The 67,990-nt window shown below is 40.9% G+C and overlaps 1 protein-coding gene across 1 annotated transcript; it reads left to right on the top strand.

Moving 5' to 3' along the window:
* The first annotated feature begins 43,694 nt into the window (after positions 1-43,694).
* Positions 43,695-53,504, top strand: hpf1 (histone PARylation factor 1). Its single transcript, XM_030788090.1, has 8 exons — positions 43,695-43,769; positions 48,959-49,139; positions 49,409-49,595; positions 49,795-49,893; positions 50,285-50,429; positions 50,663-50,750; positions 51,571-51,743; positions 53,229-53,504. The coding sequence occupies exons 1-8, from the start codon at positions 43,713-43,715 to the stop codon at positions 53,361-53,363; spliced, it is 1,065 nt and encodes a 354-aa protein (XP_030643950.1). The 5' UTR covers positions 43,695-43,712; the 3' UTR covers positions 53,364-53,504.
* The last annotated feature ends 14,486 nt before the right edge of the window (positions 53,505-67,990 follow it).

Genomic DNA, 67,990 nt, shown 5'->3' with positions numbered 1-67,990 from the left:
ACAAACTTTGCAGATGACACAAAGATTGTTTCTCCAGCTCAAATACATGCTTTGTAAACATGTACTTTCATGTTTCAGTGTTTTTTCCTAAAGTGAAACTTTTACAGTTCAAACATGTTTTGCACAACGAAGACACTGCAAATAACAGAAAAACACGTTTCCTGATTGCTTGACAACATTTCCCAATTAGTCCGTGCACTTTCTCAACTTTTCCCATACAACAAGTCTTTTTTTACCAAAGTTTGTTTGTACTTGTTAAAAAGACGTTTCTCGCTGAGATAAGCATTTCAGTGCAACGGTTTACTCCAAAAGCATTTCTTACAGGCCGAATGAGTTTTCTGTGACACAAACTTTGCAGATGACACAAAGATTGTTTCTCCAGCTCAAATACATGCTTTGTAAACATGTACTTTCATGTTTCAGTGTTTTTTCCTAAAGTGAAACTTTTACAGTTCAAACATGTTTTGCACAACGAAGACACTGCAAATAACAGAAAAACACGTTTCCTGATTGCTTGACAACATTTCCCAATTAGTCCGTGCACTTTCTCAACTTTTCCCATACAACAAGTCTTTTTCTACCAAAGTTTGTTTGTACTTGTTAAAAAGACGTTTCTCGCTGAGATAATCATTTCAGTGCAACGGTTTACTCCAAAAGCATTTCTTACAGGCCAAATGAGTTTTCTGATACACAAACATTGCATATGTTACCAAAATTGTTTCTCCAGCTCAAATACATGTTTTGTAAACATGTACTTTCATGTTTCAGTGTTTTTTCCTAAAGTGAAACTTTTACAGTTCAAACATGTTTTGCACAAGGAAGACACTGCAAATAACAGAAAAACACGTTTCCTGATTGCTTTACAACATTTCCCAGTTAGTCCGTGCACTTTCTCAACTTTTCCCATACAACAAGTCTTTTTCTACCAAAGTTTGTTTGTACTTGTTAAAAAGACGTTTCTCGCTGAGATAAGCATTTCAGTGCAACGGTTTACTCCAAAAGCATTTCTTACAGGCCGAATGAGTTTTCTGTGACACAAACTTTGCAGATGACACAAAGATTGTTTCTCCAGCTCAAATACATGTTTTGTAAACATGTACTTTCATGTTTCAGTGTTTTTTCCTAAAGTGAAACTTTTACAGTTCAAACATGTTTTGCACAACGAAGACACTGCAAATAACAGAAAAACACGTTTCCTGATTGCTTGACAACATTTCCCAGTTAGTCCGTGCACTTTCTCAACTTTTCCCATACAATAAGTCTTTTTCTACCAAAGTTTGTTTGTACTTGTTAAAAAGACGTTTCTCGCTGAGATAAGCATTTCAGTGCAACGGTTTACTCCAAAAGCATTTCTTACAGGCCGAATGAGTTTTCTGTGACACAAACTTTGCAGATGACACAAAGATTGTTTCTCCAGCTCAAATACATGCTTTGTAAACATGTACTTTCATGTTTCAGTGTTTTTTCCTAAAGTGAAACTTTTACAGTTCAAACATGTTTTGCACAACGAAGACACTGCAAATAACAGAAAAACACGTTTCCTGATTGCTTGACAACATTTCCCAATTAGTCCGTGCACTTTCTCAACTTTTCCCATACAACAAGTCTTTTTCTACAAAAGTTTGTTTGTACTTGTTAAAAAGACGTTTCTCGCTGAGATAAGCATTTCAGTGCAACGGTTTACTCCAAAAGCATTTCTTACAGGCCAAATGAGTTTTCTGATACACAAACATTGCATATGTTACCAAAATTGTTTCTCCAGCTCAAATACATGTTTTGTAAACAAGTACTTTCATGTTTCAGTGTTTTTTCCTAAAGTGAAACTTTTACAGTTCAAACATGTTTTGCACAACGAAGACACTGCAAATAACAGAAAAACACGTTTCCTGATTGCTTGACAACATTTCCCAATTAGTCCGTGCACTTTCTCAACTTTTCCCATACAACAAGTCTTTTTCTACCAAAGTTTGTTTGTACTTGTTAAAAAGACGTTTCTCGCTGAGATAAGCATTTCAGTGCAACGGTTTACTCCAAAAGCATTTCTTACAGGCCGAATGAGTTTTCTGTGACACAAACTTTGCAGATGACACAAAGATTGTTTCTCCAGCTCAAATACATGCTTTGTAAACATGTACTTTCATGTTTCAGTGTTTTTTCCTAAAGTGAAACTTTTACAGTTCAAACATGTTTTGCACAACGAAGACACTGCAAATAACAGAAAAACACGTTTCCTGATTGCTTGACAACATTTCCCAATTAGTCCGTGCACTTTCTCAACTTTTCCCATACAACAAGTCTTTTTCTACCAAAGTTTGTTTGTACTTGTTAAAAAGACGTTTCTCGCTGAGATAATCATTTCAGTGCAACGGTTTACTCCAAAAGCATTTCTTACAGGCCAAATGAGTTTTCTGATACACAAACATTGCATATGTTACCAAAATTGTTTCTCCAGCTCAAATACATGTTTTGTAAACAAGTACTTTCATGTTTCAGTGTTTTTTCCTAAAGTGAAACTTTTACAGTTCAAACATGTTTTGCACAACGAAGACACTGCAAATAACAGAAAAACACGTTTCCTGATTGCTTGACAACATTTCCCAATTAGTCCGTGCACTTTCTCAACTTTTCCCATACAACAAGTCTTTTTCTACCAAAGTTTGTTTGTACTTGTTAAAAAGACGTTTCTCGCTGAGATAATCATTTCAGTGCAACGGTTTACTCCAAAAGCATTTCTTACAGGCCAAATGAGTTTTCTGATACACAAACATTGCATATGTTACCAAAATTGTTTCTCCAGCTCAAATACATGTTTTGTAAACATGTACTTTCATGTTTCAGTGTTTTTTCCTAAAGTGAAACTTTTACAGTTCAAACATGTTTTGCACAACGAAGACACTGCAAATAACAGAAAAACACGTTTCCTGATTGCTTTACAACATTTCCCAGTTAGTCCGTGCACTTTCTCAACTTTTCCCATACAATAAGTCTTTTTCTACCAAAGTTTGTTTGTACTTGTTAAAAAGACGTTTCTCGCTGAGATAAGCATTTCAGTGCAACGGTTTACTCCAAAAGCATTTCTTACAGGCCGAATGAGTTTTCTGTGACACAAACTTTGCAGATGACACAAAGATTGTTTCTCCAGCTCAAATACATGTTTTGTAAACATGTACTTTCATGTTTCAGTGTTTTTTCCTAAAGTGAAACTTTTACAGTTCAAACATGTTTTGCACAACGAAGACACTGCAAATAACAGAAAAACACGTTTCCTGATTGCTTGACAACATTTCCCAATTAGTCCGTGCACTTTCTCAACTTTTCCCATACAACAAGTCTTTTTCTACCAAAGTTTGTTTGTACTTGTTAAAAAGACGTTTCTCGCTGAGATACGCATTTCAGTGCAACGGTTTACTCCAAAAGCATTTCTTACAGGCCGAATGAGTTTTCTGTGACACAAACTTTGCAGATGACACAAAGATTGTTTCTCCAGCTCAAATACATGTTTTGTAAACATGTACTTTCATGTTTCAGTGTTTTTTCCTAAAGTGAAACTTTTACAGTTCAAACATGTTTTGCACAACGAAGACACTGCAAATAACAGAAAAACACGTTTCCTGATTGCTTGACAACATTTCCCAATTAGTCCGTGTACTTTCTCAACTTTTCCCATACAACAAGTCTTTTTCTACCAAAGTTTGTTTGTACTTGTTAAAAAGACGTTTCTCGCTGAGATAAGCATTTCAGTGCAACGGTTTACTCCAAAAGCATTTCTTACAGGCCGAATGAGTTTTCTGTGACACAAACTTTGCAGATGACACAAAGATTGTTTCTCCAGCTCAAATACATGCTTTGTAAACATGTACTTTCATGTTTCAGTGTTTTTTCCTAAAGTGAAACTTTTACAGTTCAAACATGTTTTGCACAACGAAGACACTGCAAATAACAGAAAAACACGTTTCCTGATTGCTTGACAACATTTCCCAATTAGTCCGTGCACTTTCTCAACTTTTCCCATACAACAAGTCTTTTTCTACCAAAGTTTGTTTGTACTTGTTAAAAAGACGTTTCTCGCTGAGATAAGCATTTCAGTGCAACGGTTTACTCCAAAAGCATTTCTTACAGGCCGAATGAGTTTTCTGTGACACAAACTTTGCAGATGACACAAAGATTGTTTCTCCAGCTCAAATACATGCTTTGTAAACATGTACTTTCATGTTTCAGTGTTTTTTCCTAAAGTGAAACTTTTACAGTTCAAACATGTTTTGCACAACGAAGACACTGCAAATAACAGAAAAACACGTTTCCTGATTGCTTGACAACATTTCCCAATTAGTCCGTGCACTTTCTCAACTTTTCCCATACAACAAGTCTTTTTCTACCAAAGTTTGTTTGTACTTGTTAAAAAGACGTTTCTCGCTGAGATAAGCATTTCAGTGCAACGGTTTACTCCAAAAGCATTTCTTACAGGCCAAATGAGTTTTCTGATACACAAACATTGCATATGTTACCAAAATTGTTTCTCCAGCTCAAATACATGTTTTGTAAACAAGTACTTTCATGTTTCAGTGTTTTTTCCTAAAGTGAAACTTTTACAGTTCAAACATGTTTTGCACAACGAAGACACTGCAAATAACAGAAAAACACGTTTCCTGATTGCTTGACAACATTTCCCAGTTAGTCCGTGCACTTTCTCAACTTTTCCCATACAATAAGTCTTTTTCTACCAAAGTTTGTTTGTACTTGTTAAAAAGACGTTTCTCGCTGAGATAAGCATTTCAGTGCAACGGTTTACTCCAAAAGCATTTCTTACAGGCCGAATGAGTTTTCTGTGACACAAACTTTGCAGATGACACAAAGATTGTTTCTCCAGCTCAAATACATGCTTTGTAAACATGTACTTTCATGTTTCAGTGTTTTTTCCTAAAGTGAAACTTTTACAGTTCAAACATGTTTTGCACAACGAAGACACTGCAAATAACAGAAAAACACGTTTCCTGATTGCTTGACAACATTTCCCAATTAGTCCGTGCACTTTCTCAACTTTTCCCATACAACAAGTCTTTTTCTACCAAAGTTTGTTTGTACTTGTTAAAAAGACGTTTCTCGCTGAGATAAGCATTTCAGTGCAACGGTTTACTCCAAAAGCATTTCTTACAGGCCAAATGAGTTTTCTGATACACAAACATTGCATATGTTACCAAAATTGTTTCTCCAGCTCAAATACATGTTTTGTAAACATGTACTTTCATGTTTCAGTGTTTTTTCCTAAAGTGAAACTTTTACAGTTCAAACATGTTTTGCACAACGAAGACACTGCAAATAACAGAAAAACACGTTTCCTGATTGCTTGACAACATTTCCCAGTTAGTCCGTGCACTTTCTCAACTTTTCCCATACAATAAGTCTTTTTCTACCAAAGTTTGTTTGTACTTGTTAAAAAGACGTTTCTCGCTGAGATAAGCATTTCAGTGCAACGGTTTACTCCAAAAGCATTTCTTACAGGCCGAATGAGTTTTCTGATACACAAACATTGCGTATGTTACCAAAATTGTTTCTCCAGCTCAAATACATGTTTTGTAAACATGTACTTTCATGTTTCAGTGTTTTTTCCTAAAGTGAAACTTTTACAGTTCAAACATGTTTTGCACAACGAAGACACTGCAAATAACAGAAAAACACGTTTCCTGATTGCTTGACAACATTTCCCAATTAGTCCGTGCACTTTCTCAACTTTTCCCATACAACAAGTCTTTTTCTACAAAAGTTTGTTTGTACTTGTTAAAAAGACGTTTCTCGCTGAGATAATCATTTCAGTGCAACGGTTTACTCCAAAAGCATTTCTTACAGGCCAAATGAGTTTTCTGATACACAAACATTGCATATGTTACCAAAATTGTTTCTCCAGCTCAAATACATGTTTTGTAAACATGTACTTTCATGTTTCAGTGTTTTTTCCTAAAGTGAAACTTTTACAGTTCAAACATGTTTTGCACAACGAAGACACTGCAAATAACAGAAAAACACGTTTCCTGATTGCTTTACAACATTTCCCAGTTAGTCCGTGCACTTTCTCAACTTTTCCCATACAATAAGTCTTTTTCTACCAAAGTTTGTTTGTACTTGTTAAAAAGACGTTTCTCGCTGAGATAAGCATTTCAGTGCAACGGTTTACTCCAAAAGCATTTCTTACAGGCCGAATGAGTTTTCTGTGACACAAACTTTGCAGATGACTCAAAGATTGTTTCTCCAGCTCAAATACATGTTTTGTAAACAAGTACTTTCATGTTTCAGTGTTTTTTCCTAAAGTGAAACTTTTACAGTTCAAACATGTTTTGCACAACGAAGACACTGCAAATAACAGAAAAACACGTTTCCTGATTGCTTGACAACATTTCCCAATTAGTCCGTGCACTTTCTCAACTTTTCCCATACAACAAGTCTTTTTCTACCAAAGTTTGTTTGTACTTGTTAAAAAGACGTTTCTTGCTGAGATAAGCATTTCAGTGCAACGGTTTACTCCAAAAGCATTTCTTACAGGCCGAATGAGTTTTCTGTGACACAAACTTTGCAGATGACACAAAGATTGTTTCTCCAGCTCAAATACATGCTTTGTAAACATGTACTTTCATGTTTCAGTGTTTTTTCCTAAAGTGAAACTTTTACAGTTCAAACATGTTTTGCACAACGAAGACACTGCAAATAACAGAAAAACACGTTTCCTGATTGCTTGACAACATTTCCCAATTAGTCCGTGCACTTTCTCAACTTTTCCCATACAACAAGTCTTTTTCTACAAAAGTTTGTTTGTACTTGTTAAAAAGACGTTTCTCGCTGAGATAAGCATTTCAGTGCAACGGTTTACTCCAAAAGCATTTCTTACAGGCCAAATTAGTTTTCTGATACACAAACATTGCATATGTTACCAAAATTGTTTCTCCAGCTCAAATACATGTTTTGTAAACAAGTACTTTCATGTTTCAGTGTTTTTTCCTAAAGTGAAACTTTTACAGTTCAAACATGTTTTGCACAACGAAGACACTGCAAATAACAGAAAAACACGTTTCCTGATTGCTTGACAACATTTCCCAGTTAGTCCGTGCACTTTCTCAACTTTTCCCATACAATAAGTCTTTTTCTACCAAAGTTTGTTTGTACTTGTTAAAAAGACGTTTCTCGCTGAGATAAGCATTTCAGTGCAACGGTTTACTCCAAAAGCATTTCTTACAGGCCAAATTAGTTTTCTGATACACAAACATTGCGTATGTTACCAAAATTGTTTCTCCAGCTCAAATACATGTTTTGTAAACATGTACTTTCATGTTTCAGTGTTTTTTCCTAAAGTGAAACTTTTACAGTTCAAACACGTTTTGCACAACGAAGACACTGCAAATAACAGAAAAACACGTTTCCTGATTGCTTGACAACATTTCCCAATTAGTCCGTGCACTTTCTCAACTTTTCCCATACAACAAGTCTTTTTCTACAAAAGTTTGTTTGTACTTGTTAAAAAGACGTTTCTCGCTGAGATAATCATTTCAGTGCAACGGTTTACTCCAAAAGCATTTCTTACAGGCCAAATGAGTTTTCTGATACACAAACATTGCATATGTTACCAAAATTGTTTCTCCAGCTCAAATACATGTTTTGTAAACATGTACTTTCATGTTTCAGTGTTTTTTCCTAAAGTGAAACTTTTACAGTTCAAACATGTTTTGCACAACGAAGACACTGCAAATAACAGAAAAACACGTTTCCTGATTGCTTTACAACATTTCCCAGTTAGTCCGTGCACTTTCTCAACTTTTCCCATACAATAAGTCTTTTTCTACCAAAGTTTGTTTGTACTTGTTAAAAAGACGTTTCTCGCTGAGATAAGCATTTCAGTGCAACGGTTTACTCCAAAAGCATTTCTTACAGGCCGAATGAGTTTTCTGTGACACAAACTTTGCAGATGACACAAAGATTGTTTCTCCAGCTCAAATACATGCTTTGTAAACATGTACTTTCATGTTTCAGTGTTTTTTCCTAAAGTGAAACTTTTACAGTTCAAACATGTTTTGCACAACGAAGACACTGCAAATAACAGAAAAACACGTTTCCTGATTGCTTGACAACATTTCTCACTTAGTCCATGCACTTTCTCAACTTTTCCCATACAATAAGTCTTTTTCTACCAAAGTTTGTTTGTACTTGTTAAAAAGACGTTTCTCGCTGAGATAAGCATTTCAGTGCAACGGTTTACTCCAAAAGCATTTCTTACAGGCCGAATGAGTTTTCTGTGACACAAACTTTGCAGATGACACAAAGATTGTTTCTCCAGCTCAAATACATGTTTTATAAACATGTACTTTCATGTTTCAGTGTTTTTTCCTAAAGTGAAACTTTTACAGTTCAAACATGTTTTGCACAACGAAGACACTGCAAATAACAGAAAAACACGTTTCCTGATTGCTTGACAACATTTCCCAATTAGTCCGTGCACTTTCTCAACTTTTCCCATACAACAAGTCTTTTTCTACAAAAGTTTGTTTGTACTTGTTAAAAAGACGTTTCTCGCTGAGATAAGCATTTCAGTGCAACGGTTTACTCCAAAAGCATTTCTTACAGGCCGAATGAGTTTTCTGTGACACAAACTTTGCAGATGACACAAAGATTGTTTCTCCAGCTCAAATACATGCTTTGTAAACATGTACTTTCATGTTTCAGTGTTTTTTCCTAAAGTGAAAGTTTTACAGTTCAAACATGTTTTGCACAACGAAGACACTGCAAATAACAGAAAAACACGTTTCCTGATTGCTTGACAACATTTCCCAATTAGTCCGTGCACTTTCTCAACTTTTCCCATACAACAAGTCTTTTTCTACAAAAGTTTGTTTGTACTTGTTAAAAAGACGTTTCTCGCTGAGATAAGCATTTCAGTGCAACGGTTTACTCCAAAAGCATTTCTTACAGGCCAAATGAGTTTTCTGATACACAAACATTGCATATGTTACCAAAATTGTTTCTCCAGCTCAAATACATGTTTTGTAAGCAAGTACTTTCATGTTTCAGTGTTTTTTCCTAAAGTGAAACTTTTACAGTTCAAACATGTTTTGCACAACGAAGACACTGCAAATAACAGAAAAACACGTTTCCTGATTGCTTTACAACATTTCCCAGTTAGTCCGTGCACTTTCTCAACTTTTCCCATACAACAAGTCTTTTTCTACCAAAGTTTGTTTGTACTTGTTAAAAAGACGTTTCTCGCTGAGATAAGCATTTCAGTGCAACGGTTTACTCCAAAAGCATTTCTTACAGGCCAAATGAGTTTTCTGATACACAAACATTGCATATGTTACCAAAATTGTTTCTCCAGCTCAAATACATGTTTTGTAAACATGTACTTTCATGTTTCAGTGTTTTTTCCTAAAGTGAAACTTTTACAGTTCAAACATGTTTTGCACAACGAAGACACTGCAAATAACAGAAAAACACGTTTCCTGATTGCTTGACAACATTTCCCAGTTAGTCCGTGCACTTTCTCAACTTTTCCCATACAACAAGTCTTTTTCTACAAAAGTTTGTTTGTACTTGTTAAAAAGACGTTTCTCGCTGAGATAATCATTTCAGTGCAACGGTTTACTCCAAAAGCATTTCTTACAGGCCGAATGAGTTTTCTGTGACACAAACCAGTAGCTAATCAGCATGAGCTTTTAATCGAGGGGTGCCGAAGACATGAGGTTGATGATGATTTTAAGCCTTTCATTACGCAGGGTTTTATTTCTCTGGTGGGTAACGAGGAAGACAGGGTTCCCATTTCCATTCTTAGAGATACTGGTGCGAAACATTCTGTGGCTCGACGTGGGGTTTTACCTTTCTGTGAGCAGTCGTACTGTGGCTCTGATTTGTTGGTGTGGGGAATTAAAATGAGTGTGGTACGCATGCCGCTTCACACCGTTAACCTCTCCTGTCCCTTTGTGTCTGGCCCAGTGCGAGTTGGTATACGGGATCAGTTGCCTATTACAGGTGTCGATCTTATTCTCGGAAACGATCTGGCCGGAGAGAGGGTGTTTCCGACCACTCCCGAGGTAACTGAGAATCCCACTACAGATGAATGTGTTGTTGCCCCCAGCGTGCTCGACGCAGGTCCAGTTTTTCCTGCGTGTGTTGTGACGCGTGCCCAGGCGCGTAAGCTTGGTGATTTCACGGACATTTCGGATTCTTTTTTAAACAGGTCCGATGATTCGGTCAGGCCCTCCGAGGAACCGAAAGGTATGTCGGTTTCTGTTGACATACCTGACGAAAAAGAACTATGTTTAGCAATTGATAAAAAGCAGCTCATTAAGGCTCAGCATTCTGATGCTTCGTTGTCGTCCTGTTTGTCAGCCGCTCAGGAAAAGCAAAACTCCACACAGTCGGTGACTTATCTGTTTAATGAAGGGGTTTTAGTGCGTAAATGGTCGCCAGTGTCTGGGATGGAATGCGATGTGGTAACTCAGTTAGTGGTGCCGAAAGAGTTCCGTTTGCAAGTTTTAAGTTTAGCTCACGATCATGGCCTGTCCGGTCATTTGGGCATCAGGAAGACTTACTATCGGGTGCTCCGGTATTTTTTTTGGCCAGGATTAAAGTCCGATGTTGCCAAATTCTGTCAGTCTTGCCATGTCTGCCAAATAACTGGCAAACCAAACCAGGTTATTCCTCCGGCTCCTTTAAAACCGATCCCGGTAATTGGCGAACCTTTCGAGCATATCATAATAGACTGTGTCGGTCCATTGCCAAAAACCAGGACTGGACATCAGTACCTGCTGACTATGATGTGCGCAGCCACACGTTTTCCTGAGGCCATCCCATTGCGCACGTTAAGGGCTAAAGCAGTGGTAAAAGCTTTGATTAAGTTTTTTTCTACTTTTGGCTTGCCGAAACGCATTCAGACTGATCAAGGGTCCAATTTTATGTCCAAGGTTTTCACACAGGTCATGTCGGAGTTGTCTGTCAAGCATCAGGTCTCTAGTGCTTATCACCCGGAGAGCCAGGGCGCACTGGAGCGGTGGCATCAGACGTTAAAGGCTATGCTTCGTAAGTATTGTGTCGAGACAAACAGGGAGTGGGATGAGGGTCTGCCACTGCTGCTGTTTGCTATTCGTGAAACCACACAGGAGTCACTTGGTTTTAGCCCGGCTGAGCTGGTTTTTGGGCACACTGTGCGTGGCCCGCTGCGTTTGCTACGTGAGAGGTGGCTTGCCGACAAGCCCAGTCCCATGCACAATATTTTAGACTATGTGAGTTCTTTTAGGGAGAGGTTGCATACCGCTTGTGAGCTGGCACGCAGTTCCCTTTCCGTTGTGCAGTCTAAAATGAAGCAAAGGTATGATAAGAAAGCTCTCCGTCGCCATTTTAAACCAGGTGATCGTGTTCTGGTCTTATTGCCCATTGTTGGATCTAGTCTTCAGGCAAAGTTCTGTGGTCCTTATGAGATTGAGAGAAAATTGAGTGACACAGACTATGTGATTAAAACGCCTGACAGGAAGAAAAGGTCCCGTGTGTGTCACGTTAATATGTTAAAGTCGTATTTTGTTCGTACTGACTCTGATGTGTCTGTGTGCTCCGCGCCAGGTGTTTCTTCTGTGGTGACTGTGGTCTCACCGTCTTATAGTCCTGAGGAGGACGGGTTGCGTGAGCAGCCCATGACAATTCCGAGTGCACGTCTGGAGAACTCCAAAATTCTCCAAGATCTAGAAGGACAGTTGTCTTATTTGTCCGAGCCGGAAAAGGGTGATATTTGTCACTTGATTCGCTCCCACATATCGCTATTTGGTGATACACCCACCCAAACTACCGTCTTGCAGCACGACATAGAGGTTGGCGACCATAAGCCCATTAAGCAACACGCATACCGCGTCAACCCGGTAAAGCGTGCTGCCATGCAGAAGGAGGTTGAGTATCTTTTAGAGAATGGCTTTGCTGTGCCAAGTTCCAGCCCCTGGAGCTCACCTTCGCTGCTGGTCCCAAAATCTGATCAAACCCTTCGCTTCTGCACTGATTACCGCAAAGTGAATGCCGTGACTAAGCCAGACTCCTTTCCTCTCCCACGCATGGATGATTGTGTAGATCGTGTGGGGTCAGCAAAATATGTTACTAAATTAGATTTATTGAAAGGATATTGGCAGGTGCCTCTTTCACCTCGGGCATCCGAGATCTCAGCTTTTGTCACCCCCGATAATTTCCTTCAGTATACTGTGATGCCGTTTGGGTTACGAAACGCTCCTGCCACTTTCCAAAGGCTGATGAATACGGTTCTGTCTGGTGTCAAAAACTGTGAGGCATACCTAGACGACATCGTGGCTTATTCCTCTACCTGGTCTGAGCATTTAGATACTTTGCGAGAGATATTTAGTCGCTTAACGAGTGCCTCTTTGACTTTGAATCTGGCTAAATGTGAGTTCGGTAAGGCGGTAGTCACTTATTTAGGAAAACAGGTAGGGCAGGGGCAGGTGCGCCCTTTGTCAGCCAAGGTTCAGGCAATTTTAGACTTCCCTGTGCCCGAGACGAGGCGACAGCTCCGTCGATTTCTGGGAATGTGCGGGTATTATCGGGGTTTCTGCAAGAATTTCGCTAGTGTGGTTGCACCATTGACTAACTTGGTTAGCCCGGCTAAGCGATTCGTTTGGACTGCTGAATGCCAAGAATCGTTTAATTCTGCCAAAGCTCTCCTTTGCAGTGCCCCTGTGCTGGCTGCACCGGATTTCACCCGTGCTTTTAAAATGGAAGTAGATGCCAGTGCCTATGATGCCGGTGCTGTGCTGCTACAGGAGGGTGACCAGGGCATTGATCATCCCGTTTGTTATTTTTCAAAGAAATTTAATAAACATCAAATGAATTATAGCACCATTGAAAAGGAGGCCTTAGCATTGCTGTTAGCACTACAGCATTTTGAAGTATATGTTGGTTCGAGCTCAACACCAGTTTTAATATATTCAGACCACAATCCCCTCGTGTTTTTATTCCGCATGCGCAATAACAATCAGCGTCTTATGCGCTGGTCATTGTTGTTGCAGGATTTTAACATCGAAATTCGCCATGTGAAAGGAGCTGAAAATATTGTGGCTGATACATTGTCGCGTGTTGGGTTCTAATATACCAACTAGATTTAATGTATCAAACAGTGGGATGTTTGATTTTAGGTGGGGGGTGTTATGACCCTGAGTCATAAATGGTCAAATGTGTATTATTTTGTGTGCTGTTATTTTTCTCCCCCTGCCTGTGTGTGGTGCTGTTTCCTCCCCTGCCTGTGTTTCCCCCGTATGTCTCTGTAATGTGTTGCTCCACAGGTGGCGATCGAGGATTGGCCCGCGGTTGACGGCGCCAGTTTTAAAAAGACGCGCCACCCAGATGCCGGCGCCTCTCGTTTTGTCCTGGCCACTTTGTCCGTGTCCGTTCCCGTTCGTTTGCGATTTGATAACTTGTTGTGTGTGTTTCGAGAAAGATTCGTTGAATGTGTTTTGGGAGAAAGATTCGTTGTATCGTGTGTAAAACTTTATATGTGTGTATGTGATTTTCGTTGTTGTAATATAGTTGTAAATATTTTCGTGTTAACTGTTCGGGTAGTGGTAGGGGGTGTGAAGCCATTTTTGTTGGATCTTCTTTTCTCCTGTTTTTCGTTAGGGAGTTAGGGAAGTTTTCTGTATTTCCTTTTCTTTTCTTTTTTGGAAAGCAGGTTATTTAGTTTGGGAAATATAGATTGTTTTGTTTGTTGTTTTGGCCGCGCTCACCCCCGAAGCTTTTTACTACCACTTTGTAAATAAATCACTTTTTGGATTATAATTCGTGGGCACGGGTCATCACTGGGTACAGGAAAAAGGGGGGTCACTTTTGTTATGCTCGGTACCCCTAGGCTGGGCATAACACTTTGCAGATGACACAAAGATTGTTTCTCCAGCTCAAATACATGCTTTGTAAACATGTAATTTCATGTTTCAGTGTTTTTTCCTAAAGTGAAACTTTTACAGTTCAAACATGTTTTGCACAACGAAGACACTGCAAATAACAGAAAAACACGTTTCCTGATTGCTTGACAACATTTCCCAGTTAGTCCGTGCACTTTCTCAACCTTTCCCATACAATAAGTCTTTTTCTACCAAAGTTTGTTTGTACTTGTTAAAAAGACGTTTCTCGCTGAGATAAGCATTTCAGTGCAACGGTTTACTCCAAAAGCATTTCTTACAGGCCGAATAAGTTTTCTGTGACACAAACTTTGCAGATGATACAAAGATTGTTTCTCCAGCTCAAATACATGTTTTGTAAACATGTACTTTCATGTTTCAGTGTTTTTTCCTAAAGTGAAACTTTTACACTTCAAACATGTTTTGCACAACGAAGACACTGCAAATAACAGAAAAACACGTTTCCTGATTGCTTGACAACATTTCCCAGTTAGTCCGTGCACTTTCTCAACTTTTCCCATACAATAAGTCTTTTTCTACCAAAGTTTGTTTGTACTTGTTAAAAAGACGTTTCTCGCTGAGATAAGCATTTCAGTGCAACGGTTTACTCCAAAAGCATTTCTTACAGGCCAAATGAGTTTTCTGATACACAAACATTGCATATGTTACCAAAATTGTTTCTCCAGCTCAAATACATGCTTTGTAAACATGTACTTTCATGTTTCAGTGTTTTTTCCTAAAGTGAAACTTTTACAGTTCAAACATGTTTTGCACAACGAAGACACTGCAAATAACAGAAAAACACGTTTCCTGATTGCTTGACAACATTTCCCAATTAGTCCGTGCACTTTCTCAACTTTTCCCATACAATAAGTCTTTTTCTACCAAAGTTTGTTTGTACTTGTTAAAAAGACGTTTCTCGCTGAGATAAGCATTTCAGTGCAACGGTTTACTCCAAAAGCATTTCTTACAGGCCGAATGAGTTTTCTGTGACACAAACTTTGCAGATGACACAAAAATTGTTTCTCCAGCTCAAATACATGTTTTGTAAACATGTACGCTTTAATGTTTCAGTGTTTTTTCCTAAAGTGAAACTTTTACAGTTCAAACATGTTTTGCACAACGAAGACACTGCAAATAACAGAAAAACACGTTTCCTGATTGCTTGACAACATTTCCCAATTAGTCCGTGCACTTTTTCAACTTTTCCCATACAATAAGTCTTTTTCTACCAAAGTTTGTTTGTACTTGTTAAAAAGACGTTTCTCGCTGAGATAAGCATTTCAGTGCAACGGTTCACTCCAACTGCATTTCTTACAGGCCGAATGAGTTTTCTGTGACACAAATTTGTAGATGACACAAAGATTGTTTCTCCAGCTCAAATACATGTTTTGTAAACATGTACACTTTCATGTTTCAGTGTTTTTTCCTAAAGTGAAAGTTTTACTAACAAAACATGTTTTTCATAACAAACACACTGCAGACAACACTGAAACACGTTTCCTGATTGCTTGACAACATTTCCCAATTAGTCCATGCAGCTTCTCAACTTTTCCCATTCAATAAGTCTTTTTCTACAAAAGTTTGTTTGTACTTGTTAAAAAGACGTTTCTCGCGGAGATACGCATTTCAGTGCAACGGTTTACTCCAAATGCTTTTCTTACAGGCCAAATAAGCTTTCTTTCACACAAACTTCGCAGATGACACAACAAGTGCTTCTCCAGCTCAAATAAGTGTTTTCTCAACATGCAATGGCAAGTTTCAATGTTTCTACCTAAAATGAAAGTTGTACAGTTATACATGGTATTCATCACACAAAGACTGCAAATCACACAAAAGCAGCTTTTCACTGATTGACATGTCCCTCTTAGTTCTTGCACTTTCCCAATTTTACTCCTACAATATCACCTTTTCTACTACAGAGTGGTTCTGCATCTTAAAAAGACCCTTCTCGCTGAGATAAGCGTTTCTGTACAACGGTTCACTCCAAACGCATCTCTTACAGGCCAAATAAGCTTTCTTTCACACAAACATTGCAGATGACACAACAAGTGCTTCTCCAGCTCAAATACATATTTTTCCAGCATGTACTGGCAGGTTTCAATGTTTTTACCTCAAGTGAAAATTGTACAGTTAAACATGTTCATCACACAGAAAATGCAAATCACTCAAAAACACTTATTCTGATTGATAAACATTTCCTACTTAGTTCTTGCACTTTCCCAACTTTTCTCCTGCAATAACACTTTCTGTACTAAAGAGTGGTTCTTTTTGTTAAAAAGACCCTTCTCACTGAGATAAGCGTTTCTGTGCAACGGTTCACTCCAAATGCATCTCTAACAGGCCAAATAAACTTTCTTTCACACAAACATTACAGATGACACACCAAGTGCTCCTCCAGCTCAAATGCATATTTTCTCAGCATGCACTGGCAAGTTTCAATGTTTTTGACACACTCGCTGCAAATCACTCAGAAACACCTTTTCATACTGACTTACACTTGTTGAATGATTGCTGACTGTCCTGAATTTGTTAAGTGCTGGTTGATGTGCATTTAATTTGTGAGTCTTGGCTTGGTCTTGCTTTGAATTGGTAATTGTTACAAAGATGTGGTTGTGTGGCAGCCATTTGTCCATGTACATCATTTTCGTTGTCGAGTGGAGTAATTGCTGTGACTCGCATGTGGCGAACTACCTGTGTAAATGCACCAGTAGCCTGTGTGTGGTGGACAGTGGAAGGTGTGCTTTGCCAACTGGACACAATCTTTGGCAATGTAGCTTAAATCAGATCACACAAGGTGACTGCCTCTGTGACTGTGTATTTTCGCGTGTGTGTACGTGCGTGCGTACGGTGCTGGGTGAGGGGAGGGGGGCAGAAGGCCCAGTTGAGATTGGCACGGTTGACCACTGCTCTTTAGGAGAAAAAGTGTTATTGTAGGAGAAAAGTTGGAAAAGTGCAAGAACTAAGTGGGAAATGCCAATCATTCAGAATAAATGTTATCGAGTGACTTGCATTGTCTGTGTGATAAATAGCATGTTTATCTATACAACTTTCAGTTTAGGTAAAAACATTGAAACTTGCCAGTGCAAGCTGGAAAAATATGTATTTGAGCTGGAGAAACACTTTTTGTGTCATCTGCAATATTTGCGTGAAAGAAAGCTTATTTGGCTTGTAAGAGATGCATTTGGAGTGAACCGTTGCTCAGAAACACTTAGCGAGAAAGGTCTTTTTAAGAAGCAGAACCACTCTTTAGTAGAGAAAGTGTTATTTTAGGAGAAAAGTTTGGAAAGTACAAGAACTAAGTGGGAAATGCTGTAAATCAGTCAGAAATGGTGCCTTTCTGTGGGTTGCAGTGTGTGTGAGATGAATATCATGTTTTAACCATTTGTAAGATATGCATTTGGAGTGAACCATTGCACAGAAATGCTTATCTCTGCGAGAAAGGTTTTATTAAGAAGCAGAACCACTCTTGAGTAGAAAAAGTGTGATTGGGGGAGAACAGTTGGGAAATTGCAAGGACTAAGTGGGAAATGTCAATCAGTGGAAAAGCAGCTTTTGTGTGATTTGCAGTCTTTGTGTGATGAATACCATGTGTAACTGTACAACTCTCACTTTAGGTAAAAACATTGGTACTTCCCAGTACATGCTGAGAAAACACTTATTTGAGGTGGAGAAGCACTTGTTGTGTCATCTACAATGTATGTGTGAAAGAAAGCTTATTTGGCCTGTAAGAGATGCGTTTGGAGTGAACCGTTGCACAGAAAGGCTTATCTCAGCGAGAAAGGTCTTTTTAACAAACAGGACCACTCTTTTGTACAGAAAGTGTTATTGCAGGAGAAAAGTTGGGAAAGTGCAAGAACTAAGTGGGAAATGTCAGTCAATCAGAATAAGTGTTTTCGAGTGATATGCATTATCTGTGTGATGAACATGTTTAACTGTACAACTTTCACTTGAGGTAAAAACATTGAAACTTGCCATTGCATGCTGAGTAAACACTTATTTGAGCTGGAGAAGCACTTGTTGGGTCATCTGCAATGTTTGTGTGAAAGAAAGTTAATTTGGCCTGTAAGAGATGCGTTTGGAGTGAATTGTTACTCAGAAACGCTTTTCTCAGCGAGAAAGGTCTTTTTAAAAAACAGAACCACTCTTCTGTACAGAAAGTGTTATTGGAGTAGAAAAATTGGGAAAGTGCAAGAACTAAGAGGGACAGGTCAATCAGTGGAAAAGCTGCTTTTGTGTGATTTGCAGTGTTTGTCTGATGAATACCATGTGCAACTGTACAACTTTCACTTTAGGTAAAAACATTGAAACTTGCCAGTGCATGCTGGAAAAATATGCATTTGAGTTGGAGAAATCCTTTTTGTGTCATCTTCAATGTTTCTGTGAAAGAAAGCTTGCTTGGCCTGAAAGAGATGCATTTGGACTGAACTATTATCCAGAGACGCGTATCTCAACGAGGAAGGTCTTTTTGAGAAGCAGAATCACCGTTTGGAAGAAAAAGTGTCATTGGAGTAGAAAAATTGGGAAAGTGCAAGAACTGAGAGGGAAATGTTGTAAATCAGTCAGAAAACCTGTTTTTGTGTGGTTTGCAGTGTTTGTGTGATGAATATCATGTTTTAACTGTTTGTAAGATATGCATTTGGAGTGAACCGTTGCACAGCAATGCTTATTTCAACAAGAAAGGTCTTTTTAAGAAACAGAACCACTCTTTAGTATAGAAAGTGTTATTTGGAGGAGAAGAGTTGGGAAAGTGCAAGAACTAAGAGGGACATGTCAATCAGTTGAAAAGCTGCTTTTGTGTGGTTTGCAGTCTTTGTGTGATGAATGACCTGTGTAACTGTACAACTCTCACGTTAGGTAAAAACATTGAAAATTGCCAGTGCATGCTGAGAAAACAATTATTTGAGCTGGATAAGGACTTGTTGAGTCATCTGCAATGTTTGTGTGAAAGAAAGTTCATTTGGCCTGTAAGACATGCATTTGGAGTATACCGTTGCAGAGAAAGGCTTATCTCAGCGAGAAAGGTCTTTTTAACAAACAGAACCACTCTTTTGTACAGAAAGTGTTATTGCAGGACAAATTGGGAAAGTGCAAGAACTAAATGGGAAATGGCAATCAATCAACATGCAATTTTTAAAAAAACACTGAAACATGAAAGTACATGTTTAGAAAACATGTATTTGAGCTGGAGAAACAATCTTTATGTCATCTGCAAAGTTTGTGTTACAGAAAACTCATTTGGCCTGTAAGAAATTCAGTTAGAGTAAACCGTTGCACTGAAATGCTTATCTCAGCGAGAAACGTCTTTTTAACAAGTACAAACAAACTTTGGTAGAAAAAGTTTTATTGTATGGGAAAAGTTGAGACACTGCATGGACTAATTGGGAAATGTTGTCAATCAATCAGGAAACGTGTTTTTCTGTTATTTGCAGTGTCTTCGTTACGCAAAACATGTTTGAACTGTAAAACTTTCACTATAGGAAAAAACACTGAAACATGAAAGTATATGTTTCCAAAACATGTATTTGAGCTGAAAAAATAATTTTTGTGTCATCTGCAATGTTTGTGTTACAGAAAACTCATTTGGTCCGTAAGAAATGCAGTTGGAGTAAACCGTTGCACTGAAATGCTTATCTCAGCGAGAAACGTCTTTTTAACAAGTACAAACAAACTTTTGTAGAAAAAGACTTATTGTATGGGAAAAGTTGAGAAACTGCACGGACTAAGTGGGAGATGTTGTCAAGCAATCAGGAAGCGTGTTTTTCTGTTTCTTGCAGTGTCTTCGTTACGCAAAACATGCTTGAACTGTAAAAGTTTCACTTTAGGAAAAAACACTGAAACATGAGAGTACAAGTTTACAAAACATGCATTTGAGCTGGAGAAACAATCTTTGTGTCATCTGCAATGTTTGTGTTACAGAAAACTCATTTGGCCTGTAAGAAATGCAGTTGGAGTAAACCGTTGCACTGAAGTGCTTATCTCCACCAGAAACGTCTTTTTAACAAGTACAAACAAACTTTTGTAGAAAAAGTTTTATTGTATGGGAAAGGTTGAGAAAGTGCATGGACTAAATGGGAAATGTTGTCAATCAATCAGGAAACGTGTTTTTCTGTTATTTGCAGTGTCTTCGTTACGCAAAACATGTTTGAACTGTAAAAGTTTCACTTTAGGAAAAAACACTGAAACATTAAAGCGTACATGTTTACAAAACATGTATTTGAGCTGGAGAAACAATTTTTGTGTCATCTGCAAAGTTTGTGTCACAGAAAACTCATTTGGCATGTAAGAAATGCTTTTGGAGTAAACCGTTGCACTGAAATGCTTATCTCAGCGAGAAACGTCTTTTTAACAAGTACAAACAAACTTTGGTAGAAAAAGACTTATTGTATGGGAAAAGTAGAGAAACTGCATGGACTAAGTGGGAAATGTTGTCAATCAATCAGGAAACGTGTTTTTCTGTTATTTGCAGTGTCTTCGTTACGCAAAACATGTTTGAACTGTAAAAGTTTCACTTTAGGAAAAAACACTGAAACATGAAAGTATATGTTTCCAAAACATGTATTTGAGCTGGAGAAACAATTTTTGTGTCATCTGCAATGTTTATGTTACAGAAAACTCATTTAGCCTGTAAGAAATGCAGTTGGAGTAAACCGTTGTCTAAAAAGTCTAATTGTATGGGAAAAGTTGTGAAACTCCATGGACTAAGTGGGAAATGTCGTCTCCAGCTCATATAAATGCATCTCTTACAGGCCAAATAAGCTTTCTTTCACACATACGTTGCACAGAACATGCTTGTCCAGCTCAAGTGTATGTTTTCTTAGCAAGTACAGGCAAGTTTTACTCTTCTTACCTAAAGCGAAAGGTTTACAGTTAAAAGACGATTTGACACTGCAAACACACAAAAACACCCTTTCTGACTGATTTACAACATTTCCCACTTAAATATTGCACTTTCCCAACTTTTCTCTTACACTGACACTTGTTCTGCTAAAGAGTGTTTCTGCTGCTTAAAAGGACCTTTCTCGCTGAGTTACGCGCTTCTGTGCAATGGTTCACTCGAAATGCATCTCTTACAGGCCAAATAAGCTTTCTTTCACACACACGTTGCACATGACACAAAACGTGCTTCTCCACCTCAAGTGTATGTTTTCTCAGCATGTGGAGGCAATTTTCACTCTTTTTACCTAAAGCGAAAGGTTTACAGTTAAAAGACGTTTGTCATCACACAGACACTGCAAATCACACAAAACACCCTTTCTGACTGATTTACAACATTTCCCACTTAGTTCTTGCACTTTCCCAACTTTGCTCTTACACTGACACTTGTTCTGCTAAAGAATGTTTCTGCTGCTTTAAAGGACCTTTCTCGCTGAGTTACACGCTTCTGTGCAATGGTTCACTCGAAATGCATCTCTTACAGGCCAAATAAAATTTCTTTCACACACACGTTGCACATGACACAGAACATGCTTCTCCAGCTCAAGTGTATGTTTTCTCAGCATTGTTATGACCCTGAGTCATAAATAGTCAAATGTGTATTATTTTGTGTGCTGTTGTTTTTCTCCCCCTGCCTGTGTGTGGTGCTGTTTCCTCCCCTGTCTGTGTTTTCCCCGTATGTGTCTTTAATGTGTTACTCCGCAGGTGGTGATCGAGGATTGGCCCACGGTTGACGGCACCGGTTTTAAAAAGACGCGCCATCCAGATGCCGGTCGCCTCTCGTTTGTCCTGGCCACTTTGTCCGTGTCCGTTCGTTGTGATTTGCTAATTCGTTGTCTGTGTTTTGGAGGAAGATTCGTTGTATCGTTTGTAAAACTTTATTTGTGTGTTTGTGATTTTTGTTGTTGTAATATAATTGTAAATAATTTTCGTATTAACAGTTCGGGTAGTGGTAGGGGGTGAGAAGCCATTTTTGTTCGCTCTCCTTTTCTCCTGTTTTTTTCGTTGGGGAGTTAGGGAAGAGTTCTGTATTTTCTTTTCTTTTCTTTTTGGAAAGTAGGTTATTTAGTTTGGGAAATATAGATTGTTTTGTTTGTTGCTTTGGCCGCGCTCACCCCCGAAGCTTTTTACTACCACTTTTGTAAATAAATCACTTTTTGGATTGTAATTCGTGGGCACGGGTCATCACTGGGTACAGGAAAAGGGGGGGTCACTTTTGTTATGCTCGGTACCCCTAGGCTGGGCATAACAGCATGTACAGGCAAGTTTCACTTTTTTAACTAAAGTGACAGGTTTACAGCTAAAAGACACTTTTCATCACACAGACACTGCAAATCACACAAAAACACCTTTGCTGACTGATTTACAACATTTCCCACTTAGTTCTTGTACTTTCCCAACTTTGCTCTTACACTGACACTTGTTCTTCTAAAGAGTGTTTCCGCTGGTTAAAAAGGCCTTTTTTGCTGAGTTAAGCCTTTCTGTGCAACGCTTCATTCCAAATGCATCTCTGACATGCCAAATAAGCTTTCTTTCACACAAACGTTGCACATGACACAAAATGTGCTTATCCAGCTCAAGTACATGTTTTCTCAGCGTGTACTGGCAAGTTTCAATGTTTTTACTTAAAGTGAAAGTTCTACAGTTAAAGCCTGTTTGTCATCACACAGACACTGCAAATCACACAAAACACCCTTTCTGACTGATTTACAACATTTCCCACTTAGTTCTTGCACTTTCCCAACTTTTCTTTTACATTGACACTTTTTCTACTAAAGAGTGTTTCTGCTGGTTAAAAAGACCTTTCTCGCTGCAATAAACGTTCTGTGCAATGGTCCAAATGCATCTCTTACAGGCCAAATAAGCTTTCTTTCACACACACGTTGCTCATTGGGGTGGTAGTGGGACTATTTTAATTTCTTAACAGTTCGGGCGTCAGGTAAAATCCACCACCACTCAGACAGAGTAGTTAAAAATAAATTTATTATAATAATAACTGTTACTGATGCTGGCTAAAGCTACAGTGAACCAAACACAACAAACACAGTTATTCAATTATTTATTTATTTATCTAAAGAAAATAAATCCTGACCGCAAGCTTCCAAAGATGCGTTTTATTTTATTAGTCGGTGAGCGGTAACAAAAGTCTCTTTGGGGTTAGGAATTGGGGAAGCGAGGACAACAGAACGAAAACCAACAAAAAAAAGAAAGAAGAAGGGGGGGAAAAAAAACCCTTTTCTTCAAAGTCCGTTCGAGTCCCTGCTTCCAAAAGAAACAATTTCAAAACAATTACGTTCAAAATTATACACGCAATATTCCGACATTCCGACTTTTAAAATTGCCGTAACAGAATAACTTTAAACACAATTTTCAACATATCAACAATAATAGGGCAACCCGGTCGCCATAGGAAAATAAAAATTAAAATAAATAAAATTGAAATAAACGAAGAACAGAACAGCTATCCCAAGGTTAAACAAAAACCGTTTCGGAAGGAAAAAAAAAACAGCCGTAACCCAACGTTACGGCTCCTAAAGAGCGGTCAGTATGGAACCGGACTTAAAAAAAAAAAAAAAGATTTGCCTCACCGCTGCCGTGTCACCTGCTAAATACGATTAAAAATTCACAATAAAATCGTAAGCAGTAACTGACCACGGCTTACCGGAGGAACTTGTAAGGTTCAAAAGGCCGCAGAATGGAGGGAAAAAAACTCGCTCTCTCTACCACACTCAAAAAAAATCAAGCGCGTCCGGACAGCGCAGCCACCTCAAGGTGTGCTATAAGCACACAAGTGCGACACACCAGGCAGAGGAAGTGGGGGAAAGACCGCAATGTTACATAGGCCGGTATTTATAGATATGGATCATGACCCGTAAGCAGACGCCATGTTTTTTTTTAAAGAATATTTTATTATAAGGGGACATGGATCTTATTGCCACAACATGACACAAAAAGTGTTTTTCCAGTTAAAATATATGTTGTTTCTGCATGTACTGGCAAGTTTCAATGTTTTTACCTAAAGTGAAAGGTTTGACAGTTAAAAAATGTTTTTCTTAACAGAGCTGGAGAAGCACGTTTTGTGTCATTTGCAACGTTTGTGTGAAAGAAAGCTTATTTGGACCTGTAAGAGATGCATTTGGAGTGAACCATTGCACAGATACACTTATCTCAGACAGAAATGTCTTTTTAACAAGCAGAGACACTCTTTAATAGACAAAGTGTCAATATAAGAGAAAAGTTGGAAAACAAAATGCATCTGTTGAATGGCAACAAAATACAGTTATTCAGAAATCACCCTTAAGAAATGCATAGTAAGTACAAAGTTATTGTCGAGAATGTACTTGGAAACCTACAAGGAAACTAGATGGCAAAATAGCAGTGTACCCACATAAATGGAAAGAGAGTATAAAGTTATTACCAAGTAGGTACATATTATGTACTAAGAAACCCCAGAGTATGTGCATGGAAATACCATAGCAAGTGCAAAGCAGTTGGTGGAAACAAATTAACGGCGAAGTATGCATTCAAGTAGGTGGCATGGTGCGTGTGCCATACATGTGCACATGTGCTCATGCAATGAATTCATGATTAAAACATAGTCAATGTTCCATACTCTTACATGGTTTTATTTAATGAACTAGGAAAGTACCATGATCTTTCATGGTACTAAATTCTTACTTTCTGTGTACTAAACATGTATTAGGACTGTAAAATAAAGCTATGCACATTTCCCTACAAATAGCAAGTATTTTATAACGGAGTATACACAGTCTATCTTTAGATGGTTGGATTCAATAAATGTCATGTTTTTCATCACACAGACACTGAAAATCACACAAAAAGACCTTTTCTGACTCATTTACAACATTTCCCATTTAGTTCTCGCAGTTTCCCAACTCTTCTCTTACTTTGACACTTTTTCTACTAAAGAGTGCTTTTTGTGGTTAAAAATACTTTTCCTGCTGAGATAAGTGTTTCTGTGTTACGGTTCATTCCAAATGCATCTCTTACAGGCAGAGGTTGACAAAGTAAACAACTCCATTACTTGAGTCAAATATAGATACTCCTGGTCAAATATTACTCCAATACAAGTAAAAGTTGTTCAGTTCAGTTTTCACTTGAGTTAAAGTACTGGAGTACTTGCTTTCAAAAATACTTAAGTATTCAAAAGTACATTTTCTTTTTAATGTCATCGCATTGTTCTATTGTTGCAACAATGCAATTACAGAGTCTAATGACTCTGAAACAACCTACTGAATGCACTGACTTGCTTGTAGAACCTGTAGAATAAAAAGCTTGTGGAATATGCGACAAAGCCTATAGAAACACAGTTGAACCGAATGCTTCCTCTATAAAAGACAGTGTATAGCTTCAGTTAGCTTCAGGCACTAGGTTAACTCAGATTGGCCTTAAAAGGATAAACAAGTCGTAATGTTGTAGGCTAGGTTAATTTTACTTCTACTACATAGCATTATCTGAAATGTGAAACAGCTGGATGACCATCGTCACCGCTTGATTCCCACCCCCCTCGTCCCCCCTGAATCCGCTGACCTTACAAATATTACTGTGTTTACCTGACAATATTAAAACATATATTTCTGACAGGGTTTTTGTCAGTAACGTTAACTCGGCATTTTCGCTAGCTAACTATTAGTAAGCCTCAGCAGTGGATTCAAACAAGACCCGGTGTTATGCCCCAAACGGTTTTCAAGCCTACTGGTTTCCGTACGTGTTCACACACTGTGTTAACAGCAGAAGTTGTGGTCTGCGTCTGCCACCAGATTTGTCACACATTCTCAAACATATAAATCGCAATTTTCATCGCAACGTTCTTGCAGTTTCCCAACCATTCTCTAACACTGACACTTTTTCTACTAAAGACCAGTGGCGAACCGTGCCTATCCCAACTGGGCCTTCTGCTCCCGCTCCCGCTCCGTACGCACGTAATCACACACACGAAAACACACAGTCACGGAGGCAGTCATCTTGTGTAATCTGATTTAAACTACATTGCCAAGACTGTTTCCAGGTTGACCACTAGTTGGCAAAGCACACTTTCCACTGTCTACCACACACAGGCCATTGGTGCATTGACACAGGTAGTTCGCTACATCGTTAGACACAGTAATTGCTCCATTCGACAACGAAATTCAGGTGCATAGACAAATGGCTGTCACACAACCACATCTTTGTAACAATTACCAATGCAAAGCAAGACCAAGTCAAGACTCACAAATTAAATGCACATCAACCAGTACTTAACCAATTCAAGACATTCAGCAGTCATTCAACAAGTGTGTGGAAACAAAGTGTAACCAGTGCAACAAGAAGCAACATTGTAGCAAAACCAGCAATAAAAAATTCAGTTTCACTAACCGATGACGTTCATTTGGAGACGAAATCCATCCTCCAGTCCTTTTGGATGAATTTTTCGATAACCCGATCATAAAGCTGATCACTGGCTTTCAGATCCACTTGCTTTTCAGTAGCTATGGAAGCTAAAGTAGAGAGTCGGGATTGTCCTGTTGTGTTCCTCAAATAAGTTTTTATCTGTTCGAGAGCGGAAAATGTCCTTTCCAGGTGGTGACAGGGATCCTTAACACTAAACATGTTAGTGCATATAGCTCAGATGGGCTCTTTCCCTGAAAATCTGCCAGAGAATACATCACAGACAGTTCGGATTTCAGCCGTGGCAAGTCAAAGTGCAGCCCGTAGCTGTCTGTCAGGCTTGAGAAGGCAGTTTCAGGGAATGTAGTCTTAAAGCTGGTGAACTGTTGAGGGTCCAAAAGGGAAAGGAATGAGAGTTTTTCGTGAACTTTAGACCGATTTTGCATTTGATGTAATATACTGTCAAGAATGTTGTGTGTGGCCCCTTGTAGTATGAGCGTGAATCTCCGTGGGCTCTCCGTCCAGCTGGCACGGCGCTGTTCTGCACAGTCCCGTCATATATTTGATCAAAACGTTCCCTTTGCCCCTCAGTGAAAACACAAAACTCATCCAGCCTGGCCATACAAAACTGTATGTCAAACGACTTATTCTGTAAAATGTCGAAGAGCACATCTGCATGTGAAAATATTTCGCCGTCATAGCGCTGGGCTACAAGTTTGTCCGTGCATATACATTCCTCCATGAACCAAAGGACCAGGGCTGCCACGTCCTGGGCCCTTTTGTTACCTGTCACATCCTCAAATTTGATGAACCTCTCTTTTACGCCACTGTCTGTTACAAAAGGAAGAACAAGTGATAGCTGTGCAGTATTGCTGACATCTGATGTTTCATCCAGCATTACAGCCACAAAGGGTGCTTTCCTTATTTCTTCTTTGATGGTCTCACCAATCACATCGGCGACAGCACTTATCAAGTCGTTCTGTATTTGATTTGAGGTTCCAGTAAACACTTTGGAAGTGGACAGGGGGTAGTACAGGTCTGGATCATATTCTGCTATAAATGAGAGTAGAGGTAATTACCACGATTCCTTGATTCTCTGCCTTCGTCATGGCCCCTGAAAGATATCTCCTGTTTCCCAAGGAAAGTCACACAGTCATTTCAAAATCTCCCTGTTTTTTTCTTTTTCTTTTAATTTTCGTTGTGCATCGTCGTTTCTCTCCGTCTCTATGGTAACGTGCCGTCAAGATGGCTGCCGTCCCTTGTGGAAATTCCAGTTGAAAAACCAGTAGCCGGTCTATTGGGATGAACTGGTCTCTATTGGTCTCTACGGGTTTCTATTGGTTCCAACGGGGTTTTCAGATTCTATTGGTTTGCCCAGTTAAGAATACCAGTTGAAACCATTTTAAACCCGTTCAGACCAATAGAGCCATGGGCAGTGGCTGCTCCACCAGTTCAACCCAGTTGAAACCAATAGGATGTAACTGGTGTTGTCTGCTATTCATTTCAACTATCACTTGGTCTCAACTCAACAAACCCAATTCCTGCACTTGGTGAGAAAGTGCTGTACATTGAGAATGCACTCAAAAATAATGAAATATAATGAAATGAATTGTTTGATTCATCAGTTAACAACGTACAAAGTGCACTAAAGAGAATACATTGATTTTTTTTTTAAATGTCCAGTAATTTGTAAAACGTTTGAACCACTAGCGTTTCTTTTAAAAATAAGTGTTTTTAAATTGAACATGAAATTCATATTCAGTTTAAAAACAGTAATTTTTAAAGTTGTATGTTGCTTAAAGAACGTTCTCTGCCTTCCTGCTGGTCAGTTTTTATTAATTATATTTTGCCGGCTATAACTGCATGACCAAAGAAGTGCACACACTGTTTATCTGGACATGATCATACTGAAACAATTATATTACATCAGAGCAAGCATTTTGATCACACGATCAGCTTGTCCTCCGTCTCGACTGAAGAGATACCTGGGAAGGGGGCCTGGCTCCTAGCCCTTCTTGAGTAATCTGATTGGTGTATTCAAAAATCCTTGCTGTAACGTCGCACGAAGGCAAGCAATCAAAACCCGCGAATTTCGCTTCCGGTAAAACGCAGCTTTACAGTTACAACCTACAGTTAGCCTTTGTTCACACAGTCAAAAAAAAAAGTTTGCTCTGGTAAGGTACTTGGAAGATAATTATCGGGCCGTTGTTCCCTTTTCTCGTATAAACAATTTCGACGAAACTACCAAATACTGGGTGTTTGGACGACGGAGCCTATTACACCAAGGCCAGGTTTTGCTACCGGTAAGCTACTCATTGCATTAGTGTGTAACATATCTTACTTAACTTACTTTAGCTTTTACATATGAAAAAAACAAGTACTCACTTCGTGGGCTTGTATACTAGTAGAGTTATATTGATAGTTATAACCAGAGCCGTTGAGAGAGAGAGTTGCGACACTGATTGATCTCGCCGCTACGCGATAACGTGGTTCATGTACACATTCAATAGTTCCAAAACATACCACGCGCTGTCAAGTTCTCTATAGGACAGACAGCAGCGTAAGCGACATCAAACGGTAAATATTAAAATATTAAACCATTTGTGTGTATTACTGACTGCCTTTACACTTACTGTCTATATGTTAATGTCAGTTTGGTATGTGGAGCGGCAGAGTGACAACTTAATCAGTTTATCATTTATTTACATCATTTTTGTTTTTGGAGGGAAAGAGCTCGTTCATGTTAACATACATTAAGTTAGCATACCTTACATAACGCAAGATCCTGGAGTAGTCGGATTTAATTATTTGGCGTGAATCGACCTCCCTTCACTTTCCTGAAGATTTCTAATATTAAACGGGTTTTGCCAGATACTAAGTATCAGTTATATTATTGGTTTCATAATATTTTTCTGCATTGAGCAGACACAAAAAGACACTACCCTACATCACTTACCTGCATTGTCAAAGATCAAACATTTGATGTTGGAATGTGTTACTGAGTGGGCATTCAGTCTGTTGGTGTCCAGGTTTTTGATGAGACGAAAATGGCAACCCTAGCTCCACCACGCATCACTGATATTATCTTAAGACCGTCACATACAACATAAGAATGTATCATAACAAATAAATATCAGTGAATGCCAATAACTGCTCAAATTACATAAGCAAGTTTGGTCAATAGTGCAAAACATACAAGGCAACCAACTACATTCAAGTAAACAATTGTAACACATGCTATGGCCCGGCTGATGAGACCACAACATAAAAAGGGAGACTGACAAATATTTAGGTTTTAAATAAATAATAGAATTTATTAATTCATCTCCCTGTTAGCACCACAGCCTCTGCACTGCCACTGCAGGACTAGTGGGGGTGCTGAGGGTTGTAACACCTCCCTCCCTAAAAGGGCTCCTTCATGAAGACCTACAACAAAACACAAACAGACCTCCTGTGACCACTCCAGTCATACCCCACATCCCTCTTTTCTTCTGCATCCTTGCTTCTGCTGACAAGGGAACACACACAGTGAAATTACAACGCTGTCTAAAATTAGGAGCACAATCTAAATTATCACCCTCTGAATACCCAGCTTTGTGAGCGTCTCGAAGCCCAAAGAGGGAACTTGGCCTCTCCCACCCTGTCTGATGTTCACCACAAATTAATTGGCAAACAACAGATAGGCTATGTCCATAAAATGTATTTCATCAAGAACACATTCTCGTTTTTCCTCAGTTTGTCTACAACCAACGAGCTAACTAGCTAATATCAGATTAGCCAAATTACATTAGCCACATTAATTCTCATCGGGTGTACTAACATGGTAGTGAAATGGAAACGTTAGCCTCGATAGCTGGCTGAGCTACCTTCGATCATAACTATTAATTAGGATACACATTAATAGCACGTACAAAAAAAAACAATATTTACTGAATTTATGGCAGACAATGCATTAAATATCTAAAAAAATCTCCTATTTTATCAACTTACCGCTGGGAGCGCTTGGCGAGCAATGAAAATGCATGCGGTTCTATGCCGTGAATATCAATGTTTGGAACTATTCACTGTCCCCATGACCCGGAAATTGGCCGGAATTGTGGCCGCCATTTTTTACAATGGTCCCCTATGGGAGTGTCGCAACTCTCTCTCTCAACGGCTCTGGTTATAACTAAAGACAGGTGATAACGTTGCCGAATCAGTTTCTTTGTGTCCCGAGACTGTATATTTCAATGTAGCACACGCTTGCGACTGTTCGTTTTTAGTTAACCATAATGGCTGGCCAGATAACAGCTGAGATACGGCTTTATATTGAGTATGCCTGCTGATGTTAATGCGTTTAATGAGTACATAGTTACGGATTTTATGTAATGCAGCCGATCGAGAACTCGCTACGACAGCGAGAACAAGAGGGCCCCGAAATAAGGACGGAAACAGCGTCGCCCATCAGAGAGGTCACCGCTATTAAGAACGACAAAGGCAACGCTGGATAGGAGGTCACCGCCATTAAGAACGACAAAGTATGATTTTAAAAGTGAAATTCTGTATTGTACTATTACCAGCGAATGTTGTATGCCTTACCATGTTTAGGCCTATTCAGTAGCCTAGAATTTGACACTGCCGTTTAAATGTTTAGAAATTTCCATCCTCCAACGTGCTGTATCAATCAAACAAAACATTTCCTGAGGCACTGCACTGCCACTTAAAAATGATTTTATATTCGTATTTTTATGTTTCTATATTTTCTTTATGTTTACATTTTGTAGTTATATTTTAATTCCTTCTATGTTGCTTGGCACTCTGACTCTCGTTGTACATTTACGATGACAATAAAGGCATTCTTTATACATTTACTTGTTGCCTGTATTTCAGTATTCTCTGTTAAATTGTTATTATCAAGGTGTATATGTATAGACTGCAGTATACAAAGGTGTGTGTGTTCTCAACCATCTGAGACCAGTTCAGACCAATACATTCCAGTTGAAATTTCTATTTGTTTTTCTACTGGGCATTCCAGTAGAAACCAGTTGTGAAACCAGTTGAATGTGTTTCAATTTCCCTATAAAAACCAATAGAAACCGGTTGGTTTTCTGCTGGTTTTCTACTGGTTTTCAATTGGTTCTCTACTGGTTTTCAATTGGTTTTCTACTGGTTTTCTACTGGGATTTTCTACTGGTTTTCAACTGGAATTTCCACTAGGGGTTTTCTGAGCTGGTCCTTAAATTTAACTGTTTTGTTAATTTATTCACACTATTTTATACAAGACCACTAAAATTTTGAAAGTTATGATCATCTGCGATAGGCAGACTTTGATCGACATCAGATCTACAATTGATATGCATTTTATAGCCAAAAAATATTCAACCGACTCAGCGGACAAGTGCTCCAGCTCTTTTGCCCCGCTTCCTTCTCCGGCATAGTTTACAAGGTGCAGCAGGTAGACTAAACAATTTAAATGTTTAGACATAAATTGTTTAGTCTACCTGCTGCACCTTGTGAACTATGTGGGAGAAGGGAGCGGGGCAAAAGAGCTGGAGCACTTGTCAGGCAGAGACAACAGAAACAACGAGAAAACCGTCGTCCTCTTCGAAGTATCTTTCTAACGAATAATGTTCATCGTAATGAACATCATAATGTTAAGACTAATATGACTATGTATATAGCTAATAGTGACATTTTTCCCATTAGTGTACTTTCAGGCCCACGTAGCTCATTTCGGTCTAGAGTCAGACCATATTTCGTAGCAATTTAGTTCCAATTCAACTGACTCCCTATGATTACTGTAAGCCCGGTGACACTGAACTTAGCCTTGACATGATGGGTTTGTGTGAAACTTGGTTAAAGCCAGATGTTTTTCTCCCTTTAAATGAAGCTTCACCCCCTAACTATTCCTTTTCCTGTGCTGCTAGGCCAGTAAAGAAAGGTGGAGTGTAGCTCTAATCTATAATACTAAATTGGCTCCTAACACCCTTAGTTTACCTAATTTTGACTCCTTTGAGCTTCTCTCCGTGAAGCAATATGGTACTGCCTCAACTTTTCTCATAGCAGTGCTCTATCGTCCCCCGGGGCCCAATAGTCAATTTCTAGATGAGTTTTCTGATTTTATCTCTGTTGTTCTTACTAGAGTGGATAAAATCCTGATACTGGGGGACTTTAATATCCACATCCTTGACATTAATGCTTCCACCACTGCTGCGCTCGCTGATCAGCTTCCTACTGCTCTCAACTCTTTCAATGATCAGCAAAGATCTTTGAACGACTTGACGGACAGCATTAATTCTACCCTTCGTAATGTACTAGATATGGTAGCACCATTAACTATAAAAATAGGCGTAAACACTTAATACCTTGGTTTAATAATGAAACCCGCAGGTGTGAAGCAGGTGTGTAGGAAATTGGAACGAAACTGGCGGGCAACCAAGGTAGAGGTTTTCCGCCTCGCATGACATGATCCACAGCCTAATAGGTTACAAATGCGCTCCCTCTACAGCCAAATCCGCGTACTAGGCTACTACAAAATAATTACTGTTAGCAAAAAATAACCCCAGGCTCCTTTTTGATACAGTATCTAAAGTCACCCAGAATCACTCTACTAAATCTAGGCCTTTTACTGCAAACAATTTTGTTGAATTTTTCTCGCAAAAAATAGACTTAATTCGTTGTAATATTCAAATTAATTTATCAAATCAGACTGCCTGCATGCTCTCCGTTACTGGGCCTAAGATTAGTCAGGATGTGCACCCTTTAACTCAATTTAACCCTATCTCTCTAGATGCGCTGTCCAAATTGGTGCACCCTGCTAAACCAGCTTCTTGCCTCCTTGATCCCCTACCTGCTAAACTTTATATAGAGCTTTTCTCGGTTCTCGGCCCAACAATCTTAAACACTTTAAATATGTCACTTAAGTCTGGTGTTGTACCCTCCACTTTTAAAACAGCCGTGATCACGCCTATACTTAAAAAAACCAAACCTTGACCCTGAAGCCTTAAATAATTATAGGCCGATCTCTAATCCCCCGTTTCATTCAAAAATACTTGAAAAATTGTAGCTGCTCAGCTGATAGCCCACATGTCCTCTAACAGTCTGTTTGAAATATTTCAGTCAGGCTTCAGGTGTTTTCACTCTACTGAAATCGCGCTTACTAGAGTAACTAATGATCTTTTATTAGCCATGGATGCTGGTGCTACCTCTGTTCTTAATTTGCTTGATCTGAGTGCAGCATTTGAAACGGTGGATCACACTATATTGTTAAAGCGCCTGGAAAACCAAACTGGCATTCGTGGCCTGGCACTCTCTTGGTTTAAATCTTATCTCTCCAAGAGAAAGCAGTGTGTCCACTACAATAATGTGACCTCTGAATACCATAAGTTTAACTATGGTGTTCCTCAGGGATGTCTCCTGTCAGTACCTGCACTTGGACTGTCACTCTGTGGCCTGCTGCTGGTCATTCTGTGTTTTTGTTTTACCATGTGCTTTTGTTTGTTTTGGTTTTCCCTGTCACTCCGACCCCGCCCCTCACTTGTGTTTCTACTTCCTGTCATTGTCCGTTTCCCGCCTTCTGAGTTCACCTGTTTCTCATTTTTGTTTGGATTACTCTGTCTATTTATACCTTCCTCTGCTTGTCTCTGGTTTGTCAGATTGTCCCAGTATCTTGACTGAGTCTGTCTAGACTGTAAGCCTGTTTTTGATTTCCTGCCTGTTTGCCTGTTAGAATCCAGCCTGTTCTGAAATTGTCATTTTGCCTGCCTTTTGGTTAGTCTGCCTGAGTTTTGTTCTACAGCCATTTTGAGTGCTGTTTTTGTGTTCCTGTTTTTTCCCTGGAGAGTCTGGAGACTTTTGTGTTGAGAGATCTTTTCTTTATTAAAACATCGAACTGAAACTGCTTTTGGGTCCGATTCTCCGTTCCGAACCTGACAGTCTCCCTTTGGGTGACATTATTCGTAGTTACAACATTAACTTCCATTGTTATGCTGATGATACTCAGATGTTCTTACCTATCCAGCATAATGACCGCTCTGAATTGGCTAACCTTGAGGCATGTCTTTGTGCTATTAAGGGTTGGATGTCTTCAAATTTCCTGATGTTTAATGCAGGCAAGACTGAAATGCTGGTCATTGGTCCCCCTATGCATAAGCATCTTTTTAGTGATCTAACTCTAAATTTTGACAACTGCATCATCTCTCAAAACTCTTCAGCTAAGAACCTTGGTGTGAAATTTGACTAGTCTCTCGCTAGTCACTCATATCAAGAACACAACCAAAACTGCCTTTTATCACTTCTGTAACATTGCTAAAATTAGGCCCTTTCTAGGTATGGCTGATGTAGAAACCAGAAACCATTGTTCACGCATTCGTCACGTCTCGCCTCGAATAATGCAATATTCTTTACTCTGGCCTGCCTGCCTCTAGTACCAATAGTCTTCAGCTGGTCCAGAATGCTGCTGCTAGAATTCTGACCAGAACGAAGAAGTCTGATCACATTAGCCATGTCCTGGCTTCCCTTCATTGGCTCCCAATTCATGCAAGGGCAGATTTTAAGGTCCTCTTATTAACATATAAAATTTTACATGGGCTTGCACATTCCTACCTGTCTGATTTAATTACACCCTATAACCCACCTCACACCCTGCGCAATAATAATCCTATAACACCAGCTATAATTAGGATATTGCAACTTACAGCTTGAGTTTCCCAACTCTTTGAGAACTACCTGTTTTTCTGTGACTTTCAGAACAAGTTATATCAACTTAAGAGTCTCCTGGTTCCCAAACACGTGTTATTGGTGGTTTTGCTCATTATTTGGAATAGAGCAGTTCATGTCAAGCAGGGGGGAGGGTGGGGGTACACTCACTGATCATATGATTGGTTTTAGATTACACTGTATGGAGTTATGCTGTTATGGTGTTATACTATATGAACTCTGTAATAACAACAAGCATGGCTAATAATATGATCACATAACATCAGAATATAATACTGTCGTATCTGCAGTTCTTCTAAGTTTGCTTTTGTGACGTAGTGGAGGAGTTCACTGGCCCCACATTGGCACAGTCTGACTGACTGCCCTCACTGCTCTCTTCTAAGCCATTGGATGAAAGCCAGGCTTTTAGAAAAGCTTGGCTGTGTCGCATTTGTATGAGCTAGATTGCTGCTTTTGATGTAGTGCTATTAAATAGGGTTGAAACTATGCCACAACAGCATGTGCTGGGCGATTAAAAGAACGCATTCATGTGTTCTTATTTCTGACAATTAAAAACCAAATGGCCACTGAAAATGTGGGACCTTATCTCAATATGCAGGATGCGAGACAAAGGGTCAAAATGCTGTGCAGTACAGTGCAAAACAGGACACCAGGTCACCCTATCAAATTACCATAAATGTTTGTAGGCTACAGGTGTTTTTTTGTTGTTGTTGTTTTTTGGGGGGGATTGTTTGTTTGTTTGTTTGTTTGTTTGTTTGTTGGCTTTGAATGTTTCTCCTCAGTACAAAGACGCACACTCATTTTCTAACCACCCACTCACAACCTAGGGTTGAGCCCTGTCCAGTCAGTTTTGTGTGCGCACATCGCATAGTGTGAAAGTAACCAATAGCATTGTGTGCAACTGCAGCGCAAAAGTTGCTTTGGGGAAGGGGGTAACCTGTATGTAGGAGAAGCAAGTCACAGACATTTGAAAAGGATCACAGAAGGTGTACACCATATCCTGTTGAGAGTATGCATTTTGACGACGGCTTGCAAAAGAACACTTGAGTTTTCTAATGGACAGCGGAGTGGGGAGGCTACTCCTGTGTGCCAGTAATATCCAATTATTCCAACACTAAGTCCAAACAAAAACAAACAACTGATGTCCCTGTTAAGTGCATATTTAAAGAAGATGTCTGAGCAGCAGGAAATGTTCATGGGAAATGTTATTCAGCGGTTGAACAGGATGGAGTCAGACATTAGAGAGTTCAAAGAGTCTGCTCCAAAAAAGCAGGAAAATAACTCTGTTTCGGTAAAAATTTCTGTAGCCTGCTGGCTTTTGTTTTTGACTGCTGCACATTCTGTGTTAGCATTTCTTTATTTGGTTTATCACATAAAGTGGTTGAATTTAACCCTTGTACTAATTTTGCTTTTTACAGGAAGCTGTGCGGAGAATGCATAATGCAGAAAACAACACACACAGATATGATCCACAGACAAAGTAAGCTAACGAGTTTTGTTATCATCATGATTGTTTCATAACAGTACCTGGGATTCTAACTGAACTTAATCAACCTTATGTTCTTCTTCACTTTTTTTCCCTCTAGCAACCTGCACGACTTATTATGAAACCCAGTGTTGGTTTCAAGACTGATCTTGAGACCACTTTTTTGTGCTGCAAGTAGAATATCGGTGAAATATAAGGCCAGTCATGGTCAACAAATTTTGAATATTTATATTTTATGTTTAGTTTCTCTTAAAACAGTAGTGAAGGATTACTCATGATTGCTCTTCTGAATAATAACAATAACTTTTGAAAACACATTTAGATTAGATTAGATTTGATTAGATTCAACTTTATTGTCATTGTGCAGAGTACAGGTACAAAGCCAATGAAATACAGTAGCATCTAACCAGAAGTGCAAAGCATAGTATTATTTGCAGATAAGTGCAGGTATATTGAGTACTGCAGTAGTGATGCTATATCTTACAGTATATACAGCAGTATACAGCAGTATAGACAGTGGAGTATACACAGCAGTATAGACAGTGGTGAGCAATATATACAGATATGTATGTATATATATATATATATATATATATATATATATATATATATATTAATCATGTTATATACAGAGGTGAAGCTGACAGAGTAGGAAGAGGAGTGTCTATGTATTGGTTTGTTACGCCTGGGCACACCAACCGCAACATAAAGGGGATACAGACAGTTCGGCTCAAAGTCTAGGGCTTTTTTATTAAACTGAAAAGCACGGAAAACACAACATAAGTCAGCGCAGCCTGCTCCAAGGTTAAACCGCCCGCCCTCTTCATGCCAGGCTTAGGGTGTATTTATAGACAGGAGCAAACCATGCTCAGGTGAGCCAGACAGGTAACTTAAAGGTGACACCTACCTGCCTGGAAGAATAGAAAAGAAGAGAAATAAATAAGGCAAGTCACCAGCAGGGGAAAACACAATCAATGTCACTGTGCCATCGTAAGGGGCAGAGGAACATAACATGGTTGAATATACACAATAGACAAAATATATACAGTATGTTTATATGCAGTTTAAATAGGGTACTCTGAACAGCATGAGAGGAAAAGCCAGTGCAAAAGGAGCAGAAAACAGTGCATATAAGTACAGAGATAGTGCAGTGGAGTGCAAATAAAGCTAGCGCTGTGGTGTGGAGTTCAGCAGGGTCACAGCCTCATGGAAGAAGCTCTTCCTGAGCCGGCTGGTGCGGGAGCGGAGGCTCTTGTAACGCCTGCCAGATGGGAGGAGGGTAAAGAGTCTGTGGTTAGGGTGGGATGCATCCTTGATGATGCTTTTTGCCCGGCCCAGGCAGCGTTTAATGTAAATGTTCTCAATGGTGGGCGGTTGGGTGCCGGTGATCCGTTGGGCAGTTTTCACCACCCACTGGAGTGCTTTACGGTCACAGAGATGCAGTTGGTGAGTATGCTCTCAATGGTACAGCGGTAAAAGCCCGCCAGTGTCTTGGAACACAGATGAGCTTTCTTAAGGCTCCGCAGAAAGTAAATCCACTGTTGTGCCTTTTTGATGAGGATGGAGGAGTTGAGGGACCAGGTGAGATTGTCAGAGATGTGGACGCCCAGGAGTTTGAAGCTAGGTACACGCTCCACTACAGATCCATTGATGTAGATGGGGGTGTGTGTTTTGCTCCAAGCACGCCTGAAGTCCACAATGATTTCCTTGGTCTTCTGAGTGTTGAGGGCCAGGTTTTTGTCGGCGCACCACGCAGCCAGGTGCTTGACCTCATCCCTGTAGACCGTCTCGTCGTCCTCTCTGATCAGGCCTACCACCGTGGTGTCGTCTGCGAACTTGATTATGGTGTTGGAACCATGGACAGGCACGCAGTGGTAGCTAAAGAGGGAGTACAGGAGAGGGCTCAGCACACAGCCTTGTGGCACACCGGTGTTCAGAGTGAGAGTGGAGGAGGAGAGGTAGTCTAACTTAACAGACTGGGGTCTGTTAGTCAAAAAGTTCAGAGTCCAGTTGCGCAGGGATGTGCTAATACCATGCTGGCTTAGCTTGGAGATCAGCTTGGAGGGAATCACAGTGTTGAATGCTGAGCTGAAGTCAATGAACAGCATTTTGACGTAGGAGTTGGGACTTTCTAGGTGGGTCAGGGCAGAATGGAGTGCCGTAGAGACGGCGTCCTCTGCTGACCTGTTGGTGCGGTAGGCAAATTGGTGGGGATCCAAGGTAGAGGGCAGGCAGGATTTGAGATGAGTTAGAACCAGTCTCTCAAAGCACTTTGCAATGATGGGGGTGAGTGCAACTGGGCGGAAGTCATACAAGGCCAAGGTCCGTTGAAGTGCTCCTCGATCCTCTGTTTGTATTTGTATTTCGTTTGGGAGATTCCCCTCTTCAGGTTGGCCCTGGCTGAGCTATAAGCCTCCTGGTCACCAGACCTGAAGGCTGTATCTCTGGCTTTGAGCAGAAGGCGAACCTCTCTGTTCATCCAGGGTTGCTGATTGGGGAAAGCTTTTATTTGTTTTTGTGTTGTCACTCTGTCCACACACTTGTTGATGTAATCGAAGACAGAGTTCGTATATGTATCAGTGTCGGTCTGAGAGTTTGTGGTGGCATGGGCGGCAAACACACTCCAGTCTGTGTGCTGGAACTGGTTCTGAAGATCAAAGTCAGCACCCTCAGACCAGATCTTGATGGTCCTCATTGTGGGTTTCACACGTTTGATGACCGGGCTGTACTTGGGAAACAGGAACAATGAAAGATGGTCAGACTGTCCCAGGTGGGGGAAGGGAGTGGCTTTGTAGCCGTCAGCCACATTTGTGTGGACATGATCGAAGGTTTTATGTCTCCTTGTGATGAATGAGACATTTTGATGAAATCGTGGAAGCACAGAACGCAGGTTGCAGTGATTGAAGTCCCCAGCAACAATAAAGGCCCCGTCTGGATGCAGTGATTGTAGCTTGCTAATAGTGGCACTGAGGTGTTTCATGGCTACTTTAGCATTAGCATCCAGTGGTACATAAACTGCAGCAGCAATAATGCACAAGAACTCTCGAGGTAGATAAAAAGGTCTGCACTTAATAATCAGGTATTCCAGGTCAGCAGAGCAATAAGTGTCAGCAATGGTAGAGTCAGTGCACCATGATTTATACACATAGATGCATAAACCACCACCCCTGCTTTTACCTGTTGCTACTGCAGCTCTGTCAGCCCTGAAGACCGTGCGCCCCTCTAGTTCCACCACGTTGTTTGGGACATCATTGTTTAGCCATGTTTCCGTAAAGAACATGAGGTTACAGTCCAAAAGCCTTTTCTGTGTGAGGGTCCAAGTCCTTAGTTCGTCCAGCTTGTTCGCTAGAGACCGTACATTGGCGAGGAAGATGCTAGGTAGCGCTGGCCGGTGCGGATTTAGCCTTAGCCGAGCACGCAGACCTCCACGTTTCCCCCCATCTTTGTTTACGGTCTCTACGCCTTTCTGTTCAAAGGTTCGACCTAGTTCTAATGACCAACCATGCACCTAGACATTTTATTTTAACTTAGATTTCCGTAACGTACTACTATCAGTGAAATGACCACAAAAGTATGATTGTGAAATTTCTCACAAAATTGTGAAATTGGCATATATCTAAAATGAGTCTGGGTCAACTTCAGAGGTCAGGCCTGGTCCCAGTGACTAACAGATATAGACACTTAATTTCATCTTAAATATCAATAACACCCTTGTATTGATGAAATAAACACATAAATACAGTTTTGAAACTTCTCAGAAATTTGTGAAATCACATACCATGTAAAAAAAGTGTTTTTGGGGTCAGTTGTAAGTCCTAGTGATAAACCAAAGGATGTAGATATTTCCTTCCATCTTATATGTCAATAACACCCTAGAATTAATGAAATAAACATAAAAATACAGGTGTGAAAGTTCTCAGAAATTTGTGAAAACAGATTCTATGTCAGAAAAGTGAATTTGGGGATCAATTTCAAAGGTTAGTCCTAGTGACCAACCAAAACCAACCAAAGGACCCTAGAAATGATCAAATACACACATGAATACAGTTGTGAAAGTTGTCAGAAATTGTTCAAAAAGCACTTGCACAGAAAAACTGTATTGTGTTAGGTGGATGTTAAAACAAGAAAAAGGAGTGTTGAATAAAGATGGTTAAGTTGATTTCTGCTCACAGTGTTTGTTTATATGTTTGTTCAAAATCAAATGGGGGAAAAGTCTAAGAACTGCTGGGGAAATTATTATGTTTTGACTTACTCTTCTCTTCCTTTGCCTCATGCAATCGTTGAATCTGCCCCCCTCTTTCTCTAGATTCTCTTCTTGGTTCATCCTATGAGTCTTTTGAATAGTTTCATCAGTGTTGCAGTGTTGTAGAAATAAAATCCCGAGTCCTCTATGTCTGAGACCAAGACAAGACTGAATAAAACTGCGGTCGATTCCGAGATGAGACTGAGACCTTCAAAAAGTGGTCTCGAGAACGGTCTTGAGACCAAGACCGATCTCAAGTACTACAAGACTGCTGTGTAGGGTGCTACAGAATAGACTGGACACTGACCTAAACTGGTATATATACCAACTGGTGTATATATATATATATATATATATATAATTCCCCCTTCACCTTTGTTTTTCATGTTAAATATCTCAAACCTTAAACTGCAATTGTTTCATTTGTTTATTTATTCGTTTGCACTTAAGATTTACGTATTATGTCGAAAGAGAAGTACAGCTTAAGTTGAAGTTCAAGTTCAAGTTTATTTAGAGCCCAATATCACTGTTTACAGTCTCAAAGGGCTTTACAGCCCACAACAGTCAAATCAAAATATGACGGCACCCCCTGACTTAATCCTTACGAAGCATATCCTGTCGAAGACGAGAAGTTATTTCATTGCGGGTAATGCCGTGAATTTATTTTAAACTGTTTCATTTGTTTATTCATCTGGGCCACATGTTGTTTTAATGTTTAAAGTGAAACTGAAAAAAAGGATATAAGAGCTTGATTTAAACAGAGGTACATGTGTGCCGCCTGTCTCATTATTTCGACAAATCCATAACCCGACATTAGGCCTATATGTCGGCATTTCAAATAGGCCGCAATTCAAATCTTGCATCATGTGCAGCTGTCTTTGATCGATTTTTAAATGCTCAACAATATGTCCTCATGACTCTGTATCATTTGAGTGTGTTAATGTGGTCGAAATCATCACTGAAACTCATGCCAGTGGATTTTCTGATTGCCAGATATGAAAAAAAAGAACGAATAGTGTAATATTTGTATTGAACAGAGAAAACTGTGTTAGTTTCTTGATATTTTGGAATGCCTTTGCATAGAAAATGGCTTGTTTATTGTGATATGTAAATAATGCTTTGTAAATATAACTTTTGGTTTTTTCAATTTTTGAGTAACAACGACACCTACTGTTCATATTAATGAGTTGTGCTAAATGAACAACATACTGTGGTCATGTAACCAAGCTAACTAATTGGAGAGGAAATGCATATATTGCCAAAACCATCGTAGGCTACGGATGGAATAAGGTGTTCTTGCCAGTGAAGAGTATTGGTAAGAAATTAAAAGAATGTAACGACTGCTAAATGTCTGGTCAGAAGGCGCACGCGGTATGTGATTGTTACTCATTCCACCTTTGTATGATTCATTTACTGTTTAACAAATTAATCTAAGTACAAATTTCAGGAGGACGTTGTTAGTTTTCGTAAGAAATAGACAGAGTTGTTAGTTTGTCGTAAGAGGAGACTCACTGGTAATGTTCTTGTGTTCATAAAATGTAATATGTAATATTCTTGTATTTATAAAATGTAATATTTCTTTATTTCAGTTTTTCACAGTGTTTGAAACTGTGAAGAAAGTAAACCCCCTTTCAACCATCAGTTGAAGCGTAGTTTGCTGAACCAGAAGAAAAACCTTTGGGAGCAGTTATACATATCCTCTGCAGCAGAGGGAACTGGTCTGCCATTCTGTAGAGTTTCGGCCTAGCACTGGCTTTCACAATTGAACCTGACGAACATTTTTGAAATTTCAAAAGTTTTTGAAATTTTCTGAATTAATCGACCGTCAATTCTTAAGAAAAATGACTACTACAACCACAAATAATGGACTTTTACCAAATAGCTGTTTACAGCACCAACCCACCAACCCACAAACTGTCATTAGGATTATGAAAATGGACATTCAATTGGATGTGTTCAAATATTTGGCTGATACTGTATACATGCACATACACACATGGAGAAGGATAAGTTTTGGGGAGACTACAGATGGAAAATGAAATCACTCCGACATGTTTTGGAATGTAAGAAAAATATTAAGTAGACATTAAAGCTACATTCTGTGCTTTAGCCTCATTTTCATCTTTGGATCTGAAATACAGATTTCATGAATATTCACCATAAATAACTAATCTGACTTTGCTGTCCCAATATTTCTGCTTCATTTTGTGGAAGAGTCACAACCTAAGAGGGTGGTAATGTGTGCTGAATCTTCTGCAATACTGAATAGCCTATTATCCAGAAAATCCAGTTGTCAGCAGGAGGTGCTTTTCAAAGTGTTCGTCATTTTTTTAGGCTCCGTCAAAAGGCCATATACATCTGCTTTGTGTGGCTTTCTGCCCACGTAGGGGCAAAAGGTAAAGAGCTAAGTAGGCTACCCATTTGGCCGTCAGGACAGTTCACACTGTGCTTGTTGTTCCGCTGTTGACTGGAGGTGAAAGTGTAGAATGGGAGTTATGGAGTAGAGAAAGGAGTGGGACATATAGAAGCCCATGAGCACAAAGGGCAGGAAGGAGGAGGCAGATGTTCCCTGTGTTTTTATTGTGCACTGGTGATGTAATCATAAATTATATAGGTTAGGTAAGCATCAGTCTGTAAGTTGCAGGCACTGTAATAGTGGTTCAGAAGCAGTTGAGCATTTATTATTGCACATGTATTAAAATATGTGTACCACTACAAATATTACTGCTATGTGTACATGTATAATACATGTATACCACTGAATGTATTTGCACTTGTAATGGGAATGACACAGCTTAAAGCAATGTTTCAGAAAATTAGTAACATTAATATGTCGTGTGTAGTGATGAGCAAAGAACTAGTCTCCAGTCCAGTTGACGGCGGTAATGCGCTGTTTGCTGGGACATCGCTACCATCAGACAGAGAAGAAGAAGAAGAAGAAGAAGAAGAATGAGAATCGGAGGGGGTGTATAGCAGTATAAGCGGTTTGATGACGTCATGCCGTCTAATTCTGTGATGTCTTTTTAAAGCAACGTACCACAGCCGAATGACTAGGAAGACCATGGCAGGACGCGGGAAAAGAAAACAGAGAGGTACACAACAGGTAAGCGTAAACCCAATACGTTAGAAATTCAGTAGTTTCTAAGACACGCCGTAACGTTATATATGGAATTCGTTTCTCTGAGTCTGTGGGAAAATTGGATAATGTAACTATAACGAGGTAAACGTCGCAGCTGTTGCAGGTCGGTGCCTGCTAGCATTCAGGCTAATGCATTTTCAATGTCTGTAGGACAGCAACATGATACGTGTTAAGGGGCTGCCAGCTTTCTCGTATTAGCATTCCGTTTACGTCCCATTTTGGCTCAGACTCCGCTCATCCAGCACCCTTGTCTTATGTTAAAATACTGGACAACAAAACAGAATCTTGGGTGCACTACCCACACCACCCCTGGAGCCCTGTCTTCTGTCCCACATTTGTATGGTAGCGGGTTGTTAGTCCTATGTGTGGAGTAATTCCCCACATAATCACGTGAGTACTGAGAGACAGTGATCTTTCAGAGGAGACATCTCCTGTGAATGTGACTGCAGCCATATTCCAATGAATTGTGTATGCGTATTCCAATGAATTGTGTACTGCTCCAGTCATGTCAGTCCACCAGAAGCTTGTCCTCCGAGCACAGTGACTGGTTAATGGACAGGAGGATCCATTACCATGGGTAATAATGTGTATTAGTCTCATTTGTGTTTTATTTTTAAGGCTATACACATGCTTTGAAGACAGTGATGGTGACATTGTTTCCATAACTGTAGTTTGTGTTGATTTTATCAGACTTTTTACATTGTAGAGAAGAAATGGACTGGGGGTGAGGACACATATCACAAGCATTCCAGCATTGAACTCTGAGAGTGTGTATGTGTTTGTGTGCGTGTGTGTGTGTCTGGATAAGGACTGAGAGGTAGGGGTATATTGACATCACTGACTGTTATGTTGGGATGTTTAGGACCTTTGAATTTCAAAAGTTTCCACCAATGTCAATGTATGGATGGTTTAGGTCAGAAAACTGCCCGCAATGTGTAAACAGAGGGGTTTCGCTTATGAGACTAATAGCAGCCAATTTCAGTATAGACGGCACCTTCTTGCAAGGTTTCCTGCGTCAAGATCAAAAACTGCAGACGGGAGTTGGTGGTAAAAATTGTGGTGAGAAAAAGAGAAGTAATGAAGTAATGGACTATTGTGTTTGAGAGAGCAACGAGTTTTACAAGCCAAACTAAATAAGGATTGTATGCCAACTTAAAGTTTTTGCCTTTTTAAAAATATTTATGCATCTTGTATCCCCTGATTAGTGGAGTTTAAGGTTGCACACCCTGACCTCAACGTGAATTTGTTTGACAGTGGTATATATGCCTGTCCACACTCATTAGACAGTGGTATATGGGCCTGGCCACGCTCATTAGACAGTGGTATATGGGCCTGTCCACACTCATTAGACAGTGGTATATATGCCTGTCCACGCTCATTAGACAGTAGTATATAGGCCTGTCCACGCTCATTAGACAGTGGTATATGGGCCTGTCCACACTCATTAGACAGTGGTATATGGGCCTGTCCACACTCATTAGACAGTGGTATATAGGCCTGTCCACACTCATTAGACAGTGGTATATATGCCTGTCCACGCTCATTAGACAGTGGTATATATGCCTGTCCACGCTCATTAGACAGTGGTATATGGGCCTGTCCACACTCATTAGACAGTGGTATATATGCCTGTCCACGCTCATTAGACAGTGGTATATGTGCCTGTCCACGCTCATTAGACAGTGGTATATATGCCTGTCCACGCTCATTAGACAGTGGTATATGTGCCTGTCCACACTCATTAGACAGTGGTATATATGCCTGTCCACGCTCATCAGACAGTGGTATATGGGCCTGTCCACGCTCATTAGACAGTGGTATATATGCCTGTCCACGCTCATTAGACAGTGGTATATGGGCCTGTCCACACTCATTAGACAGTGGTATATGGGCCTGTCCACACTCATTAGACAGTGGTATATGGGCCTGTCCACGCTCATTAGACAGTGGTATATGGGCCTGTCCACACTCATCAGACAGTGGTATATGGGCCTGTCCACACTCATTAGACAGTGGTATATATGCCTGTCCACGCTCATTAGACAGTGGTATATATGCCTGTCCACGCTCATTAGACAGTGGTATATGGGCCTGTCCACACTCATTAGACAGTGGTATATATGCCTGTCCACGCTCATTAGACAGTGGTATATGTGCCTGTCCACGCTCATTAGACAGTGGTATATATGCCTGTCCACGCTCATTAGACAGTGGTATATGTGCCTGTCCACACTCATTAGACAGTGGTATATATGCCTGTCCACGCTCATCAGACAGTGGTATATGGGCCTGTCCACGCTCATTAGACAGTGGTATATATGCCTGTCCACGCTCATTAGACAGTGGTATATGGGCCTGTCCACACTCATTAGACAGTGGTATATGGGCCTGTCCACACTCATTAGACAGTGGTATATGGGCCTGTCCACGCTCATTAGACAGTGGTATATGGGCCTGTCCACGCTCATCAGACAGTGGTATATGGGCCTGTCCACGCTCATCAGACAGTGGTATATGTGCCTGTCCACGCTCATCAGACAGTGGTATATGTGCCTGTCCACGCTCATTAGACAGTGGTATATGGGCCTGTCCACGCTCATTAGACAGTGGTATATGGGCCTGTCCACGCTCATTAGACAGTGGTATATGGGCCTGTCCACGCTCATTAGACAGTGGTATATGGGCCTGTCCACGCTCATCAGACAGTGGTATATGGGCCTGTCCACGCTCATTAGACAGTGGTATATGGGCCTGTCCACGCTCATTAGACAGTGGTATATGGGCCTGTCCACGCTCATTAGACAGTGGTATATGTGCCTGTCCACGCTCATTAGACAGTGGTATATGTGCCTGTCCACGCTCATTAGACAGTGGTATATGGGCCTGTCCACACTCATTAGACAGTGGTATATGTGCCTGTCCACGCTCATTAGACAGTGGTATATGTGCCTGTCCACGCTCATTAGACAGTGGTATATGTGCCTGTCCACGCTCATTAGACAGTGGTATATGTGCCTGTCCACGCTCATTAGACAGTGGTATATGTGCCTGTCCACGCTCATTAGACAGTGGTATATGGGCCTGTCCACACTCATTAGACAGTGGTATATATGCCTGTCCACGCTCATTAGACAGTGGTATATGGGCCTGTCCACGCTCATTAGACAGTGGTATATATGCCTGTCCACGCTCATTAGACAGTGGTATATGGGCCTGTCCACGCTCATTAGACAGTGGTATATGGGCCTGTCCACACTCATTAGACAGTGGTATATATGCCTGTCCACGCTCATTAGACAGTGGTATATGGGCCTGTCCACGCTCATTAGACAGTGGTATATGGGCCTGTCCACACTCATTAGACAGTGGTATATGGGCCTGTCCACACTCATTAGACAGTGGTATATATGCCTGTCCACGCTCATTAGACAGTGGTATATGGGCCTGTCCACGCTCATTAGACAGTGGTATATATGCCTGTCCACGCTCATTAGACAGTGGTATATGGGCCTGTCCACGCTCATTAGACAGTGGTATATGGGCCTGTCCACACTCATTAGACAGTGGTATATATGCCTGTCCACGCTCATTAGACAGTGGTATATGGGCCTGTCCACGCTCATTAGACAGTGGTATATATGCCTGTCCACGCTCATTAGACAGTGGTATATGGGCCTGTCCACACTCATTAGACAGTGGTATATATGCCTGTCCACGCTCATTAGACAGTGGTATATATGCCTGTCCACGCTCATTAGACAGTGGTATATGGGCCTGTCCACGCTCATTAGACAGTGGTATATGGGCCTGTCCACACTCATTAGACAGTGGTATATATGCCTGTCCACGCTCATTAGACAGTGGTATATGGGCCTGTCCACGCTCATTAGACAGTGGTATATATGCCTGTCCACGCTCATTAGACAGTGGTATATGGGCCTGTCCACACTCATTAGACAGTGGTATATATGCCTGTCCACGCTCATTAGACAGTGGTATATGGGCCTGTCCACGCTCATTAGACAGTGGTATATGGGCCTGTCCACACTCATTAGACAGTGGTATATGGGCCTGTCCACACTCATTAGACAGTGGTATATATGCCTGTCCACGCTCATTAGACAGTGGTATATGGGCCTGTCCACGCTCATTAGACAGTGGTATATATGCCTGTCCACGCTCATTAGACAGTGGTATATGGGCCTGTCCACGCTCATTAGACAGTGGTATATGGGCCTGTCCACACTCATTAGACAGTGGTATATATGCCTGTCCACGCTCATTAGACAGTGGTATATGGGCCTGTCCACGCTCATTAGACAGTGGTATATATGCCTGTCCACGCTCATTAGACAGTGGTATATGGGCCTGTCCACACTCATTAGACAGTGGTATATGGGCCTGTCCACACTCATTAGACAGTGGTATATATGCCTGTCCACGCTCATTAGACAGTGGTATATGGGCCTGTCCACGCTCATTAGACAGTGGTATATATGCCTGTCCACGCTCATTAGACAGTGGTATATGTGCCTGTCCACGCTCATTAGACAGTGGTATATGGGCCTGTCCACGCTCATTAGACAGTGGTATATGGGCCTGTCCACGCTCATTAGACAGTGGTATATGGGCCTGTCCACACTCATTAGACAGTGGTATATGGGCCTGTCCACACTCATTAGACAGTGGTATATATGCCTGTCCACGCTCATTAGACAGTGGTATATGGGCCTGTCCACGCTCATTAGACAGTGGTATATGGGCCTGTCCACACTCATTAGACAGTGGTATATGGGCCTGTCCACGCTCATTAGACAGTGGTATATGGGCCTGTCCACGCTCATTAGACAGTGGTATATGGGCCTGTCCACGCTCATTAGACAGTGGTATATGGGCCTGTCCACACTCATTAGACAGTGGTATATGGGCCTGTCCACACTCATTAGACAGTGGTATATGGGCCTGTCCACGCTCATTAGACAGTGGTATATGCACCTGTCCACGCTCATTAGACAGTGGTATATGCACCTGTCCACGCTCATTTGTTCCCATACAGGGTGGTGTTTTAAAAATCACCGTAAATGTTTTTTACCTTCCACATTTGGATCCAACCTGTCTAAGTAAAGACGCTGCCGTTGTGCCGTTCATGTCAGTTCCAGGCAGACTCAGCTGGTGAGGTGGCTAAGAAGCCCTGTGTGGAACCTGCTGCAGTGCTAGTGGAGGTGACAGCGGATTTGCGGCAGGAGGTGGAGACTCTATACAAGCTTCACATGCCTGAGGACTTTTACCACTTTTGGGCATTCTGCAGGCGTCTCTCTCCAGAGTCTCCGCAAGGTGGATGTGCATGAGTGCTGATTTTTTCAGTAGCATACTGTATGAGGCTTAGTACAGGCTTCAAAAGGCTGTTCTATGAGTTAAATGTAGTCCACCTGAAGGGTTAATCTATGTCTGGAAAACTTCCTCAGTACACAGTGAGGGCAAAAATAAGAAATGGATACCAGCAGAGTTTTTATTTCATTCAGCAACATTTCTCCATGTTGCTCATAGCATGTCATAATATATGTTTTTTATTTTGTTTGTTTGTTTTTTTTCTTCCTTCAAAGATGTGTTAGGGGACCCTCTTGGTCTACAGTTGGTTGGTCCATTTGATATCCTTTTGCAAAAACATAAGCACAGTCAGAATCCGCAGCCAAACTACCACCTGCACTGGCGCCACTTCTACGACCCCCCGGAGTTCCAGACCATTCTGCAGGGCAGCGTGGACAGTCAGCACCACATGGGCTACTACAGGTGCCCACGTCCACTCCGAATACACTGGAGACACCGCTGTTAAAGGAGCAGTGATCCCAGTGAAAGTGGGAGTGTAGACGGTTCCTTTATCACTCTTATAGTCCAGTACAGTCTCCTCTTAGTCCAAAACAATAGCGTTTGTCTTTAGATTTCAAACTGTAGATCTTTGTTATTCTCATCGTAGACCTCTGTTTTTCAGGGATTCACCTGATTCTCTCCCTGTCTTTATTGGAGAAAACGAAGCCAAAAAAGGTTGTACCATTACCCAGATGGGGGACAACATTTTCGCTGCTGTCCTGTGAGTGCCCTTTGAGGCCATTTTTTTTAGAATGTCATGCACACGACAAACCTTTCTGACCACTGATCTGTGAGACGTGAAAATGTGCTCTTACACACTGTATCAATCTGTGAAACGTGAAAATGTGCTCTTACACACTGTATCAATCTGTAACAAGTAATGATACTGCCCATCACTTCTTTGCCAATCCCTCCTGTCCCCTGCGAAGACGAGATATTCCGTCCTTGTTTTGTCTTTTTCATATCTTTTTCAAATAGCATAACTCTATATAACTCTATATAACTCTTTAACTCTCTTTTCAGTCTCTTTGTGCACTCTCATACTCTGTAGGAATGAGCGAAGGTGTGTGTCTGTGATTTTCACAGCTGCTCTTTCTCCCTGTCTTCTTCAGGCTCTTTCTGGGGAGGAAGAGGAAGGAGCAGGGAGGGCGCAAAGATGCACTGCGGAGTTTAGAGGAGGAGCTGAGGAAGGAGGCCGAGAGGCTGGGGCTGTCTGTGGAGCAAAAGACCAAAGCGATGAAACAGAGAGAAAAGAGGGTGAGTCTGGCGTGCATTACTAAAGCCCATCGTGGATGCTGAATACAGAAGATTAGGCTGAACCAGTAACATAAGCTGTGAGGCATAAAGGCCGAATAAATGAATCAGTCACTTATGATGAGAAAAATCAAACATATTGAAAAGACACCATGAAAAAAGCTGTTGTGAAGAATTTCACTTAAGAGAACGTTTGCTCTTAGTTTATGTGATGATTAATATTTTTTTTTTCTCAGGTGGTTGCGAAGACATTCCATGGTGCAGGCATTGTGGTGCCTGTTGACAAGAATGATGTTGGATACAGGGAGTTACCAGAGACTGATGGTACGTTGCCATAGTTTGTTTGTGACGAGCGTATTGGAAAGAGTGGAGGTGGCACTGTTGTTTGGTTAAGGACAATCATTTTGTTTGTTGTATGTTGATTGTATACATATGTTTAAGTAGAAATCAAAGCCTATGCGCAAAAGACAAGAGCTAGGGGTTGTGTAATCCTTGTTGTGATAGCGATGTGTTGAAAGCCATAATTCCATCAGTTTATTTTGTTTTATTGGTAAGGCACCATTTCTATGTTGGCATCACTTAGTGTAAAGTGACCTAAAAGTGACCGGGCACATGGACTACTGATGCATCACACATTTTAAGTCATTTTTAAGAAAAATATACAGAAAACAAACTATTTTTCTGACATTTTGGTTTCCCTCAGACATTCTGTTCTAACATTGTATCAGTTGTACAACATTGAGCAAGAGCAAATTATAATAAATGCTAATGGTTCCTATGACAACAGAAGAGGGAGTGTAAACATTGTGGTAGACAGCACAGCATAAACAGAAAACTGCCTTTTCCTGAAGAAGACCTGGCAGGTCAGTGAAATCAGGGAAACAGATCCTTTACGTAACTTTGGCTCTGAAATGCCATGTTTTTGAGTTGATATTCCCTCCTCCAAAGAGAATTTCTTTCTGATGTATCTCAGAGGGTGAGTTATTATGAAAATGTTTGGTCAGTTTTCTGTTGGAATGGCTGATACATTATAAAAGTGACTGTAGTACAGTAGAATACAAAAGAGTAGGACTTGATTTTGCATACTGAGATGATTTAAATGATTTGTTGACATTGCTGTCTTACCGCGGCTGACTGAACCCAGCTGGTCTGAAGAGGATATGTAAAGGAATAGCGGATGCCAGGAATGATGAGGAGAGAATGAAGGCATTTGGTCCCATTCAGGAGATGATGACGTTTGTCCAGTTTGCCAATGATGAGTGTGACTATGGCATGGGCTATGAGCTGGGAATTGACCTCTTCTGTTACGGCTCCCATGTGAGTTTCCCTCCACAACACTTGCCCAGGGCAAACAAGAAGCATACACATACACCACACCTAATTCTGAGCTACTTTACCCTCAGCTTTCCTCTTAATGTGTTGACAAAACTGTATATTAGTTTTTCTCGCATGGTAGCCATTTTATCATGGTATTTTGGGGAGGGGGGTTAGAGGAAACCTATGGAATTTCTTTCAAATTTTAGTTGTTTCTATTTTCATTCCATTTTAGTCAAATTTGTTTCATGTATTGCTGTTCAGCCCTGTTATTACTTGCTGTTCAGCCCTGCTATTACTGCTGTTTTAACCCATAATTTCAATAATGCTGACATTAGCTGAATAGATAAGTTAGGCTATGTTCACACGTCGTGGCTTTTTTTGATGAAAAACACTGGCCAGAGCATTTTCAGGTAGCAAATAACGCTGGTTAAGAGCGCCTTTTGTTGCTATAACAATGTTAGCTAAGTTTAGCTAACAGACTGGTTCTGCTAACAACAAGCAATGAACAGAAACACTTTCCAGAGACTCCTAGGATCCGTCCAGTTTGACTCCAACTTGGCTCTTTATGATGAATATTATGATAGGTTTTTCACTGTCGTATTGTACAGTTCGCTGTGCTCAGAAACTAGGACAATTCATTTCTCCCCCGCATTTCTCCACCTTCTCAATTTTTGTGGAAACAACAGGTCTCACTACTCCGCTTGTGATTGGTTAGTTGTCAAAAAATTGCTTTACTTAGGGCGTTTTTTTCTTAGAAGTTGAACTTTTTTCAACTGAAAAAACACCAAGTTGCAGATAAAAAACGGCCTGAGTTGCAGCAAAAACCGCTGGCGACGGTGTGCAGAAAAAACGGTGTACTCCATAGGATTATTATGTTAGATATGTATGTATATGTGTATGTGTGTGTGTGTGTGTATATATGTGTCTATATATATATATATGTGTGTGTGTGTGTGTGTGTGTGTATATGTATGTGTGTGTGTATATATATATGTATGTATGTATGTATGTATGTGTAATATATATACACACACGACGCTGTCAGCTTTACAAAGACGCTACATGTGAACACAGCCTTAGCTCTCATTGACTTTGGTAGCTGAGCAGGCTAAGCTCATTTTCATTTGCAACTAGTTTGAAAATTGATCTGTGGTCAGAATTGTTAGAGAGGAGCACATTGCTTAAGGAATGACCAGTCACTAGGATGCACTGTACACTTTGAGATTCAGTTGTTTATTTTTGTCTTCACATTACTTATATTGATGTATATTTTGTGACATTGCCATCATGTCTGCACTGTGAAAAAGATTAAGAAATAATACTCTTTAATGTGCATGGTTCCTAGTTCTGTTCAGAGGGTCTTTTTCCTCATTTAACCAAACTACTGTAACGTTGCAGTGTTTTTATCAGATTGTTTTCCAATTTCTTGTGCTTTCATGTATTGCAGTTTCTCTAATATTATTTTGTGGAACTTGATTTCTGTAGTATTTCTACAAGGTGATCCGGCAGTTGCTGCCCATGGCCTACAGTTTGCTGCAGAGAGGAGTGTTTGGAGAGATCCTGGAGGCTCACCTGTCCTGTCGTTCCCACGACAACTTGGACCAGCTCAATCCTGTGTAAAGCAACAGAGCGCATGCGTCTCTCTCACCACTGCTGCTGTCTATGGGAGCGTTTGTTTTGTTGTGACATGATCATAGTTCTCAAAATTCCTTCAAATGATTGCATTTTTGTTTATCTTTTTTTTTCTAAGTAGATGTCTAGTAAAATGTATATTTTTGATACCGCTTCATTTCTAATTTAATGTAATTAATAAATGCGTGAAAAGTGAACGAGTGAATTCTCTTCTGGGTTCGGAGTTCTGGTTTCTTTAATCCTTTAATGTCCAAGTTTTGTAAATGACTAATGCCAGCAGTTTGAGCTGAGTTTTTGGCATTTTTGCCAAAGGTACACTACAGTTTTAAAAGCTGATTGTTCCTCTGAATCTGTGTGTACATTATTATGCTTTTCTCGATCAAACTACAAAGGATATATGCTCGATTTACTCATTGTTTTTTCTGCCAGTAAAAGAATCACATTACTCACTCCTTCTCACCACACCACACATTGTAGCACATTACTAACTTATCACAGTCTCTATCAACTGTTACATTCTCACATTAATCTTTTCACTCATTGTACAAAAGTATGAATAAATATGTACTACATTCTGGAGTGTTACATGAAGTGTTAGTGTAGTGTTTATTTATTTTAAAAGACCACAATGCTTTGTAAAATAATAAAATAATTATTAAAAAATACAAATGATAAATATTATTGTACTTATAATATTATACAACTGTAGAATAAAAAAAAAAAACGTAATAAACAATTATTTTGCACAAACATGTCAGTACTCAAATGTGCGTAAGTGTGCTCTTTGAGTGTGCATAGATTCTGTTCTCACCTAAGACCAAATCCCAAATAAGAAAACCCTGGTGAATGTCAGAAAACTGCGTAAATGGGTTTTAAGAGGAAATTTCTTCTTTAAAACGGTTGGTGAATGAGGCCCAATGTGAATATCAGAACTATTTACTCATCAATTATAAAATTTGGTGGTGTATTCTGATTAATATGTGTAATTCTCATTTTAGTAAATGAATCATATGAATGATGAAAGCAATGTAATCATCAGTAGCCGTGCAGCCTACTGGCCTGTATTAACCAGAAGCAGCTGTCCAAACTGACTACTGCAACCAAGTCAGTGTGTTCAGACAGTGCAGATTACAAATCCCACTTAGAATTGTACACTGCTGGGACCATTTAACCCTCACCAAACGTGTTGGAGGACTAAAATGGACTATTGGAAGCAGATCATATTCATATTCCCCACTTTGATTATCTTTATTGGTGAATAACAGGAACTCTTTTACTCAGTACCAACTAAAGGAGAGACACCTTCATTATGTCATTCAGTCAGTCATTCTTTCACTTCATGTCTCTCGTCATTCTCTCTTCTGGTCAGCTACATTGTGCTTAGGCTAATAACATCAAATTGACAGAGGTCCGCTGGCTACCCAGCCTTTTTCCAACACTCTCCCATCCTCTGGAATGGTCTACCTACAGAAATTAGGGAGGCAAACTCTCTTTATACCTTTTAAACTAAACTAAAGGCTTATCTATTTTCTTTATGGATAATGTAATTTTAACTTTGCTGTTGACATATAAAGCCCTTTGAGACTATAAATGTTGATATTGGGCGCTTAATAAACTTGTAGTATTATTATTATTATTATTATTATATTGGCGTTGTCCCAGCACCAGTGATAAAGCAATATTTACAATAGCCTAAGGATCGGTCCAAGTATATACATTATCGGAGATTTTACACTCTTCATTAAATAATCTCTGTTACTCTAATGCCTCCATACGTTTAAAACGTGACGTGTCCATACGTTTAAACTGTGACGTGTCCATACGTTCCATCCATCCTGCCTCTGTTGCTTTTCTGTCGTTCTTCGGTTTCTTCACCTCCCTCTCTCTAATCTGTGTTCATCAACCTCTCCCTCTCCTGTCTCTCATTCATATCCTTCTTTTTCACCCTCTTCTCAGGACCCACTTTCTCCTCTCCTCCTCTGTAATGCTGATAGAAACACATTAATCTCAGTTAGGCTGTAGGGCCATCTCTGTTAAAACTGCACAGTGGACAATTTCCCCCACATTTAAGCCCCTCGAAAATCGAATTAGTACAAATCGCTGGTAGATGGAAGCCTACCTATTTGGCAGTCTAAATTGCAACATTGTATGTTAGCTGTGTGTGACTAATGATCACTTAAAGCTTTAAGCAGGTTTTGTTTATTGATCTGTTTTGTTGTTACTGATTTTTGCCTCGTCATTCTTGAGTGGAGTCCGGCATTCTAATCGACAGACTTAATGTAGGAATGGAAAAAGCGCGTATGAGAGAGAAAACCCATTTCAGAACCTCCAGCCCCCCGCCCCCCGTTTGCGCATTACTGTCATCCAGTTTCTCGTAAATAGCAAGGCGGACTCCTTCCCTTGGTCTATACACTGTGTATTTTTGTAGTCCGTTGTTATTTTCTACAGCTAGTATAGAAAGGAGGGCTATAGAAGAACAGCATCACACATTCACGTTTCATCTTGTGGATGGAGCGTAACTGCACCGCAGCCCAACCAGCTGTAGGAGCGCTCTGAGCAAAAGGCGTACACACTACACCACTAACGCTCCCAAATTCTGACTGAGCATTGCAGATTATGTTGCAGCGCAACTTTTGGAAAAGAAGCCTGATCTGAAGCTCTTGAACTCGGACACACTGACGTTAGACGTTACCGATAGTTGCGCCGATACTGAATGTCACAGAGCGTGGAGGAAAGTCACCCCTAGGGCGGCTCCGATCGAGACGTGAAGATGGCCTCTTTTAACAATACGTCGCCCGATGGAGGGTCTCCACCTCAACAAAATCACATGCGGCAGGTGGGTCTGACCACTTTATATGTATAAGAGTAAAATGTTTGTATGTTATTCTGCTGATTCCTGAAACCCACCGCAGATGCCCGCTGTTCCTCATAGTCGCTCGTGGTGCAGTAAAGGCGTTGTCCTGGTTACCGAATCTTCGGAGTGTTTAATTTGAATGAAACGATGACAACCTTTTAATGTTGGACCTTAAATTCATTAAGTATCAGGGTTAGCGAGCATTTCATATCTTTCAACATTTACTGCTTTTGATTTCGTTTGATAAAACAGTGTTGATATACCTGCTCATAAATTAGTCGCCCAAAATTCGTTTAGGAATTTTAAACGATATTTCAGTTTTTAAAGAATGGCACTCGATAAAGAACTGGCCCCGGACCCTAGCTTATTTTTTAAATCTGACCAACAGTACATTACAGGCCAACGTTCATGGATCGATCGAGGTTCCACCCTTTTGTAAGAATTAAATTGCCCACCGCTATGTTTTCAAACATAAACGCGTTCAGTTTATAAATAATCACTTCGATTTCTTGGCTATTCGTTGTCAAGTAGGCAATTCGAGTCACCTCACCAATTCTCATGAAAGATGCATAAATGACATACGTCAGAGTTCTCAATTCGAAAAAAAAAACGCCTTAAATACTTAGTGATAAAATTCTTTTTTTTTTTTTTTTTTTTAAAGTGTGTCTGCCGCTTTAGTAATTTCGTTCTGTGTATAAAATGTCTTAACTGGGTAAGCTAGTCATCCGTAACCAATAGACACTTCTCCATAATACTATATGAAAACAATAGCTGTTCCAAAACGTCAGAAAAGCTTATGTAGGCCTATTTTAATTTGTTGTTGTTGTTGTTGCTGTTGTTGTGTGTGTGTGTGTGTGAGTGTGTGTGTTTTCAGGTTCAGGTGTCAAAATATGAAGTTTGGTGGCAAACATATGAATGAAAAGCATTTATCAAAAATGCCAGAGTCTCTCTGTGATTTTCTGTGTATTTGCTCCACCTCTCCCTCTCTCTCTCTTTCTGTGTGTGTGTGTGTGTGTGTGTGTATGTGTGTGTAAAAATGCTATCTCTCTCTCCCACACTAATGCTATTCCACTTTGAGTACAGACTCATATTATGGGGAGGTTCCTGTCAGGCTCAGTCTCTCAGGATAATTAGATTTCAGTAATGGACCAACTGCTGAACTCTCGTAGAGAAAAATACACACCCATGCACACATAATCACACTTCCTGTTGTTGCATCACCCATGTGTCGGGCAGCAATTAGAGGAGAGACTTTTTACATTGCAGTGCGTGGGCCAATAAATGTTCCACTGATTCTGAGGTTAAACATCGCCCCCCCCCCCCCCCCCCCCCCCCCCCCCCCCACTCTCTGTGACCTACTGTTACTTCTCCTCTGTCTCTTTGACCCTTTTCATTGCCCTAGCCTGCCAGGACCAATGAACACCAAAGCGAATACACCTAGCCTTAACATCTTAAAGACACCTGGCCTTAACATCTTAAAGACACCTGGCCTTAACATCTTACTGACATTTTAACGCAGCAGCCCCGTGCCATTTGGTCAAAGGTTCATAACGATCAATCCCAGTGAAGACCAGATCACTTCAGATGTTGGTTTCCCATGAGAATGGAATTCAAATCATTCCTTCACTGACTCACCAACTATATGGACCAAAAGAAAATGAAACTAAACTGTGCAGATTCTTAAGCTTTCAGTGAACCTGAGCCTTTCGCAATGCTAGAGCAATCATGTTTGATATTGGTCTTGAGCATAAAACCAGTAGGCGAATATAATTTTACTATTCTTTTACTGGAGAAAGTTATGTAAAATGATTTAAATTGAGTTCAAATTAACACTTCCCAATTTCCAAGGAGTGTCTCACCCCTCTAGGCAGAGACATCCCTGAAAAGATAGCAGCATCCCCCATTTCCAAATCAGATAAAAAGTCTGAACCCCTGCAATCCAACAGTTCAGCTCTGAGTTCAGTTGCCGTTGAGCTCCTGTTGTGTAAGCTCAAGTCTGTCCGTTCAGCCCTGCTTGTCTCTGCAAAGAATCACCACTCAGCACTCTGGAAGATTCACGACGCTAAGACTCTCCCGGCACTGACATGAAGTCTCCTACTGCCAACCTCAGTGACAATGTCGTTGTATGTCTCGACTCCCATTCCTGAACGTGGCTGGGTCTGCTGCTTTTCCTCGTCTTCTCCTTTCCTCTCCTCCCCTCACTACAAGTGGTATAAGTAGGCCCAACCCTACTAGAACATTGCTCAGATAGTTTCTATTGGTTTTAAGCATGCCTCTTCGTGAGTAATATTTCACATACACGTAAAGTTGTTACATTCAGATATACTTAAGGTAGCAAGGATATTGTTGCCACTGGCTATCTGTAGTATGTTAGTCCTCCATGCATGGTTTAGATGTTGTTTTATGTGTGTGTAGCAAATGTGTGCAAATGTGTCTTGGTTCCATGTAAATCCCCAATTATTCAAAATTAGAGTAATTCTGTACCATTTGAATGTGATTGTTGCAATAAACGTTCACATTTGCGTTTGTACTCTTTGAGTACGTCGTAAATTATTTCCAAGTTACTGAATGTGGTGATCCAGAAACTTAGTTACCTAAAGGTATTGAATTCGAAGAGTATTATCATACTTGCTATTTTAATGCTATGATTTAATATATGTTAATTATAATGAAGAGTTATGCTGAATACTTGCTGCATTCAGGGTTCAGAGTGTTGAGTTATAAATAGAGTTTTTCAGAATAAATGTGACTTTACTCAGTTCAGGTTCTGATGTAAGGTTATGGTCACAGCTGAGTGATATTAGTATTAAGTCTAATATTCACAGTGAAACATAAACTAGAATTTAACCAGAACGGGAGAAGTGAGCTGTTATTAAGAAGTGGATAAAATAAGTGATGTCTTTCAGTGCGGTGTAGAGAGAAGAACTGTTGTGTACTTCCTAAAGATAAACACAGAATGGAAGGTCTGAACAAAGAAATACTGTTGGTACGACCAAGCTTATAGGTTTGGTGTATGCATCATAACAAAGTTGGAATAGCACGACAAAACTTAATGTTTTAGTCATATGCCTGTAATTCAGATACTGATTGATTATCGCATGATTCTCTTCTGAATATGGAGCTTTAAATATATGATAAATAAACGAATATTTCTACTGTGTCTTGTGATATCAGGTAATAAGTGAGGCACCAGATGTCAGGCTTTGCTGTGGTAGGGTTACAGTTTATTAGATTGGGTTATAGTTTATTAGTTTGGGTTACAGTTTATTAGATTGGGTCATAGTTTATTAGTTTGGGTTACAGTTTATTAGTTTGTTTTTTGTATTGTAATGAAGTATTCACTGGAGGGAGCAGATGTGGAAGTTTCTTTTTATAGTGACAAAGGTGCAAAAACTAATTCAGAGGGGTCAGTTATCATGTGAGTAATTGTAAAGTTTATAATGTATGACCAGAAGGCTGTGCATGTGATTTGTCACCACAGTGTAGAAATTTTAACCCTGGTTTGTGATGGTTGATTTAGCAGAAGTATTTTTGTATTCCAATTTAATAAAGCTTTATAAGATTTGAATTCTATCATGTTTGATCCCTGAAGCCCTGGTGAGTCAGAGGCTTGGTAAACATTTTAGTTCTTGTCTATGGAAAATACATCTGACATTGTTAATTATTCATAATGCACTGGTCATGGTTTCCTGTAAGACTGCATGCAGGAAACTTACAACAGAGCCAATCAATGATGCTTCAATCAGAAAGACACAAACGTTTATTCCTTGATAGTAGAATGTTGTTAATGTTCTCTTCTAGTCAACCACTGAAAGAAACATCTCTTAAGTGGCATTGGATAAGAGAGTCACCTGAATGAACAAAACTGTATGTGACAATCTGAAGGAAGTTCTGAACGCATGTGCAGATTTCTGTTTTATTTTAAAATGAACAAGATAAAACAAAGGCTTCTTGGAACTTACAGGTCAGGATTCAGGCTTCAGGTATACACAACAGGTTGACAGTGCAATTCCACCCAAAGAAACAAGGGACAATCAGGAGTATTTAACAGAACAGAACAAGACTAGACTAACTGAAAACAGGTGAAACTAACTTGTGTTTAAGAATACAGCTGCGGTGCTTCTGGAGATTCAGACAAAAGAAGTTTGATTCTCAACTCAGTTCATTTACGTTGAGTGGCAGAGTACAAATGCATCACATATTCTAAAACATCTGATGAGGCGTACAATCATTACATTGCAATCAATAAAGTGGATCTGAGTCTGTCGTGTCAAAACATTTATGGGTGGAGCAAGTTAAGTTAAGGACATACATTCACACGTACACCCTTTCCGAGAAAGCTCATTGAATATTTGAGTAGAGTGTGTTTACAGAGTGATGCTGATGGTTTTACATGATTGCTGTCTGTTGTATCCTGTCTACAGTCTGCTTGATCTTATTGATCCTCTCTCTCTGTCTAATTGACTTTTTTCATTGAGGCATCTCTTGGTTTATGCGACACATTAACGTGACAGTTAAATACATAGCAAGACAGATTTAAAAAATATTTTTGTCTTTTGAATGGCTATGAAAATGGAGTGTGCTGGCATGGGGAAAAGCGGCATAGTGGGGAGCACAATACTTGGACACTTGAGGAGCAGAGGCACTGGAGGGACAAGTTATTTACAGTGGAAAAGCAACCTTAAGGTGCTTACACCACTAACGTTGGGGCATCAACTCAACGCTCTGCATAGGCTTGACATGTCACCCGGTCCTCCATATGACAAGTGTCCTAGATATGTAATCACAGAAGCACTAATTTAAAAAGTAGAGATTGGGAGAGATAAGGCAAAGACAGAAGGGGCTCTTCCACCTCGTTCTACAATCTTTCCCTGCAAATAATAACAAAACACTAAAATATATGATATCCAATAACTAATATCTAATAACCAGGGATATCGCAAGCTTCAGAGTATGCCGGGTATGTAACTATAAATTATTACAGCCGAATCTACAAACCTGGTAGGTAGCGCCGATGCTAACTTTGCACCATGCATGTTTTTTAGCGAGGTCGTGGTACCACTTCAAAGGGGTGTCATACAATTCTGAAAGGCCTGACACACAGTATAATCTGCAGTTCGTCCCCTACTTTGACTTTGATTGGATCTTAAACTCAATGTTTATGTTGTGCACTGCCCATGTTACAGTACGTCACACTGTAAAATCACTGGTTACACTCGGAAAGGTCAGCGGCAAACGGGGTCGAAATTCAACCAATTTGAACTTTTAGTGGAGCGTTACAACGCCTGATTTGAATACTTCGTTACTCTGAGGTTGGAACGGAGGCATAACACTCTCTTCATAGGAAAACAATGGCAAAGCAAGCGTTGGGAGATGCGGGGAGATGCTAGTCGTGTGTAAGCACCTTTGGTGTGAAAGGCCGGGTACGGGAATGCCTTGAGTTTCCTGAGCTGGTGCAGGTGCACTGGAGGATGCTCGGGTGATCTCTGTGATTCCGGCAGATGCAGATTCTGTAATACAAAGGAGAGGGAGATCATGCATGCATCACTCCAAAGACTTCCTAATGAACTCACCAGCGGTTTGTTCATGGCCAACTCCATGGGCCCACAGGTGTGAAAGAGAAGGGTCTATCAGTCATAGGTGTTTGGTTAAGCACCTATCAAATGACAGTTTGTTGCTCCATTTTGTAACATATTCAATATGTAAATTAATAAAAATTTAGTTATTGATAAAATATTAAATTAATGATGCTGATGGGAGACTGACCCAAGTCTGGCCTTAATGATAGATGGAGAAAAGAAGGAATAGAGAGATTTCAAAAAATACATTTTAGTGTAGGGAAAACTGTTTTCAATAGACATGATTAGAATTTAGTATATGGGAACTGTGCAGTCCATTGTCACATATTCACAAGGATATGGTGTGAGTGAGAGGGGATATGGTGTGTGAGTGAGGATATGATGTGAGTGAGTGAGTTAGGATATGGTGTGAGTGAGTGAGGATATGGTGTGAGTTGGTGGCTGGACAGTTGCACTGTCAGCAGGATATTGTGATGCATCTAGTGCAGTCTGCTAGCCGAGCCATTGCATGTAGGGATGCCTGCAATCTTCCTCCTTTAGCCCCTGCCTCTGGCCACCCCAGCTGGGGTCCAAGAAGCAATGAGTAAGTCTTCTGTGGTCAATACATAGCCTCTTCCAACTATGCCTCCTCGTGGCGGCCCACGTTAACTAGGGTTTCGAGAGCTCAGGCTGAATTAGTAAGAGATTTCGGAACTTCAGTGGTCCCAAGAGGTGTTCCACCAACCATTGCCCCACTGCCACATAAGTAAACGTTTGGGAGGTACGATGGCTAGGGAGTAAACCCTGAGCTCAAATCTGCACCTGGGGATAGGCACGGGTGGAGCCCAGCAGACTGGGCCATTAGCAGTCCCCTGCAGCTCCAACTAGACAAAGGTTGTTATGAACTTCTCATGCCACTGGAAGTCTGTCTGGTGGAATGAAGATGGTGGAAGTGAGGACCGCGCACCCACACCCTCACCCTAATCCTTTCCCTGCACAGGCCCCTACCCCAAAAGCCCTGTGGCAACATGGAATGACGGAAGGCACAGGCCAAGGATGTGGCTGGGAATGCCCAGCCAAACCATGCACACAGGTGGCAATGGAGTGATGGTTGTTGAGATTGTGGGATGGACCAGCGTGTCTCCTCGGCAGCTTTCATTGTGTCTGAGCAGCCCCACACTGTTCACCCCTGATGGGGATGGACCTGGAAAATGTGGTCCAAAAATTGTCTGCTCCCCTAACTCCAGACAGTAAGCCACAAATGTCAGAGATTCCCTCTTGGTGGTTGAAAAAAAAAAAAGAAGAAATATTTACTTGCACATTGCTTTGTGGGTTCTATACCAAGCTTGCGAAGTATAACATCGACATCGTAACACTCAGTGAGACCAGGCTACATGGAGAGGACTCCCTGACAGGAGTCGGTGCGGACTACATTTTCTTCCGGAAAGGGGTCCCTGAAGGCACATGCCGCTCCATGGAGTGGGCTTCACAGTGAAGACCCAACTGCTGCAACACATCCCAGAATCCCCCACCAGCATCAGTGAAAGGCTGATGATATGGGGCATCCCTCTTACAAAGTGACACTTTGCCACCCTCATCAGTGCTTACACACCAACCTTGGGCCCAGAACATAACATCAAAAAGGACTTTTACAGAAGTCTTGACTCCATCATCCAGGAAACCACATCTACAGAAAAACTCATGATCATGGGAAACTTCAACACTAGAGTAGCGTCAGAGCATCTCGTATGGAATAAAGTCCTAGGCCAGCGATGAGTGGGGAAAATGAATAGCAACGGGCTCTGGCTCCTCTCCCTCTGTGAGGAACATTGCCTGGTCATAACCAACACCAACTTCCAGATGAAGAACAGGCTCAAAACCACCTGGAATCACCCCCGCTCAAAACACTGGCACCTCCTGGATTACGTCATTGTCCGTCAAAAGGACAGACATGATGTTCTCATTATCCGAGTCATGCACGGGACTGAATGCTGGATTGGTCAGATCCAAACTCCTCGTGGATATTCTACCCTGTTGCCCAAAAACTTCCCCAAACAGAAAACTCAAGTTCAAGCTCAAGAGTCTATTTGTCATATGTAGGTTAACACAGAGTCAATGGCACAATGAAATGTATGAGACGAGAGAAACGGGTCCACTCAGCATAAGAGCACTAGTCAAAAGAATAAGAGTAAAAAGGGATTTAAAATAAATATCGAGTAAGGGAATAAGGAGTTAAGAATAAGAGTAAAATAAGGGTTTTAAATAAAAATAAGAGTAGGAGAAATATAACAATTAAAATACAAGGAGGGTGCACAATAAATATAACAAAATATGAAATATAACACTATGTACATGTACAAGGATGCATAAAATTTAAAGTGGTGAGTGTGAACAACAGTACTGCTCACAGGGGGATGTACAGCTTTATGTACCAGTATAGTGTCAGTGAAGTATCATTTAAACTTTGTGAATCAGTGGAGTAATCAATGTGCAGCAGTGCAGTGAAACTGCAGTAAACAGTGAACAGTGCAGTAGGGAGTAACCTGCGCAGGTAATCAATGGCAGTGCAAGTTAAGTAAGTTAAGTAAACAATGGACAGTGCACAAGCAGGTAGTCCAGTCTGGAATGTGGTATGTTTAGATGTGTGAGTTGAGAAGCCTGATGGCCCGGTGGTAAAAACTGTCCTTAAGTCTGGTGGTACGTGCAGCCATGCTCCTGTATTATCTGCCAGGAGGTAACAAGGAAAACAGTCTGCGTGCTGGGTGGCTGCGGTCCTTAATGATGCTGTGAGCCTTCCGCAGACACCGCTGGTGGAAGATGTCCTGAATGGCAGGGAGTCTGTTGTTTGTGATGTGCTGTGCCATATCCACCACTCTCTGTAATGATTTACGGCTGTGGGCAGAGCAGTTCCCATACCAGACCGTAATGCAGCCCGTCAGCAAGCTCTCGATGGTGCACCTGTTGAAGTTCGTGAGGATGCTGGCGTTCATACCAAACTTCCTCAGTCTTCTCAAGAAATATAGCCGCTGGCGAGCCTTCTTGACTGTGGTGTCCGAGTGTAGCGACCAGGAGAGGTCCTCAGTATTGTGCACACCGAGGAACTTCAAGCTGCTAGCCCTCTCAACCTCAGCATCACCTATGTGGATGGGCAGTTGCCCAGCCCCTGCTGTCTCCTGAAGTCTACAATCATCTCTTTGGTCTTACTGACGTTGAGAGAGGTTGTTGTCTTGGCACCAGCTGGTTAGTGCCTTCACCTCCTCTCTGTGAGCTGTCTCAGCGTTGTCTGTGATGAGGCCCAGGATGGTCGTGTCGTCAGCAGACTTGATGATGACATTTGAGCTGTGCTTGGCAGTACAGTCGTATGTGAACAGGGAGTACAGTAGGGGGCTGAGCACATAGCCCTGTGGTGCGCCTGCGTTGAGGATCAGCGATGATGAGGTGTGGCTGCCGATTCTCACCACCTGGGGCTGCCCGTCAGGAAGTCTAATATCCAGCTGCAGATGGAGGGTGCTAGACCAAGTTCAGTGAGCTTTGAGACGAGTTTTGAGGGAATGATGGTGTTGAATGCCGAGCTGTAGTCAATGAAGAGCATTCTCACATATGTATTCCCCTTGTCCAAGTGGGTGAGCATGGTTTGTATCGCCAAGGCGATGGTGTCTTCTGTGGCCCTGTTTGGTCTGTATGCAAACTGAAGAGGGTCCAAGGTGAAAGAAAGGGAGGAGCAGATGTGGGTTTTAATTAGTTGCTCGAAGCACTTCATGACGACTGATGTCATTGCAACAGGGCGTTAGTCATTTAGACAGGAGGCCATCGGTTTCTTGGGGACAGGAACGATGGTGGATGCCTTCAGGGAGGTGGGGACCACGGACTGACTCAGGGAGAGGTTGAAGATGTTGGTGAACAGATGTTGGTCAGCGCACGCTCTGAGAGCCCGACCAGGGATGCCATCTGGCCCTGGAGCTTTGTGGGGGTTGACCCTCTTGAAGGACCGTCTCACATCAGCTGTTTCTAGGGTCAGCGTGGCAGCCTTCCCTTCCACATGTGGATTCACAATGGGCGCTGTGCTGTTTGCATTGGACCGTGCATAAAAGGTGTTGAGCTCGTCCGGGAGCGATGCTTTGTGCTCGGCAATGTCCCTGTTTTTCCCCTTATAGTCCGTGATGCAGCGCAGTCCACTTCACATGCTCCTGGGGTCAGAGTTGTAGCAGCAGGACTCCACTTTGTCCCTGTAATTCTTCTTGGCATCCGTGATGGACTTCAGGAGGTCATATCTGGCTGCTTTGTAGGTGTCTGGGTCCCCTGAGTTGAAGGCGGTGTTCCCGTGCTTTGAGTTTAGCACGAAACTCCTGGTTGACCAAGGGCTTCTGGTTCGAGTAGGTCCAAATGGTGGTTTTTGGGACAACATTGCTGATACACTTGCTTATATAGCCTATGACAGAGTCTGTGTATTCACTGATGTTGCCATCCGCTGCATCCTCAAACATCTGCCAGTCAGTGGTCTCAAAGCAGTCCTGAAGGACCCCCTCAGCCTCTCTGTCCCATTTGTAGATGTCCCTGGTAATTGTTTTTTCCTGTTTCAGCTTCTGCCTATATGCATGCAGCAGCAGGATGGAGCAGTGGTCTGCCTTTCCAAAAGCAGGGCGGGGGAGGGGTTTGTAGCAGACCTTGAATGGGGTGTAGCAGTGACCCAGGGTCTGCTCTCCCCTGGTGGGAAAAGTAATGTGTTGATAGTATTTTGGGAGAACTTTCTTCATATTGGCTCTGTTGAAGTCTCCCAAAACAATGAGTGCAGCCTCTGGGTATGAGTTTTCCAGTCCATTTATGATCCTATGCAGCTCATCCAGTGCTGAAGGTTTATCAGCCTGTGGGGGGATGTAAGCAGCTGTGAGGAGGACTGAGCTGAGGTTTGTAGTTTCTCTGTCGGTTTCTCCGCAGAACCCCAGCGCACTTCCCTCTCTTTGTTTTCCTCTGACGCCGTGCAAGTAAACAAAAGACCCAGGGGAGTACAGCGTCGGCGGTGTCAAAAGTCCGGAAAATCCGAACTGGCTAACAAACGTAACTCCAAAAGTGTTTGTCAGTCATACTGAATGTATGATAGCACCGAATTAACGAAAAGAACTAGTAGTAAAGTAAACCGCACAGCACTGAACAACCCCACCATCACAAGCAATCTCTGATGGCTCCTTGCAAGAGACCTTGACCAAGCTCCAGAGGAATCCACTTACTGATCAGCTCTGCGCACAGCTATCCGTGGTGCAGCATCAGAAGCACTTGGTCTGTAAAGGAAACATCACCAGGACTGGTTTGACAACAATTCCACCAAAACCAATCACTCCTATAAACAAAGCTTGAAGCCCACAAAGCTCTCCTGTCCAACCCTAGGTCCTTGCTGAGGTAAGAGCTGGGACCCAGCATGCTTTCCGGATTATGGAAGACACCTGGTGGATGCAGAAGGCAGAAGGAATCCAAAACCTTGCAGACCGCAACAACAACCAGGGTTTCCATGATGCCATCAAAGCCCTATATGTCCCCTAGTCCGATCAGCAGACAGGAACACTCTCTTCAAAGACCATCATGAGATCCTTGGCTGCAGGGCAAATCACTTTGAGACCCTCCTCAACCACACCAACCCCACTGATCTCAATAAACCCCCAGATCTTCTACCAGTCCTGCATCTGGACATTCCATCCCAGTTCTCTGAAATCTGCCAAGCCATTAGGGGCTTGAAGAACAACAAAAGTGCAAGACCTGATGGCATCCCGGGCAGAGGTCCTCAAACACGGGGGGTACCTCCTCACACACCGCCTACACCTGATCAGAAACATCTGGGAGTCCAAGATCCTCCCACAGGACTGGAAGGATGCCTTCATTGTGGTCATCTAGAAACAGAAGGGGGACAGAGCAGTTTGTGGGAACAGCTGCAGAATCTCTCTCCTCTCCATCGCAGGGAAGGTGCTGGCAAAAATCATGCTCAACAGACTGGTGGAACACATTTAGGAAAATGCTCTCAACAAAACAAAGTGTGGTCTCCGTAAGTCCAGATCTACTACTGACATGATCTTTGTCATATAACAGCTGCTAGAGAAGAGCAGAGAGCATTGCAAAGACCTGTACATAGCCTTCATCGACCTCAGCAAAGCCTTTGATACTGTAAACCGTGAGATGTTTTGGAAACAGCTCTCCAAACTTGGGGAACCACCCAG

The sequence above is a fragment of the Chanos chanos genome, chromosome 11 (assembly GCF_902362185.1).
Source record: "Chanos chanos chromosome 11, fChaCha1.1, whole genome shotgun sequence".
Taxonomy (NCBI): domain Eukaryota; kingdom Metazoa; phylum Chordata; class Actinopteri; order Gonorynchiformes; family Chanidae; genus Chanos; species Chanos chanos.
This window is presented reverse-complemented; position numbering and strand designations above follow the sequence as displayed.

Coding starts and splice junctions, on each gene's coding strand:
- hpf1 (XM_030788090.1), top strand. CDS start 43,713: ATGACTAGGAAGACCATGGCAGGACGCGGGAAAAGAAAACAGAGAGGT. Junction 43,770..48,958: donor AACAGAGAGGTACACAACAG/GTAAGCGTAAAC, acceptor CGTTCATGTCAG/TTCCAGGCAGACTCAGCTGG. Junction 50,751..51,570: donor GGAGTTACCAGAGACTGATG/GTACGTTGCCAT, acceptor GACTGAACCCAG/CTGGTCTGAAGAGGATATGT.